At 44.4% G+C, this 72089-nt stretch overlaps 1 protein-coding gene and 2 pseudogenes across 1 annotated transcript; all 3 read left to right on the forward strand.

Annotated features, from left to right (window-relative positions):
* The first annotated feature begins 5054 nt into the window (after positions 1-5054).
* Positions 5055-6542, forward strand: LOC143389061 (C->U-editing enzyme APOBEC-1 pseudogene; annotated as a pseudogene).
* Positions 6543-8022: 1480 nt separating this feature from the next.
* On the forward strand, positions 8023-46075 carry LOC143389021 (BH3-interacting domain death agonist-like). The gene is made up of 6 exons (XM_076842376.1): positions 8023-8048; positions 32772-32845; positions 38115-38325; positions 43117-43256; positions 44671-44883; positions 46032-46075. Exons 2-6 carry the CDS (start codon positions 32834-32836, stop codon positions 46041-46043), a joined length of 588 nt encoding a protein of 195 aa, XP_076698491.1. The 5' UTR covers positions 8023-8048; positions 32772-32833; the 3' UTR covers positions 46044-46075.
* Positions 46076-63339: 17264 nt separating this feature from the next.
* Positions 63340-71390, forward strand: LOC143389062 (synaptotagmin-2-like; annotated as a pseudogene).
* Positions 71391-72089: the final 699 nt, after the last annotated feature.

The following is a 72089-nucleotide window of genomic DNA, read 5'->3' on the forward strand; positions in this document are numbered from 1 at the left end:
TAGCCAACTGCAGGAGAGTGGCGCTGGGACTCCCCAAGCTCCAACACTATCTGGAGATCCCATAGGTTGAGGGTTCAGGCTTCGAGACTCTCACCCTACCACTTTAGATGTCAATCACAAGCTCAGAGTGGTTTATCTGTGTTGGAGACAGCTGTAGACTGGGGTTCCCACACCCCCTCCTTGGGTTTTAGTGACTCAGAACTCAAGGAAGTACTTATTTACATTTACTGGTTTATCGTAAGGATATTGCAAAGAAAACTGGGGTTAATACCAGATGAAGAGGTACACAGGGCAAGGTACAGAGGAGGGACAGAGCCGTCTCTGTACCTTCTTCAGGTACACCACCCTGCAAGAACCTCCATGTGTTCAGTTATTGGAAGCTCTCTGAATCCTGTTCATTTTGATTTTATGGAGACTTCATTACATAGGCTTGTATGATTAAATCATTGACTATTGGCAATCAATTCAACCTTCAGCCCTAAACTTGGGAGATGGGACTGAAAGCCCCAAACCTCTAATACTGCCTTGAGTCTTTCTGGTGACCACCTCCACCCTGAAATCACCTAGGGACTACAGCCTATAGGCAGGCATCTCATTAGCATACAAGATACTTATCAGTTTGGAAATTCCAAGGATTTTAAGAGTTCAATGTCAGGAAATGGGCAAAGACCAAATGTACACAGTATTTCACAACATCATAGGGCACAGGGGTAGGATTTGACCTTAGAGAGGGTGCACACCACATAGGACTTTGCAGGCTACTGAAAAGACAGTGACTTTTATTCTATCATAGAGAATTTAAAAAGTGTAGTGACAAGTCAGGCATGGTGAATGCCTACAATTCCAGCTGAGGCTGAGCAGAAGGACCACAAGTTTGATGCCAGCCTGGACAAATTAGCAAGACATTATTTCAAAAATTAAAAACGGGCTAGGAAAATATAACTCAGGGGTAGAGTGCTTGTCCAGAATATGTAAAAATGAAACAAGAATATACAGCAAGGTCGTGGGTTCAATCCCCAATACTCCAAGAACAAAAATTTAAAAGCGTTAAAAAGTGGAGTGACAGGAGCTGGGTGATAGTGAAACTCAATGGTAGAACTCTTGCCTACCATATGCAAGGCCCTGGGTTGATCCTCAGAACAGCAAAACAAAACAAAAAAAAAAAAACATAAAGCGCTGGTGGTGCAAACCTGTACTCCCAGTGGCTCAGGAGGCTGAGTCAGGAGGATCACGAGTTCAAAGCCAGCCTTAACAACAGTGAGGTGCTAAGCAACTCATTGAGACTTTGTCCCTAAATAAAATACAAAACAGGGCTGGGGATATGGCTCACTGGTCGAATGCCCTGAGTTCAATTCCCAATAACGCCCAAACAAACAAAAAACATAAAGCAACATAATCTGACCTCTTATAAAAAGAGAAAGAATGGGGGCTGGGGATGTGGCTCAAGCAGTAGCACGCTCACCTGGCATGTGTGCGGCCCGGGTTCGATCCTCAGCACCACATACAAAGATGTTGTGTCCACCGAAAACTGAAAAATAAATATTTAAAAAAAAAAAGAAAAAGAGAAAGAATGTAGGGAACAAAAATATAAGGAGACCTGTGTGGTGGCACACAGCTGTAATCCTAGTAGCTAGGGAGGCTGAGGCAGGAGGATACAAGTTCAAAGCAAGCCTTAACAAAAGTAAGGCACTAAGCAACTCAGTGAGACCCTGTCTCTAAATAAAAAATACTAAGTTCAATCCCTAGTACCAAAGAGAGAGAGAGAGAGAGAGAGAGAGAGAGAGAGAGAGAGAGAGAGGTGAGGGGGTGGGGGTACCTATTAGGAAGTCATTGCAACAATCCAGGAGGGAGAGAGAGGATGGTGGCTTGGTGGCAGAGGTAACATAGCAGGTGTGCCAAAAGGAGGCTATGGAGCAACTTGGTCCATATACTGGTAGGAGCACAAAATGGCATCGCCATTTTGGGAAACCAGCACTGTTTAATGAAAATATCCCAGTCAGGCATGATGGTATATGCCTGTAACTCCAGCTGCTGTGAAGGCTGAAGCAGTTGTAAAGGAAATTTGAGGCCAGCATGGGTAATTTTGTGAAACCTTATTTCAAAATAATAAATAAAAAGGGCTGGGGATGTTACTCAGTGGTAGTGATAGACCCAACCTGATCTTTTCTTAAAATTAGGAGCCATCTCGCCACAAAGCCATGAAAAGCTAATTTTGGCTTTACTATAAATTACTGCAAATTCTGAACCTGCTTTGAATGCCTGCCCGTGCCTTGAACTCACCCATGCCTGGCTCTCTGACCAGATAACAGCCCTCTCTGAAACTTTAGTGATGCCTCACAAATCTTGGCCTTTCCTGGCCAGATAACTACCCTCTCTGAGGCTCTAATGATCTTCATAAATTCTGATGTTGGGGCCAGCAAAAATGTAAACTACAATTTGTGTTACGCTAGTCAGAGTTCTGTTATCTGTAACCCCCCTTTGTATAACTTTCTGGTCTATAAAGCTGGGCTGCAGGAAAGCTGTGGGTGCTGTCTTGTTCCCGGTTTTGGGAGGGAGAGGCAGCCCAGCCCGTCAAAATAATTAACTTGCTTTAATTTGATTTTAATTGGAGTCAGTGGTCTTTTCTTGTGTCCTTGTCTAACAGTAGAGCACCCCTGGGTTCAATTCCCTGTACTGAAATAAATTAAATATCTCCCAGCTCTATGACCCAGCAGTTCCAACTCCTAGGTGTCTTACTCAAGACAAGTGAAAGCCTATGTTCACAAAAAGAATTTGTACAGAGTGATTGCGGTAGTGCTAGCCATACCAACTATATCTGGGAACATTAGGGTTGTTGAGCAGCATGTTCTTATGGAGACTTTCCACAATAGCCTGGAGCTGTATTTCACAGTACAGGAGGTCATGTTTGTCATGATGGCCCACAGTCTCTAAACAAAAAGAAATTATGTTAGGGGGCTGGGATTGTGGCTCAGCGGTCAAGCGTTCATTCGCCTAGCGCTGGCGGGACCCAGGTTTGATCCTCAGCACTACATAAAAATAAAGCCATTGTGTTGTGTCCATCTGCACCTAAAAAATAAATATTAAAAATTATGAAAAAAAAAAAGAAATTGTGTTAGGTGCCATAATGTACACTTGTAATCCCAGCAACTGGGGAGGCTGGGGTAGGAAGATCTCGAGTTCAAAGCCAGCTTCAGCAACTTAGCAAGGCCCTAAGCAACTTAGTGATACATTGTCTCAAAAAATAAAATAATGGGGTTGGGGTTGTGGCTCAGCAGTAGCGTGCTTGAGGCACTGGGTTCGATTCTCAGCACCACATGCAAATAAGTGAAAATAAAAGTCCATCAACAATTTTTAAAAATATTTTAATTAATTAATTAATTAAAATGGGCTGGGGGATGTGGCTCAGTGGTTAAGCACCCCTGGGTTCAAGTCCCAGTACCAAAGGGTGGTGGGGAGAGAGGGGGAGAGAGAGAGAAATTACATTCTGAGCCCTATTTTTTTTTGTGTGTGTGTGGTACTGGGGATTGAACCCAGGGCCTTGTGCACAGGAGGTGAGCACTGTACTAAATGAGCTATAGTCTCAGCCTAACCCCCCATTTTAAAAAAATATATTTTTAGTTGTAGATGGACACAATACCTTTATTTTATTTATTTTTATGTGGTGCTGAGGATCAAACCAGTGCCTCACACATGCAAGGCAAATGCTTTACCACTGAGCTACAACTCCAGCCCCAGAGCCCTATTTTAGAGGGCAGAGGAGTATGCAATTTATCATTCAAAGTTCAACAACTGGAAGTGATGAGAGGAATAAGAGGAGAGTTGAATAGTATTGAGACTGCAAGAATTACTAGTTATATGCATTTGTTAGAAATTAAACTTCTAACAAGAGTATGCAGTGAAGGCCCGAGGACAACTACTGGAGCATAATTCAGTCTGGGTGGTCCACATATGGTATTAGTAATGTACTTACAGGCCTAGACCTTGGGCCAGAAGTCATTTTTAGCTTATGTGTACGGGTATACTAGGTGCAGAACAAAGGTGACTGTCACTCTACCTTTCTTCTTTTGAGGACACAGTGTTGAGCTGGGATCACTAATAAAATCATTTGTTCTGTGAGCTCAGACATCCTAATGAGTATTATCCCTTCACACCAGCACCTAGGGAGGAAATGAATGTATTTGAATAAACCTGCTTTCATTCAACATTCCTAGATTGTCTCTTTGACACTTCAGTCAATTAAAACTGCACACAAAATCCAGAAGCTTCATTAAAGTTAAGTGATAAAAAGGGATAGGGCTGGGGATGTGGCTCAAGCGGTAGCACATTCGCCTGGCATGCGCGGGGTGCTGGGTTTGATCCTCAGCACCACATAAAAATAAAATAAAGATGTGTGTCCACCAAAAACTAAAAAATAAATATTAAAAAATTCTCTCTCTCTCTCTCTCTAAAAAAAAGGGGGGGGATAGGCATGTGGCTCAGTGGTAGCGCCGTTTGTCTACCATGTGTGAGGCCCTGTTTGGGGGGGGAAAAGACTTTCATAAATTTAAGCCATAAAGTTGGGCTCTTTTTTTTAATATTTATTTTTTAGTTATAGGTGGACACAATACCTTTATTTTTATGTGCTGCTGAGGATTGAACCCAGTGCCTCACGCATGCCAGGAGAGCACTCTACCTTTGAGCCACAACCCAGCCCTAAAGTTGGACTCTTAATGTGAAAATTGTGTGCTTCATCCTTTCTTTGTGTAACTGTAAAATTAATCTCTTTTTTTGCTTTGACTTCCAGGAACCTCGCAGATAACCCCATTCAAAATATTGTTATTTAGGTCCCACCTCAGAGGCCATGCTTCTTTCCCTGCCATTTTTTAGCTTTTGGCTTCCTGTTAACTGTAGCCACGGGCCATACATTTCAATTTCACTGGAGCATGACTTTCTCCAGTTTTGGGGCATAGACAAGGTGCCTTCACCCCACACATTCCAACCTGTGCCTTTTATCTTGAAGAAAATTCTCCAAGATCGAGAGGCAGCAGCTGGGGTCTCCCAAGATTTTATGCTACATGAAGGAGCTGGGTGTCCGTGAGAATGTGCTTCGACTTCTCTCAGACCAAGGTCCTTCAACTGGTGATGACACTCTGAGGAGGAGAATTGAACCCTGGGAATTTGAAGTCATCTTTGACCCCAGAGAACTTCACAAAGAGAACTGTCTGCTTTACAAAATCAAATGGGGCACAAGCCACAAGATCTAGCGAAACTCTGGCAAAAACACCACCAATGTTGAAGTGAATTTTATAGAAAAATTTACTGCAGAAAGACATTTTTGCCCATCCATCAGCTGTTCGATCACCTGGTTCTTGTTCTGGAGTCCTTGTTGGGAATGTTCCAAGGCTATCAGAATTTTTGAGTCAACATCCTAATATGACTCTGGTTATTTATTTATTTTTTTAATTTTTTTTCTCTATTATAATTTACATTTGTGTTCTTAAAAGTTTATTTTGATTGCTTGTCTGGTAATCAACTAACATGCAAGTATAAATGTTTAACTGATAAAATGCAAACTTTATCACATATTCTCAAGAAGTTTTAGAACCAAAAACTTCTTAAGACACCTGTCTTAAAACATGTTGTGTGTAAACTATTTCTTTCTTTTAAAAGAGTTTCTAGTTAGAGAAAGATTAAAAACAGATATATAGACCTTCAGTGTATTATCTTGTTGCTATAACTGAATTCCACAAACTGGGTAATTTTTAAAGAATAAAGGTTTATTCAGCTCATGATTCTGGAGGTCCAAAGTTGATGGGTCATATTTGGTGAAAGCCTTCTAGCTGGAAGGACTCTGCAGAATCCCAGGGCAGTGCAAGGTATCACAAGGAGAGACAGAATGTCCTAACTCAGTCCTCTCTTTTCCTCTCCCTATAAAGCCACAATCCTATTGGGTTTGGGCCCCACTCTTCCAGCCGCATTTAATCTTAATTATTTCCCAAAGATCTCACCTCCAATACTACAAAGTTTCTACCCTCTTAATATCTCTTAAAAAATGGGGATAAATTTTTAAAAATGTTTTTATTTGTGTATTATAGTCATATGTATCAGCAGGGTTCACTTTGACATATTCATTCATGCATGTAATATAATTTGCTCCATTTCCATCCCCACTGCTTCTGTTTTCCCTCCCGACTCTGGTTATTTATATAGTACAGTGTTTTCAGCACATGGATCAGCACAACCAGCAAGGACTTAAGGACCTCATTAACAGTGGTGTAACTGTCAAGATTATGACAGACTCAGAGTATTGTTACTGTTGAAGAAATTTCACCAACTACTCACTAAAGAAGAAACTCACTGGCCAAAATATTCTCTTGATGGGCCATGCACTGGCTCTCCACTGCATCATTCTAAGTCTTTACCTTGCTTAAAGATTTCCAGAAGATGTCAAAATCAGCTTACATTTTTCATCCTTACTCTTCAAAATTGCTATTACCAGACAATTCCACCCAATATCCTTTTAGCTACAGGGCTGATAACAGCCTTCTGTGACTTGGAGATGAATAGAATGATTCCTGTATGTACTGTTTTAAGAACAAGCAATGGTGACACACCAAGAAGTGAGTACCATTAAGAATCTAGAAATTGGGGCTGGGTATGAAGCTTAGTGGCAGAGAACTTGGCATATACAAGGCTCTGGGATTGATCTGCAGCACTGGAGAAAAAAAGAGAAGAATACAGAAATGTTCAGAAGCAGCATTATCATGAATTGTTTAACTTCCTGCCATATTCCAAATTACCCTAAAACTTCATATCTTTTGTTTTAAACTTTGTATCTTAAAGCAATAAATATTTATTATCACAAAAATATTGTTACTTATTCTTCTTTTAAAAATATTATTTTTTAGTTGTAGTTGAACATAATACCTTCATTTTATTTATTTATATTTTTATGTGGTGCTGAGGATCAAACCCAGAACCTCGCACGTGCTAGGGGAGCACTCTACCATTGAGTCACAATCACAGCCCTTTGTTATTTATTCTTTAATTATGTGGATATGCAATTCTGAAAAAGAATCAAATTGCAGCCTAAATTTAACAAATTAGTTCATTACCCAATTCTTACTATAATAGTTTTTATTCCTTGTGAAATGAATGTCTCAAAAATTTTCAGAAAAGTTGAAAAAACATAAAGGCACAGAAGAAAACCTATGGGATTTTATTATCCCTATGTAACCATGTGTTTTTCTTCTTTTCATTCTTTTTTTTTTTTTTTCCAAATTCAGTTTCTATTCCTGTGTTCCCCGGTCTGATACAGTAACTTTCTTGGTCCTATTTGCTTCCTCATTCTTTTCAGAAACTTTTTTCTTTGTTTATTTCTGTTTCTCTTTTGTTGGCATTACACATAGTTGTTCTTTGGCCACACCACAGTCCTGTCCCAGCAGTGGGAACTATCTGGACAAGGGGACTGGCAAGTGGCTGGACTAGATTATCTGCACCCCACAGGGCTTTGCATCTTGTCCTTTCTCCCTGGTTCCTTGAGAACTGAGAACTGCCACCCCAGAGGTTATCTCAAAATAGCCTGGGAGGACTCCGAAAGCAGTTCCTCACCAAAAGCCTTAGGAATTGTCCTGGCAACGTTGGAATAAGTGGCCAAATTTGACAGCTATAACAATTGTTTGAAGGTGCCAACCCTGACAAGAGATGAGTGAAGCCAATGTCATTTTCATTGCTACCAATTTTTGTGCCGGGCCAGAATCAGGCCGTGGCAGCCCTTGTGGCGGGACAGAATCCCGGATTTGGAGACCTCCCCAGCCGGCTCTGGGATTCCCCTTTCTCGCTCACTCCCAGCCTGGCCGGTGTTCAGTTTCCCCAGAGGCAGGCGGGAGGCGGGAAGCTGGAGGCGCGTCGGAGGCGGGGCGGCGCGGTCGGAGGCGGGGCGCCTCGTGAGGGCGCGAGGGACGGAAGCTGGTCATCCGGCCCGCGTCAGGGCTCTCTCCGTGCGCTTTGGGGACTTTGCCTTGGTGCGGACCCGCCCTGCGCCCGAATTCCTGCGCGGCGTCTGGGTGGTGAGTATGCCTTGGCTCTTGGGCGCCCGGCCCTGTGTTCCCCGGCTCGGTGCCATCTAAGGGGTCTCCACCGAGCTCAGGTTGGGGCACACCGCCCGCGTTCTCCTCATCTCGGTCTCGGGCTGTCTGCGCTTTGGGTCGGGACCAGGGGAGGGCTGGAGAGACGCACGCCTCAAAGTGTTTCCCGGAGCACTCCGCCGCCCTGCGCCTGGCGTCGGGTGAGAGCCCCCAGCCCAGACGTGGGTCCGCCCCGCCGCCAACCTCGTTTCTGCCCAGCCCCTTCGTGGGCAGCCCGCACACGCGGGAGCGCGTCCCCTGTAGCCCGCCCGCCCCGCAGCAGGGGTCCTGGACAAGGTAGCGGAACCCCATGTTCTCATCTGTGGCCCAATGGTCCTCCCTTTGGGCGGCGGTACTGGCTTTGTTGTCTTCTCTTCACGTGGACGCCGGCGGGGCGGGCGGGCCGCGCCCCTCACCCGCAGGTGCTTGAGAGAGCCGGGAGAGGCGAGGCCACAGACACCTCCGCCAGGGTTCCGTGGACTGTTCAGCCCCGGCCATCTCTAGAGATGAGAAAGCTAACAGGAAGGACAGGTTCTTGCCTCACACCTGCTCTGTGGCAGATCCGGAACCCCAGCACAGATGCAGACGGTACTCCAGTCCAGGGCACTTCCCCTATACTTGCTGGTGCCTCAGAGTTCAGAGCTCCATGGCTCCACAAACGTGGCGGGAGTGGCAGCCCACAGGGCCGCTTGGAAACCCCAGAGAGTCCTGAAACTCTCATCCACCAAGTAGCTGGGCTAGCAAGGGTTTATTCATTCATTCAACAAATATGAATGTGCAGCTGGTGCTGGGGTCAGGATAAGACCAGAGATGGCTGTGAGGGGATAGACTGAGGAACACAGGGAAGGACTCTGTAGCTCTGCCCCTTCTTGGCCGGGATTACCTTTCATGTGGCAGACCTGGGGATACATCCCAGAGCCCCTGACTTATTTCATGGCTACACTTGACCAATCTTCTGAGACATCTTCAAAGCCAGTAGTAGCTCAGCTGACCTGCTATGGAAGAGAGCTAGTGGAAGCTGCAAAAAAGATATGGTTTTTCCACATTCCATCTCCACCTGGTCAGGGCACTTGGCAGGCTCTGAGATGGGGAGGGCTTCCTGCGCTGGGGCTTTGCCATCTTGGGACAGACCCTGAAGACTGCCTGACATCCCTAGGAGTTAGCCATGATTGTGCCTGGAAGAGAATGTGGTCTGGCAGCCAGGGGTAAATAGGAGAGAGAGCGAGCACCAAACTATAGTGAGGGGGGCCTTCTTGGGAAGATGACACATGCCAAGCCTTACCTGCAGCTAAGTGTGACCTTGCCTCTTCTGTCCCTCCTGACCAGGGATGGAATGAGAGTAGGGTCAGCACTTAATAGCTGAAGTTTAAAAGCAGCCATCTTGGCCTGGGGTTGTGGCTCAGTGGTAGAGCACTTGCCTAGCATGTGTGAGGCACTGGGTTTGATCCTTAGCACCACATAAAAAAATAAAGTTGTAAAATCTAAAAAAAAAAAAAAAAGAAAAGAGCAGGCATCTCACTTGGGATTGTTTTCCTGAGGAACAAAGTGCTGCCTCAGGAATGGAGACCTAAGACTGCGGGGACATGTTTCTATAATTGATCTGCAGTAGGATAGGACTGGCAAAGAAGGCCAGACTACTGGGGCTCTCTGAAGGATGAATAAGGGCATGGTTTTTCCACAGGAGTCCAGGCTGTGCAAGGAATGCCTGGGGAGGAACACTTATTTGCAAATGAGTATAAATGGGCCTTGCAAGGAGCCCCAGCCACACCCAGGCCTTTGGACTTTGAAGGAAGGATGAGGACCAGGAGGAGGATGGAGGTTTGATGATAGAGCCTTCTAGGCTAGCATTCTCAGCCTTGTGAAAGGCAATGAATGATATTCCCTTTTTTTTAAATTAATTTTTATTGTAGGTTGTTCAAAACATTACATAGTTCTTGATATATCATATTTCACACTTTGATTCAAGTGGGATATGAGCTCCCATTTTTACCCCATATACAGATTGCAGAATCACATCAGTTGCACAACCATTGATTTACATATTGCCATTCTGGTGACTGTTGTATTCTGCTGCCTTTCCTATCCTCTACTATCCCCCCCCCTCCCCTCCCCTCTTCTCTCTCTACCTCCTCTACTGTAATTCATTTCTCCCCCTTATATTTTTCCTCCTTTCCCCTCACTTCCTCTTGTATGTAATTTTGTATACCCCTGAGGGTCTCCTTCCATTTACATGCAATTTCCCTTCTCTCTCCCTTTCCCTCCCACCTCTCATCCCTGTTTAATGTTAATCTTCTTCTCATGCTCTTCCTCCCTTCTCAGTTCTTAGTTACTCTCCTTATATCAAAGAAGACATTTGGCATTTGTTTTTAAGGGATTGGCTAGCTTCACTTACCATAATCTGCTCTAATGGCATCCATTTCCCTCCAAATTCTATGATTTTGTCATTTCTTAATGCAGAGTAATACTCCATTGTGTATAAATGCCACATTTTTTTTATCCATTCGTCTATTGAAGGGCATCTAGGTTGGTTCCACAGTCTTGCTATTGTGAATTGTGCTGCTATGAACATGGATGTAGCAGTGTCCCTATAGTGTGCTCTTTTTAGGTCTTTAGGGAATAGACCGAGTAGGGGAATAGCTGGATCAAATGGTGGTTCCATTCCGAGCTTTCCAAGAAATCTCCATACTGCTTTCCAAATTGGCCGCACCAATTTGCAGTCCCACCAGCAATGTACAAGAGTACCCTTTTCCCCACATCCTCGCCAGCACTTGTTGTTGTTTGACTTCCTAATGGCTGCCAATCTTACTGGAGTGAGATGGTATCTTAGGGTGGTTTGATATTCCCTTTTGTCCTCTTTCTAGCAAGGTGGAGGGGTTGGTGACCAAATGGGAGTCTGTAACCATCAGTTTTCAAGGACAGGCAGCCTTCTTACTCAGGGACTGAGTGAATCATGGTGGTAATACCAAGAGTGCTGGCTCTGAAGTCAATCTGCAAGGAGCCAGGATGTAGAACAGTGGCTTCTGGAAGCACATTCTGTGGCAGCATCTCTGGCCAGGTTGCAGCTGTGAAGGACAGCACAGTTCTGCAGTGCCCCCTGAGGCCAGCTTATATGTCTACCCCTGCTCATCTCATCTGGTCTCCACAATTAACAGGATTAACAGCTCCTTGGCTAGCCCACCTGGCTGGTCACTCCAAGAGGTCACATGTATCCTTGTTTAAAGCCACTGATAGATCTAAGGAAGACAGCTAACTAAGGCTCAAAGGGTGGGGGATGTAACCAACCATAACATACAGAGTACCTGATACACAGAAGATATATTTGTAAGTTTTTGTTTTTGTTTTGAGTTGAGGTCTCTATGTTGCCCTGGCTGGTCTTGAATCCTGTGCTCAGGTGATCCTCCTGCCTTAGCCTCCTGAGTAGTGGGAACTATAGGTGGAAGTTGCAACTTCCACCTCACAATGCTATATATGTTTATTAGTTAACTTATTTAGGCTTTATAGTAATCAGAGATTAGATTAGCATCACCATTCTTCAGATGATGAAACAGACAAAAAGGGGTGTTAGATAATATGCCCAGGGCCACAACTGAGGGATTCAGACTCCAGGGCCCTAATTATAACCATTGCACCACATTGCCAACCTCCAAGGCTTCTCTCTGTTCTGCTATTTAAATGCAACCTACTTACCTGCACACCTTCATGCCTATTAGAAATTCATGGGTAAGCGGCAGAGAGAATGACCATGACCTGTAGCCTTTCTTTTCTTTTCTTTCTTTTCTTTCTTTCTTCCTTTCTTTTCTTTCATCAGGGCCTGGGACATGCTAGGTAAGTACTGTACCACTGACTTACCCCAACCACCATGGCCTTTCTGTTGACTCCTCCCTTGCTAGACCTTAGGAGGCAGACAGGCCTCTGAAGTTACAGGCAGCTAATGATGTGTGTGAGAGAGGACTCCCATTGGTGGAATTTTTACCCAAGAACTACCCTGGCAGATTCCCACAACTCTTTACCTGCAACTCTATCCTCCCCCCACCCCCACACTTTTTTGTCTGTTTGCCTCTCTTGGTCTAAATAGTAATGTTTTAAATAAAAGGCCATCTCAGTGAATCTCAAGAAACCATTTCTGGAAGTGTTTCTGCCTGAAATTGATTGCTTGGTTGGCTTTATGGGTGTTGTGCCTATGATCTTTTCTGGAAAAGACACACCAACTAAGAAAAAGAGGAAGAGCTGGGATATGTCTCAGTAGTAGAGCACCAGCCTGCCTGGCATGCCTGAGGCCCTGGGTTCCACCCTTAGCACTGCAGAAATAAAGAAAGAAGGAAATGGAGGGGGCCAAAGAAAAGGAAGAAGTGTTTTGTTTAAGTTACCCTCCACTATCAGTATTACAAATGGACTTCCTTGAATTTTGTGAGCTTTGGAGGGAGAAAGTTTTTTGTTATTGTTTTGTTGTTTGTTCTGTACTGGGGATTGAAACTGGGATGTTCTATCACTGAGCTACATCCCAGCCTTTTTAGCTCTTTTAATTTTTTTTTCTTTTTCTTTTTCTTTTCTTTTTTTTTTTTTTTTTTGAGGCAGGGTCTCGCCAAGTTGCCCAGACTTTTCTTGAACTGGCAATCCTCTCCTGAGTAACTGGGATCATAGGCTCCTGTAGGGAGGAGGAGTTTTGAAGGTTAAAAGACTATATCTGGACATAGACCAGACTTAAAGAGGGGGTTGGTTGCTCTTAGGTATGCAGAATAACTGGAAAGACATTCTGCCCTAGTGAAAGGGTGTGGGTTCTCATGGCAGCTGTGGCTCAGGAGTGGGCAGCATAGCAGTGTGGCAGCTGCTGCTGGGGAGATCCCTGTCGTCTGGGACTAGTGCTCAATCTGCTTTGATGTCCAGATCATCATGGAACTTTCTGCAGAGCTTCCTGCCTGGACTTGTTCATCTAGATGGGATCCCCCAGCTTGCAGTTAATCATCCATGCTGATGGCTATGCTGGTGACCAGCAGAGCAGGTTGCCATCTACCATAGGATTGGGTTCCTTCCTTATTTGCTTACCAGTCTTCTTTCTTTAGAGGAAGGAAGTCAGTACTGTGCTCTGGGTGGGTGGGTGGGGGTAGGCTGGCCTTTGAGGTTCCAAATGCAATGTATGGGTAGATGAGCTGGAACAATCCAATTTGTCTGATATGGACCCTTGACCATGAGCCTTTATCTGAGACTGCTACTGGAGTCCTAGGCTAGAGGGTTGAGGGTCCCAGCAAATCAGGTTTAGCCACCTTCCCCACAAACCAAACAGAGGAGAGGAACTTGAATCAGTGTAAGTGCACTGGGAAGACAAGAGGACCTACATCCTTAGCCCTACCTTTAAGGGGATGACAGTTAATTCAGGGTTTTATAGAAAGGGGAACGAAGGCCAGATGTGGTGGCTCATGCCTATAATCCCAATGATTCAGTAGACTAAGGCAAGAGGATCACAAGTTCTAGGCCAGCCTGGGCAAATGTTGTAAGACTCTGTCTCAAAAAATAAAAAGTGCTGGGGGTGTAGCTCAGTGGTATGGCACCCTAGTAACAAAAAAAGAAAAAAAAAGGGCAAGAAAGTGGGATTTGTATAGCTAGAGGGTTCGCACATCTGACAAAGAAGGTTCATCTTATTACCCGAGCCCTAGGAGAGATAGCTGACTCCAGGAATTCCAAGATCCAAAAACCAAACAGAAAAGGTAATGATAAAAAAAAAGAAAGAAAGAAACTTTAATCAAATGACCATATTGGGAAGGCAGAGTCACATGCTTCCTGATGCTCACAGGAACTTTAGGTTTAAACAGAGGAAGAATTGGGGCAAGGGCAAGAGTTACACATATTCAAGCAGCCTTAGTTAAACTATGGTCTGGTTATTTTATTTCTGGTTCTATGAGGTGGCTTCGACTAAGTCCTTGTCACTTGAGGAAGCCATCTCCATTTGCTGCTCAGGATATTTATCTATTAAGTGATCCTGGAAGGAAGCAATTTGGTTCCCATGAGACAATTGTTCCTGCTTGGGGGAGGGCAGTTGCATTATAGGGTGACTTGCCTGTAGGGATCTACTTTACATGGAAAGTGTAGGGAAATGACTGGAAGCTTCTAGGCACTCCTCTAGGGTCCTAAAAGAGGGTATCACCACAAATCTTACCTCAGTCTTGAAGGGGGATGATATAGATTAGGTAAATTTAGGACTATTACTAGTTTTTATATGAACATTCCTTAAATGATTATGAAGAGCTGAGCAGATCACAAAATTGAAGGTGATAAAGGAGACAGATATGAAATAAATGCAGAGATGCCCAACTTTACCCTACTTTTAGTTACCGGTTGAGCATCTGCAGGTCTAAGTAAAGAATCATTGCCTAAGTTCCTCTTATAATCTTGGACAGGAATGATCTGGTCCATTACATTTGGATTGGTCAGTGAGGGTCTTGTCAGCAAAAAGAAAGTTACTGTTTTTTACTAGGAAGGGGAAGAGGGGTTCTACTCATCACAAGATATTTACCAATCAGACCTATTCCTAGAATCCAAGGTAACTCAGAGCAGAGAAGACACATGCAAAATGGAGGCAGAGTTGCCAAGTTTTTAATCCTATTTTTAGTTACTAGTTACCCACTTAATATTTACAGGCAAAAATGAAGAGTCTTAAGTCTTTATTACACGGCCAGCAATAATGTTCTTTTGTGTGTAGGGGGGGTACTGGGGATTGAACCTAGAGAGGCTTTATCACTGAGCTCTATCCCCATCCTTTTTCGTTGTTTATTTTAAGACAGGGTCCTGCTAAGTTGAGTAGTTCTTTGCTAAGTTGCTGAGGTTGGCTTTGAACTTGAGATCCTCTTGTCTCAGCTTCACAAGTTGCTGGCAATACAGGTGTGATAGCACACCTGGCTACAATAATATTCTTGTATTTTTGTTATTAGGCATCTCTGCATCCATATTTCATTTAATTTGCATGAATATATACAGATGCTCCTCATCTTACAATGGGGCTGTGTTCCACTAAACCCATTATTATTGGGGTAGAAGGTTCTACTGCACATCACTCTACTAAAGCTCTGGAGACAGAAGTTTCTGGAAGAAGACAACCTTCAAAGCTAGCATTGAGGAAGACAAAGATAATCTTTTCGTGTCAAATCTCTATGTTCATTAGGGCTTAAGGGCATAGACAGCATTTATGAGAAGAAAAGGGAGTTCAGAGGGACAAAAAGCAGAAAATCCATGGGGCTCCCTCTTTCAAGAGCATCATCATCTCCTTCACTTGGGTTCTTGGATTCTTGGAGTTGCCTCCTTATCACATCCAAGGGAACTTTTGGAGCCTGCCTGGCTGGTGATGCATACCTGTAATCCCAGTGATTCAGGAGGCTGAGGTAGGATTCAAGTTCAAGGTGAGCCTGGGCAACTTATTGAGTCTCCAAGTAGAAAATAAAAAGGGTTAGTCCAGTGGTAATTCTGGGTTCAATCCCCAGTACCTTAAAAAAAAGACTCCCCAAATCATTGTTATATGATCATAAATTAAAAAATGGTTGTTAAGTTATAAAGGCATTTAATTTACTTGACCTACCAAACATCCTAGCTTAGCCTAGTCAACCTTACATGTGCTCAGAACACTCATGTTAGCCCACTGTTGGGCAAGATCACCTAGCACAAAGCCTGTTTGATAAAAAACTATTGACTCTCTCATGTAATTTATTGAATATTATACAGAAAGTGAAAAGTGTAATAGTTGTAGGAGTACACTTTTACACCAACCATCAGAAAGTGGAAAAATAAAAGTTGGGACAGTCTGTATTTTAATTCTTACATTAATTCTGTGAAGTTCTACAGTTGTGACCATTAATGGTAATGTGCATCCCACATGGATAAGCGTTGAGGTGACTGTAGTCCTGAGCCCAGAACATGTCCCAAGAGCTCCTACTTGAGTCTCTGTCCTCCAGAGCCAAAGAGAAGGGGAAGACCTTCTTCAAGTGGCATTTGGGGACCTTTCTGTTTTTCCATTTGGTCCCCACAAGGCAGGAGGTGGTCCTTTTTGCACATGGGGAAAGTGAGATTACATTGCAAGTTCAAACCAAACAGGACCTGTTTACCTTTAGAAATTCTGTTCTGGGCTTGAAAGACCTGAGCCTCTTAACATGCATATGATCTCAGTGGGGTTCAGCTGTTTCTGTAGGGGGAGCTGGCTGAGGTCAGAGTGGGAGGACTGAAGATCCATTAAGATTTGAGAGCAGCAGGAGTACTGGATAAGACTAGGGACTCAGAGCCAGGAAGGGAAGCAGGGTCCAGGGGCATTTGGGGCTGTGGCATGAAGGTGAGGTGGTAGGCATGTGTCCTTCCTGGTAGACAGTCTGGGAGAGTGAACTAGGGCTGGGGAACTCTGATCCTTTGAACATAGATGTCTCAAAAATCTATGTACCTCAATTCAGCACATAAGCCAGCTGGGTGAATGAGTCACTCCCCACCCACAGCCTCAGCTCAGCCAGTGTGTTATTAACATAAGATTTGGCATCAGAGGGGGCTGGAGAGGCTCCTGCCTTGGGCATTCATCTCTTTGGAGACAAGGAACAGGAAGTCACTGTGGGGTTCAGTGGGTGAACCCTAAGCTTTGAGTTCTAGGAAAGTCACTGCATTAGGACTATCTCTCTTCTTCCAGACTCAACTGCCTCTACATGTGTGTGTAGGAAGTAGAGGGAACACAGCCAGGCTAAGCACCATCTGGGGACTCTGGAGTCCATCAAGGCAAGCCCTGGTATAGTGGAGGAGATAGAAAAATCTTTCTTTCTTTTTTTTTTTTTTTTGTATTGGGGATTGAACTCAGGGGCACTTGGCCATTGAATCACATCCCCAGCCCTATTTTGTATTTTATTTAGAGAAAACAGGGTTTTACTGAGTTACTTAGCACCTTGCTTTTGCTGAGGCTGGCTTTAATCTCAAGGTCCTCCTGTCTCAGCCTCCCAAGCCACTGGGATTACAGGTGTGCACCACCACACCTGGCAAGATAGAGAAATCTTGACTGAAACTTCTCTAGAAATTCTAGCAGGCTCTAAGACCACTTGGCCCCAAAGGGTGTACAACCTCTGAAATGCCTTATTTTCTCTCCTGGGTATCCATTAGGAACCTTAGAGATCTCTTACCTCCAAAATCCTTACCTGGTCGACTAGGGAGCTGAGTTTGGGGCCCATGGTGACCATCTCCAGAGACATCTGTGAGATGACTGTGAAAGCTGCATCTTTTTATGTTCTAGTAATCTGCCCCCCCACCCCCCACACCCCTGCACCCTGATGTAGGTCTTTGACCCCTTTCACAGCGGAGGAAAGAAATTTTTCTGCCAGAGCTTGGGAGGCAGGAGGACCGCTGATACCCATGCAGGCCTTTCTGTCTAGCCAGTAGACTCCCTTGTTCCTTGCCAGCTCTGACTAAGCACAGTATGGGTAGCAGCCCCCTGTCTGTTTTAGGTTCTGTGCTGTGCTTTATCCCTGGCAATATCCCATTTTTCTCCATAATTAAGCTCTATAAAGAAGAAAAAGAGAGTTCAGGAACAAGGTAGTAGGACAAAAGCTCATGTAGACATTTTAGAATGGCCTCTGGGACAACTGTCTCCCTCCTTGCTGGCCTATCTTGCCCCACTCAGTGTCTACAGGCCTTTTAGAAAACTCAGGGCCTGGAAGCAGGAGATTAGGTGTCGGAGGGCTTTAACATACAGAATGCCTGACTTCTGTGGGCCTGGTGGTGCCAGAGACACTCATGAAGGGATGTTCCAAATTATCTGATAAAGAGGCCCCTCCTTCCTTATGCTACCCTCCCTCAGCTGCTATATGTATGTATGTATGTATTGCAGTTTTGAGGATTGAACCGAGGGCCTTGTACATGGCTAAGCAAGTGTTCTACCAGGAGCTCTGTGACCTATACCCTCAGCTCTGTTTTCTTTCTTTGTTTTTATTTTTTTTGTTACTGAGGATTGAACCCAGGGTGCTTAACCTCTGAGCCACATCCACAGCCTTTTTTTTTTTTTTTTTTTTGGAGACAGGGTCTCTCTAAGTTGCTTAAGGTCTTCACTGAATTGCTAAGGCTGGTCTTGAACTTGCAATCCTCCTGCCTCAGCCTCCCAAATTGCTGGAATTATGGGCATGTTCACTATGCCTGGCACAAATTAATTGTTTTCTTAATTTCTGGATTGTTTATTGTTAGTGTATAGAAATACAATGGATTCTGAAAATGCTTATATCCTACAACTTTTCTTTACTCATGTTTTAGTCCCAATAATTTTTGGTGGATTCTTTGGGCTTTTCTGTATATAAACTCATGCTGAATTAGTATGTTTAACAGCTTCCCCATTGGTTCCAGTTGCAGCCAGAGTTGAAAACCAGAGGGTGATTAGATAAGTAGTTCCCATGCCCTTGAAAATGAAGTAGGGGTGGTGAGACAGAGTAAAAAGAGATCATTTGCATTTCTAAGGAATGTCACTAGTGTCTGCAGAAAAGACTCCAGGGCCTGGGAGCTCAGACTAGCCTAGGTACAAAGGAGTTGGACTGGACCATTGCTCTAAATGCCAGCTTCTTCTTTCCTGTAAATTTCAGTTTGGCTGAGTGATTGGAAGTGTGGCCTGCCTCATGTGTTTTTCTGGAGTGAGAGTGTCAGCAAAAACCCCTGACCAAACTGATAAGTGTCAATTCCCAAAGGAATAAGTCAGCCAGTTAGGCAAACTGTGGTCCTAGAGACCATGGGAAGGAGAAGTCTAGGTCTGTGAGCACCCAAAGGCTTGAGTGTCACCCCCACAAAGAGCAGAGGTTGTCTTCTTGAAGCTCTGTACTGTTAGTTTTATATCCATGGAAGTGTGTACTAGAACTAGCAGGCACCTAGTAATCCTAGAATGGTTGAAGCATCCTATTGATTCCTTCATTAATTAATTAGCTAGATGAAATCTCTGACACATATCATTTTGTCATTTTATATTTGTATCAAAGTCAAGGTTTCACCTTTTTTTTTAGTTGTAGATAGATACAATGCCTTTATTTTATTTATTTATTTTTATGTGACGCTGAGGATTGAACCCAGGGCCTCATACATGCTAGGTAAGAGCTCTATCACTGAGTCACAGCCCCAGCCCACTTTATTTTAAACTACCCTTTGGCAGTTTTGAAGATCAGCCACTGAAAAGCTTACTCAGTGGATCCACCTGGTCCTAGGTGAATTCCAAGCAACAGAAGAACTTTGTTGACTAAGAAGTTTGTTGACTAAGTTTCTCTTGGGGCCCCACCCTTCAATTTGTGTTTCCTCTTGGTTTTTGTTTATACATGGCATCTCCTCCCCTCCTTCCCCCTCCTTCCCCCTCCCTCTACTCCCTCTCTCTCCCACTCCCTCCCACTCCCTCCTTCCTTCCTCTCCCCCTCCTTCCCCCCTCCTTCCCCCTCTTTCTCTCCCTCCCCCTCCCTCTCTCCCTTTCCAGTAGTGGGGATACAACCCACAAGTATACATTTTATTTTATTCTACTTGCTTTCCCTCTACCTTAAACTTATACAGGTTTACTTAAATCCGCTAACATTACTCCTTTTTTGGGGACCTGGTGATTGAACCCAGGGGTGCTTAACAACTGAGCCATATCCCTAGCCCTTGCTTTTTATTTTGAGACAGGGTTTTACTAAGTTGCTTAGGGCCTTGCTAAATTGCTGAGGCTGGCTTTGAACTCAAGATCCTCCTGCCTCAGCCTTCCAAATCACTGGGATTATGGGCATGTGCCACCATGACCAGCTAACATTACTCAATGTTTAACATTATAAAAATTGTAAAATTGGGCCTGGGATTGTGGCTCAGTGGTAGAGCACTTGCCTAGCATGCATGAGGCACTGGGTTCGATCCCAGCACCACATAAAAATAAACAAAAGTATTGTGTCCATTTACAACTAAAAAATAAAAAAATTTTAAAAATTGTAAATTTGCATTTACTTAAATTAAATCATTCATGCTTTGACTTTAATTATTTTGGTTCTGGGAATCAAATACTGGAACTCATGCATGCCAAGCACCATGCTGTGTCACAGGCTGCATCCCCGGACTTGACAATTGTTTCTATTTTAATGGTATTGGAAGGTAAAGCTTTAGATAACTTAAAAACTGAATTGAGATAATTAATGAGTTGTCATTTTATGTCCACATAATTTATAATACAGAATATCAAAACATTGATTATCAGGCATAACTTTTAGACTTTGGATTTTGTTTGTTTCTTTTGGCACTAGGGATCGAATGCAGGGGCACTTTACCACTACATCCCCAGCCCTTTTTATATTTTTTATTTTGAGACAGGGCCTCCCTGAGTTGCTTAGGCTAGCCTTGAACTTGTGATCCTCTTGTCTGAGCTTCCTGAGTCACTGAGATCATAGGCATGTGCCACCACACCCCGCACTTTTAAACTTTTTAAAATTTCTAAACAGGTTATATCTCTGGCTGGTGTTAATGAATGTACTTTTCACTTCAAGAAAACATAAAAGAAGGAGCCGGGGTTGTGGCTCAGCGGTAGAGCACTTGCCTAGCATGTGCACACCCTGGGTTCGATCCTCAGCACCACATAAAAAATAAATAAAGGTATTGTGTCCAAAAATAATACTTAAGAAAGAAAGCATAAAAGAAGTCATCATGGTGTTGTACTCAGTGACTCTGGAGGCTGAGACAGGAGGATCACAAGATCAAGGCCAGCCTCAGTAACTTAGACCCTGTCTCAAAACAAAACACAAGAAGGGTTAGGGATGTGGCTCAGTGGTTAAACACCCCCAAGTTCAATCCCTGGTACTAAAAAAGGCATAAAAGGGACGTGTAGCTATAAAAAGTTGTGTTTATAAACATCTGCTAAAATGTTTGTATGTGACAGATAGCTCTCCAATTGTCACCTCCCAGTTCATTAGAACTAATATATCTATTTTTTACGTATAATAATTAGTTATAACTAGTATGGAATACAAAAGCAGTTGTGGATATGCTTTTATTTTTCAAAGAAATGGGGTAGTATATTTCTTCCAATTGCTTGGTTTCCAGATCTCTTTACACATAAAAATTAGGAACCAAAAGCCTTTTAATTAAATGGGTTTTATCTATTAATATTTTCTATGTTAAAATTAAAACAAAAATTTTAAATGCTTATTAAGTCATTTGAAATGTATGAAATTGCTTGTTAGCATAAATATTTTAAACAGTATTTGTATTTTACAAAACAACATTTTTATTGAGAAGAACAACATGGTTTCATGTTATTTTGCAAATTTCTTAAATATCTGGGTGAACGCAAGACATCTAACTTCTCAGACTGTTGTAATATCCATATCTTCCAGCCTCTAGAAAATTCTACTATGCCTTTGTGAGAGAAATAATGTCAATATTGTTGTGAATTATTTATTTATTTATTTATTTATTTATTTATTTTAGAGATGGGGTCTCGGTATGTTGCCCACATTAGTCTCAAACTTCTGGGCTCAAAGGATCTTCCTGCTTTAGCCTCTTCGTTAGCTTGGACTACAGACGTCCCTGCACTCAGTTTATTACGGAATACTTTTGACCTGATAGATTCTCTGAAAAGGGCCTCAGATACCCTCTCCTAAAGTGATTTCCCAGTGTATACCATAATACAGGGGGACAAAAGTAGAGGCCAGAACCTGAAAAGTGATTATCATGATAGCTTATTACACCTGAGTCTGAAAAGAAGCTATGAAATACGTCATCGCTTGCTTGCTTTGGTGTTTACTTTTTTATTTTACTCATTAATGCCTTCACTTCAAAATGAAAGATTATTCCTTACTTTATCCATAATCCACGGGATAACAGAGACTCTGTATGGCCGAATGTTGACTTTGTTAAGTTCTTGATTTTTTTTTTTTAAGGGGAAAACCAAAGAACAAAGGTTCATCACTTATGAAAGAGCCAAGGTTTGTGAATTTCATTAATGGATAACCAAGTCTCCTCTCTTAGGCATGTATGATCCTTTCTTGATAGTGTCTTATCAAGACACCTGGCAACACTTTGACCTTGCCTTCCAAAGATAATACCCTGAATTTAGAAGAATTATTTTGTGTGTGTGTGTGAGATTTTTGTTTGGTTTTGTTTTACACTGTACCACTGACCTGTATCCCAACCCTTTTAGGATAGCATGGGACACTGAGACAGGAGGATGACGACAAGCCCTAGCAACTTATTGAGGCCCTAAGCAATTTAGTGAAACCCTGTCTCAAGATAAAAAACAAAAAGAGCTGAGGATGGAGCCCAGTGGTAAAACACCCAGGTTTTCCAGTATCAAAAAACAAAACAAAACAGAAAAAGACTCTAAATTAGTACCATTGGAAAATCTCAAATATTTGGTTATTTGCATTATGAAAAAGAAAAATAAGTGTACCAGTGGTGCAGCTCTGTGTATGTGTGCATGTGTGCATGTGTGCATGTGTGTGTGTGTGTGTGTGTGTGTGTGTGTGTGTTTTAAATATTTATTTTTTAGTTGTAGATGGACACAACACAATGCCTTTATTTTTATGTAGTGCTGAGGATCGAACCCGGGTCCCACTCGTGCTAGGTGAGCGCTCTACTACTGAGCCACAATCCCAGCCCCAATGTTTGTGTGTTTTTAATCTTTTTTTCTTTCTTTTACTGCAGTGCTAAGGATCATACCTAGTGCCTTTTGCATGTTGGGCAACATCCACCACTAAGCTGCACCCTCAATCCCATAATACATTTTTATTCTTAGCGAAAGCATTGATCAAATTTGTTACGATAGTTACGTACTGGTCATACTCTCAGAATTTGACTATCCATTCTTCTGTTCTGATTACAGGTGTGCACTTCCATGCCTGGCTGATTTTCTTAAGGAACTGTCATCTGTGCCCATATTTTTAAAAACTAGGATATAATTGGATGAATTGATAGTGTAAACAGAACCTTACTTGGAATAGCATATTTTTTAATGATGCTCAAGTAATCAGCAATGATGACCCATTTTTATTTATTTGTTTTTTGGTATTGAGTATAAAATGTAATGGGTGTTTTTATCACTGCGCTACATTCCTAGCCCTTTTTATTTTTCTTAATTTGAGACTGGGTCTTACTATGTTCAGCCTCCTGTGTTGCTGGGATTATTGGCATGCCCAGCGATGACAAGCCATTTTTAAAGGAATTGAGACTGATGTTTTGTAAACAAATACCTACAAAGCCTCCCTCCAGGAAAATTGGCCTACTCCCTGGCTTATAGGGAAGTAAGGAAGGTCACTTCCTAGTAGGCCCAGAAATTTAAGATATTTGGGAGACTTGAATAAGGAAGATAAAAGGCTGAATATACAGACAAGGACCAGACCATATATAAAAATAGAGCTGCAGTCAGATGTCATGCCACATGTCTGTAGTTCTTAGGAGGCTGAGGCAGGAAGATCACTTGAGCTCCAGAGTTCAAGACCAGCCTGGTCAACATAGCAAGACCCTACCTCAAAAGAACAAACACAAACAAAACAAAACCCACCCAGAATTCTGACATAAAGTCAGCAAAAGCCAGCTTGGAAAAACAGCCCCTTATCTACTACAAACTGCCCTCATGCCAGCCTGCTGTATAAGGCAACCTGTGGGAAGCCTGATTGCTATCTTTAGTAACAATTCATCAAACCAAACAATGACTTCTGCCAGCCTCAGTTGGCCAGGATATGATAAAGAACTGACAGCTTTCCGAATTTTTGTTCCTGTCTCCAACTTGGGACCAAACTGAGAAAGCCACACATGCCTCCTAATCAGTCAGTGGGATGCCCAGCTTCTACTTCCAGCTTCCCCATGCCAGCAGCCTCTAGCCAAGGCACATCAAAGCCTTCCTTTTTTCTACCTCTTGGGATGGGGACTGACTCCCTGCTATAGCAAGCTCTGAATAAATTGCCTTTGTACCTCTCATTTGGTTGGCCTTCATTTATCCCACACAGGAATTCCAGAACATTTACAGATTTTGTGGGTGAAACTAGGTACAGTTTCTTAGATATGGTATTCTTCCCTCAGAATAGCAAATACTAGAAGCTTTTAAAATTCCAGTCTGTGCTGGGTGCTGTAATCCTGGCTAGTTTAGAGGGTGAGGTAGGAGGATTACAAGTTCCAGGCCACCCTGGGCAATTTATTGAGATCCTGTGTCAGAATAAAAAGGGATAAAGGTGTAGCTAGTTTAGTTTCCCCAAAAAAAAGTCCAATCTGAGAGATACGTTATGAAAATTTCCAGACAGAAGTTGCCTTTATGGCTTTAGCATTTATTCTATACTGTATTATGATTTTATATTTGCAAAAGAAATATAAGGAGGTTTAGCTTGTTAGCCCTCTTGCTGCACCTATGGAAATTATCAGGTAAGCCCGGCAGGTGGCAAAACCTGTAATGCCAACTACTTCTGAGGCAAGAGGATCAAAAGTTCAATACCAGCCTCTGCAACTTAGTGAAACTCTGTCTTTAAACAAACTATATATATGGCTGGGGATATAGCTTAGTGGTAAAATGCCTTCGCACCCCACACACACTAAAAAGGAAAGAAGGAAAGAAAGAATTATGTCCATCTAACAAGTCTAGACCTTTTTTAGAATTTTTATTTTTATTTTTTTGGTGTTGGGGACTAAACCCAGGGCCTTGAGCATGCTAAGCACCACTTGACCACTGGACTACATCCCTAGCCCTGCAACTGGGTCTTTTCCATATACTTTCACAGCCTTTGAGCTATTTTATTGTTGTCAGATTATAGAAAACTGTCAATACAAATGATCGGACTAATGATTTTGTTCATAGAAGTGCAAATGATGGGCTGGGGATGTGGCTCAAGCGGTAACGTGCTCGCCTGGCATGTGCAGGACGCTGGGTTTGATTCTCAACACCATATAAAAATAATGATGTTGTGTCCACCGAAAACTAAAAAATAAATATTAAAAAAAAATCTCTTTCTCAAAAAAAAAAAAAGTGCAAATGAACTTTGCCCAGTTGAATGCAATTGATTTTCACCTTTTGGATATTGGCCAGTTTTGCATCTCTATTTTTTTTCTGATTTCCCATTGCTTATACATGTGGCTCTTTTGAATAATTTTAACATTTTATTGTTTTCCCCATTAAATAATGAGCTAAATAAAATGTTCAACAGGTGTTCATTTAAGACGATGGGGCAGGGGGAATTCCCTTCTCCAAGCCCATTCTCCCTGCCCCCCCTTTTCCTCTCTCCTTTTTTGGTGGTACTAGGAATTGAACCCAGGACTTTGCACATGTACAATACAAGCGCTCTACCTTCAGCTACAACTCCAGCCTCCTACCTTGGCCTCCAAGCTAGAATTATAGGCAGTGCCACTGCACCTAGAACATTATTTTTTTGATGAAGGCAACAAGGAACAGAAAAGCAAAGTGTTAGTGGTGCCTTTTCTTTTCCTTTTTCTAGTTAATTCATACTTATCAGCCCTAAATCTAGGTGGCACTTTTTCTTCTCCAGATTCCAAATGTAGGTGGAATTTTATGCCTCATTTTTTTTCCATGCCTTATTTTATATCATACAGTTTAAGCTTTTCCTGGCACCTGGCATATAGTGGACACTTGGATAGTTGATGGATGAATTAATGACCATATTCTTAATGTAGAACACACTTTTTTCATAGTTTTTTTATAATTATGTATTTTGTACATAAACCCTTTATAGGTCATATTTGCCTTTGTGTGCCTCTTCTGTTCATAGTGCTGTACCTTGGACATGTGTTCATGCTGGCTAATGGTGGATGTGGCACACATTGACACATAGCTAGCTAAGTGATGGACCTGGAGACGAGCAGAATTGGGTTCTCCTGACTTCTGTTTCATGTGTTCTTGCAGTGCCATATTTGAGTGATCTCAAGGTCTGTGGGTGGTGGGGGGATATGAGAGGTAGGTGCACACAGTTAATATTCATTTGTTCTGTAAGAAATTCTGGGAGTCAGCTATCATCTTTGAATAGGACTATGAGGACAGAGTGACCATATATTAGCCAAGGAGATGCTGCCCTGCCCAGGTTTGGGACACTGGGTAGCTGCAGTAGTGCACACCTGTAATCCCAGCTACTTGGGAGGCTGAGACAGGAGGATCACAAGTTTGAGAGCAGTATCGGCAACTTAGCAAAACTGTGTCTCAAAATAAAAAGGGCTGGGAGAGCTGGGGTTGTGGCTCAGCAGTAGAGCGCTTGCCTAGCACATGCAAGGCCCTGGATTCTATCCTCAGCATCACATATAAATAAATAAATAAAAGGTGTTGTGTCAACTACAACTAAAAAAAATATTTTTTAAAAAAGGGGGGCGGGGCTGGGGATGTAGTACAGTGGTAAAGCACCTCTGGGTTCAATTCCCAGTATCACAAAAAGGCAAAAGGAAATACCTTTTTATTTCCATTGACCCTTACGTGTGCTTGCTCCTGCCCCAGTAAGGCCCAGTCTTTTGCTTTGACCATGTGTGATGGTACAGGGCTAGGCCTTTTGAGAACTTTGGGGGTTTCACTGAATTCAGGGACATTTAGCTTTCCAGATGTGAGTGAGGTTCCTGGGGCCTCTAAAAAAGGTTTACATCTGTTGTCTGTTTATCTTTCTTGAAAAACTGGCTCTGAGGTGAGTGTTCATGTGGCTCACACCCCCAGCTTGGGTGACTTTGCAGCTGCCAAGGCGTTCAGTATCCTTGCTGGGCATCCACAGGCAGAGGCCCACCTGGTACCAGGCCTGTTGCATTCAGGCACTGTTAAATGGTAGGTACTGTTTCCTTGTTTTGTTTTGTGATTGAAACAAGGTCTTGCTGTTTTGCCCAGGCCTCAAACCTCTGGGCTCAGGCGTTCCTCCTGCCTCAGCCTCCTGAGAGCTGGGACTATAGGCCCTCACAAATGTACCTAGCCTGGGCATGGGCTCCTTGTTATCAGTAATAATACAGTTGACCTTCCATATCTGCAAGGTATGGAAGCATGGGTTTATTTTATTTTTTTTAATCATATATGTACTTAACACATAGAGATATTTTTTTATCTTTTCTAAATAAAATAGAATAAGAGCTATTTACATAGCACTTACATTATTAGATATTATATAAGTAATCTAGAGAGTTAAAGTATATAAGAGAATGTGTTTAAGTTACATGAAAATACTACATCATTTTATATGGCATTGAGTTTTGGTATATAAGGAGGTTCTGGAACAAATCTCCAAGGATGGTGAGGGGTGACTGTGTTTGCTATCTTGGTACTACAGAGATAAGGCATAAAAGGCCTCCTAGTTCTCAGTCTGCATGTTGCATGGGGCCACTTTATATAAGGCTTTCTGGTTCCTAAGCATGTTTTCATCCATTATCAATCATAAGTTGGCAGGTTACTATTTCCTGTTTCCTGCCCACCTAGCCAGTTTCCCACTGGTTCTCAGAAGGGAGGAGATATACTGGTGGCTACTTGAGCTTTTCTTCTTGCTGGTGACTTAGGTCAGGAGTTGGGGGGTTGAGATAGAATTATTGTTGACTCAGAAGTCTTTGGTTTTTGGTGGGCCTCATTGTCCCTATCCTCCTGGGCCCACTCATAGCAGACAGTTGATTCATTGAATTTCTTCCTAAATCATGAATGAAGCCAGATGCAGGGCATCTGCTCAGAAAGTTTACACATTCTCCAAAGCCCCAGCTGACCTAGGTAATACAGCATCCCCACCCCCCAATTCTTTCTAGGTTTTGTCCTAGAGGAGCCTGCCTATGTCCTCACAGCCCAAGTTGAGCCATAGTCACAGTCCCCTGACTACCATGAGACGTGTACACAAGGTATATTTTACTTTCACATCTGGCATCATTTGATTCTGGACTTAATAGGAAAATGTCACAGCAGGGTATTTATCATGATTATTTTGTTTGTTTTTGAGATGGGGGGTCTTGCCCAGAGTGGCCTGGAACTCCTGGGATCAAGCAGTTCTCCTACTTCAGCCTCCAAGTACTTGGAACCACAGGAGTGTACTCTGGCTCCCAGCTGACTTAGCTCTATTTTTCAGTGGTGAAAATACTCAAATTATTTAAATGTCCAATAACAGGAGATGGAGATGCATTATATTTTGTTGTGTGTGATACACTTACACACACACAAATAGGGGTTTCAGTTTGGGGCACTGTTGACATTTTTGGGCTGGATAAGTTGTGAAGGGCTGCTATGACACTGTAGAATATTCCACAGCTTCCCTGACCCCTGCCTACTAGATGCTAGGAGCCCCTTCTCCCCATTCTGACAATCAAAACTACCTCCAGACACTGCTAGATGGCTTTCGTCGTTGTTGTTGTTATAAATGGACAGCATGCCTTTATTTGTTTATTTTTATGTGGTGCTAAGGATCAAACCCAGTGCCTCACATGTGCTAGGCAAGCACTCTGCCACTGAGCTACAGCCCCAGCCCTGCTAGATGGCTTTTGAAGATCAAAATCATCCCTGATTGAGAACTAGTACATTAAGTTGTAGGCATTAGAATATTTTTGAAGATTGTTTATTTAGTGGTCCTGGGGATCGAACCAAGGTCTTTGTGAATGCTTTCTGCTACTGAGCTATACCCCCAGCCCCAAAAGACTATTTAAGTGAGAAAATGACCAAAAATGAGTGAAAATAGCAAGATATGAAAGTTTCCATGTAGATATAGGAGCTTGAGTATTAAAATCTAGAAGGAAGTTGATCAATGTTTGCATTAATCCTCCCCCAGCTGCCCACCCCGCTTCTGTCTTTTAGTGCTAGGGATTGAACCCCACTGGAGATAGAACCTAGGGCTTCACACTTGCTGGGCACGTTCTGCACCACTGAACTACATCCCTGCCATGACAGATGTCTCGAAAAGATGTAGTAGAACAAGACAAAGAGCTCAGACCTTGAGGTAGAGGCCTGGGTTATTGTCCGTTGTGCCACTACTTGGGCAGTGACTGGGAAAATGGCTTGATCTCTGTGGCCTCTTTCCTGAGGAGTAGGTTCTGTTTAATCTTTGACTTGATGCTGGTAATGATTCTGAGTTTTCCCCTTGCCCTCGAGCTGCCATCCTTCCATTCGTCCATATACACTTCTATCATTTGCTTCTGGACCTTTTTCTGTCAAACAAGTACCATACCCACCCACCAGTGGTAGAGCTAGACAGATGCTCTACCACTGAACTATACCCCGAGTCCAACCACCCTGATTTGATCATTACACACTGTATACATATATTAAATAATCACACAGTACCCAATAAATTTGTACAATTAAGACAAAAATAAAAATATATCCCAGTGGGAGAGCCAGCACAGCCTCCAGCTGTGCAGGGTGCCTGAGGTCAGTGAGCATCTGAGACAGGAAATGCAAGTGCTGAGAGTGGGGTGGTCCATGCCTGGTTTTGAAGGCTGAGTATCCCTGTTATAGCCAGCTTCCTTCCTGGCCTCTTCCTTTCTTCCCCAGGACAAGTTGGTTATTCATTCTCCTGCTTATTTTTTATGTCCTATGCATGTAGGAACCCTATGAAATTGCCAATATTGTTTTTGCCCTACAAAAGAAAAATTTTATTTGGCTTAACCTGATATTTTGTGTAAACTCACATATACAATTACTTGCTGAATAGAATTACCCTATTCCAACTATTGCATAGACGTTTTTGTTTAGTCTCTTGGACATCTTTATTTATTTTTTTTTTTTAAGAGAGAGAGACACAGAGACAGAGAGAATTTTTTAATATTTATTTTTTAGTTTTCGGTGGACACAACATCTTTATTTTATTTTTATGTGGTGCTGAGGATCGAACCCAGCACCCTGCCCGTACCAGGCGAGCGCGTTACCACTTGAGCACATCCCTAGCCCTCTTGGACATCTTAATACTGATACGCAACAAAACTCTTATTCTGTTTAATGATTTTATGTGTATTCAATTGTATAGATACATTTTTATTTTTGTTTTAATTGTACAAATATATGGGGTACAGTGTGATAATTTAATACATGTATACAGTGGGTAGTGATCTAATCAGGGTAGTTGGACAGGAGGTAGAGCTCAGCGGTAGAGCATCTACCTAGCATGTGTATGGCCCTGTGTGTATCCCCAGTACCCCTCTCACACACAAAAAAAATCAGGGTCATTGACATTTCTTATAAACATCTAAAAATTATTTGATTAATACATAGTGTATATAAGTATGAGGAACAGTGTGAAATTTTCATACATGTGTACAATGTATACTGATCAAATCAGGGTAATTAAGATTTTTTTCTTATTGCTTTGTGTTTGAAGCCTTAGAATTCTTCTCTTCTAGTTATTCATAAAATATATAATAGGTTTTTATGAATTATAGTTTCCTCACTGATCTATGGAACACTGGGACTTATTTCTTATGGTTTTTTTGTTTTGTTTTGTTTTGTTTTGTTTTGTTATCCAATCTTCCTCTATCCTTCCCACCTTTCCAGCCTCTAGTAATCACTGTTTTACATTCAGGTCAACATTTGCTTTTTTTTTTTTTTTGTAGTGCTGGAGGTTGAACCCAGAGGGCCTCACTCACGCTAGTAAAGTGCTTGTACTGAACCACACTTCTAGCCTGCATCAACTCTTTTCTTTTCTTTTTTTAAGATAGGGCATTTTTTAACCATTAATTAACTAACTAATTAATTAAATGTGTTGCTGAGGATTGAACCCAGTGCCTCATACATTCCAGGCAGGTGCTCTACCATTGATCTACAACATGCATCTTTCTCCATTTGAATTATTTCAGTTAACATAATGTTCTTTAGTTCTATCCATTTTGCTGCAAATGATAGGCTATCATTCATTTTTATGGCTGAACATTATTCCATTTATGTGTGTGTGTGTGTGTTCGTATGTATGTATGATATATGTGTGTGTGTGTGTCTGTATATGTATATATATTTATACACACACACACCACTTTTCTTTATCCATTGAGCCATCAATGGGTCCCTAGGCCGATTACATTTAGTAGTTATTGTGAATGGTATAGCAATAAATATGTAGGTAGGTAGGTAGATTTTTTTTTTTTTTTGGTACTGGAGATTGAACTCAGGGGCACTCAACCACTGAGCCATATCCCCAGCCCTCTTTATTTTTTATTTTGAGACAAGGTTTCACTAAGTTGCTAAGGCTAGCTTTGAATTTGCTATCCTCTTGCCTTAGCCTCCGGAGCTGCTGGGATTACAGATGTGTGCCAACACACCCAGCTAGATGTATCTTTTGTGTGCCAATTTCATTTCCTCTGGATATATACCTGGGAGTGGATAGCTGGATCATATGGTAATTCTATTTTTATTATTTTGAGGAATATTTATACTGTTCTTCAAAGTATATGTTCATCCCCAACAGTCTATAATAGTTATGTTTGTTTGTTTTTCCTGGTATTGGAGTTGTTCTACCACTGCATGAAATCCCCAACCTTTTCACTTTTGAAAGTCTTGCTTAGTTGCATGGGCTGACCTTGAACTTGTGATCCTCTTGCTTCAGCTGTGCAAATAGCTGAGATTTTAAATATGTACCACTTGTCTGGCCAGGACGTATTTTTTGACCTCAGTTCCCAGTTGGCATTTGTCTAGTTAGTAGTGGGTCATTTAGTTTGTCATGTGTGTCCAATGTAAGACTTAATCTTTTGTATGTCAAATGCAGTCTCTTTTTTCATCATTTTTATTGGAAATTTTTTCTTCATAATATGAACAATTGAAGCCATGTGACCTGATCGAAGGAACTGATCTGCCCCCTCCTGTCACTTACTAGTTCTGTGGCCTCAAGAAAAATTCTTCCTAAAACTATATTTTCTCCCTTTTAAGTCAGGATCAATGCTGCCTGCACAGCAACATTGTGTGGAATGCAAGATCATAAAACTTGTCAAAGATATGGGTTGGTATCTTTGTTATTGGAAGGAATTGCTGTGATAGTTGTCATCCTGAGGAGATGGATTTCCTGGAAATTTTTAGATATATGTTGAGAGCCACAGCTAGTCTGAATGGCCCCTGGCATTTTGCCAGAAGTAATGGTTGAGAGGCAAGCCATTAAGATGATGCTGGATTGATTCAATTGTATATTAGACCTTTACACCAGTAATAGGGCGGCTATTGCTGCCTCAGGCGCCTGCTACTTTGGAGTTCCCGTGGAGTTCTCTCGGGGTTCTGGGAGAATTGGCACGTGGAGCCCTGTGGAGGGAGTGTATTCCCGGGAAGTGTGTGTAGAGTTCGGGAATAAAGAGTTGCTGTTTGAACCTACAAGGCTTTGTGGCAGCTTGGTTATTTGTGCCCAGACAGACTGCAACAGATATACTTTATTTACTGAGTATATTCTTATAGGAAACTTACTAATGTAAATATTTACTTTAAAATAGTTTGTAAGCCAGATCAGCCCATTGGCCTGATCCATGAGGTCTTCCTGAGAATGGAATAGGAGAGTTTACTCTTGGATGGAGGACTGGCCCTGGGGAGTTCTAAGGGGTCTGGCAAGTCTCAGGGAAGATCCAGGAAAACTTCAGTTTGCTCAGTAGGTTGTGGCCCACAATTCTGTGCCAAGGGGAAAGAAAGGAACCCGACTGAATACCATCTGCTGGCAACAGTGACCTCAGCTACTCGGTTGCAGTGGCCAAAGTTCCTGAGCCAGAGCTGAGGCCCGTCTTCTCCATTCTACCCTGTGGGGCATCCCTTCAGGATACAGCCACCCACCCTCTATGTGTGTCCTTTTCTAGGTGGTGATCTTGGACCTCCGTGAACCAAAACTGAGTTGGAGCTACCAGGTGCTGCCTGTGCCATGGACTCTGAGGTCAGACTCCTGAATTCTTTTGGAGGAATTCTTGGAAAGGGGACGTTAGAGGGTTGAGTGTAGGCTTGTTCTTCATGCATTTGCCTGTGGGTGCTGATCTAGCCTGACCCCAGTTCCCAGTTCCCATCTGAAAGCTCTGCTAAGAGGAACCACAAATCTACAACAGAATTACCATTTCAACATCCCTGAGCCTATGGACAGTACCCTCGGTGCCTGAAAAGTCTTGTGTTAGTTGGCTTTCTGTCACTGTGACAAAATATCTGAAAAATTCAACTTAAAAGTAAGATTTATTTTGACTCATGGTTTCAAAGTTTGATTCCGTAGTAACGTGGCGCTGTTGTTTCTGGGCTTGTGATGAGGTAGAACATCATGGCAGAGAGAGTGTGATACAGCAAATCTGCTTACCTCTTTGCAGCTGGGAAAGAGAGAGAGAAGGGAGCAGAGACAGGATATACCCTTCAAAGATACATCTTCGAGTGGCTGCTTCCCCAAACTAGGCCCTACCTCCTAAAGTTTCTACTACCACTCAAAAAAGCACATTAAGTTATGAATCCATTAATGGATTAATCCACTGATGAGCTCAGAGCCACCATGATCCAACCACCTCCCATAGGCCCCACCTCTGAATACTGCTGCTTTGGGAACTAAGCCTTCAACACAAGGACAACACAGAACTTTTGGGGGGCATTCTAAATCAAAACCATAGCAGGTCTCAGTATGTACTTGTTGAATATCCTTTCAGAAGAATGGGAATTGTGGGATTTTTCAGGTTGATAACTGGAGAGCCCACTACCTAGTGGGCTCTGGAGAGATGTTAGTTGCATAGACAGAAGAAATTTTAGAGCTCCCACTTGTCCCCATAAGGACCAGTTACAGTGTGGATAGTATTCTATGTTGGTGCCAGGTGAACTTGCCCATTGTGTCTTCCAGTCCACCACATTTACTTCCTCTCCCATATTTTTTTTTCCTTCCCCAGAGTGCAAGGAGTAGAATTTATCCAGGTATAAAGAATAGAAACAGAACTCTGGCAGGGACAAGAAAGGACCCCAATAAGTGTTGCCTTCTCTCCCATATTCTTGAGATGTCTTCAGGTTAAAACACAACTGCCACATCCTCCTTGCATAGCACCCTAGACAATCTTTCCTCTCATAAGGTAGCACTTTTCCTGACACCCTTTCAGGATAGGAAGGGTGAATGTCATTACTCCTACTGTTGTTTTTTTCTTTACCTTCAGGGTGAAAAAGCTGAGACACTGAAGGTTACCCAGTGTTTTACAGAGTTGGGATTCTCACTGAAACATTGAGCAAAAATTTTCTCTTACATTTTGGGGTTTGGTCTTTCTGTCACTATCAGAACTTTCATCCTATTGTAGATACTTTGACTTTCTCAGATATTTTCCCCCACTCTGGAATTTTAAAAAATATGGTAAGATCCCATAATATAAAATTTGCCATTTTCACTTTTTTTTCGTTTTTTTTTTTTTTTTTGGCAATGGGGATCGAACTTAGGGCACTCGACCACTGAGCCACATCTCCAACCCTATTTTGTATTTTTATTTAGAGACAAGTCTCACTGAGTCGCTTAGTGCCTTGCTTTTGCTGAGGCTGGCTTTGAACTTGTGATCCCCTTGCTTCAGCCTCCTGAGCCACCAGGATTACAGGCGTGTGCCATCATGCCTGGCCTGTCTTCACTATTTTTAAGTGTGTGGTTCAGGGTCATTACATGCATTGTTGTTGTACAACCATTGCTACCATCCAGCTCCAGAACATTTTCATCTCGCTCAACTGAAACTGTCCCCATCAAACACTAACTTAACTCCTCCCCGACAGCAGCCCCCAATAGCTACCATTCTACTTTCTGTCTATGTTCAAGGACCTCATATAAGTGAAATCATACAGTTTTTATCTTTTTGTGACTGGCTTATTTCACTCAGCATTCTTCTTTGAATTTATTTGCAGTACTAGAAATCAAACTCAGGCCCTCACTCATTCTAGGCAAGTATTCTACCACTGAGCTACATCTCTCTTTTAATCTTTTATTTTGAGACAGAGTCTAAGTTGCTGAGGCTGGCAATTTCCTGCCTCAGGCTTCTGAGTAACTGGGACTATAGGCATGCACCACCATATCTGGCTTGAGATATATATGTTTGTAAAAACAAATGAGACTGGTTTCACTTTTTGTTACTCTTATCTAGTGTTCTTTTTGCTAGGTTTGAACACCAGATTTATTCTAATTTATCAAATGCATTGGAGGTTTTCGTCTTTCTCTGCATCAGAACTGATTCTATAGCATAAGAATTATTTTTACTTCATTGCATCAGTTATGTAAAATATATAGCAGAATTTCTTAAGTGTTCCTCATTTCTCTCAATATATTTTTTCCTATGATCTAAAAAGATAAATATTAAATTCCTTCTTCAGCTTTTATTACTGGAAGATTTAAAAGAAGTATAGTTCCATACTTGGCATGTCACAAGCTCTGTTTGTTCATGGAATGAAATAAATTCTGTTTCCCAAACCACTTCCTTTTTCATGGCACTTGCCTGTCCTCTTGGCTTTTCAGCTCACTGCAACTAAACATTTCCAGATCCCTCATTCTCTAACATGAAATACTTCCCTTTCCTTTGCCGGCCATCTCTCTTTATTTTATGTAATAAAGATTATAGAATGTATTGGATAACCTGATCTAGCATGACTGGCAGCTGCTGTATCTCCACATTCAGGCTTCAGATTCTTGTTTACCAACTCTGGATCAAAAGGTGGTCCTTGGGCAAAGACCACCTTTATTAATTTCCTTGGGCTGCTGAAACAAACTGGGTGGCTTTTAAGGACAAGAGTTTAAGCTGGGCGTGGTGGCACACACCTATAATTCCAGTAACTTTGGGAGTTGAGGCAAGAGGATCATCAGTTCCAGGCCAGCTTTCACCACAAAAGCAAGGCCCTGTGTCAAAAAATAAAAAGGGCTAGGGCTGGTTGCGGTGGCTCACGCCTATAATCCCAGAGGCTCGGAAGGCTGAGACAGGAGGATCTCGAGTTCAAAGCCAGCCTCAGCAATTTAGCAAGGCCCTAAGCAACTCAGTGGGACCCTTTCTCTAAATAAAATACAAAATAGGAATGGGAATGTGGCTCAGTGATTGAGTGCCCCTGAGTTCAATTCCCAGTACCAAAAAAAATAATAATAAAACAAAAAGGGATATGATGTAGCTCAGTGTCTAAGTTCAGTCCCCAGTACCACCAAAAACAAACACAAAAACCCAGGAGTTTATTCCCTCACAATTCTAGTGACCAGCAGCCTAAAATCAGGTCATCATTGTGGTTGCTCCCTCTTTCTGAGGGAGATTCTGTCCCAGCTTCTGGAATTACCAGTGATCCTTGATGTTTCTTAGCTTGGACATGCATCACTTCAATTCTGGCCTCTATCTTCAGGTGGCATTTCCCTGCATGTCGTAGTATATATATTTTACTCCTACAAAGACACCAGTCATTGGACTTAGGGCTCACTCTGATGAAGTTTCTTAACTTGAGTATGTCCAGATAAGATCCTATTTATGGGTACTTGGGGTTAGGACTTGAACATTTTTTTAGTGGAGACACACTTAACCCATGATACTGCCCCCGGGTTCCTTTCTTCTCTTCTAATCAGGACATCTCCTTGTGACAGAAATGGCCATGTTTTTTGAGTTTCTAAGCTGTTTTGTACCCTCTTGGCCTCATAGTACAGGAATTGTAAGAATTAGATTCAGTAGAACTTTTACATAAAGTTTGCTTTTATTTGAAAGTAATCCTGAAGAAGTAACAGCCAAAGAGCAATAATACACAAGTACCATATTTTTTTAAAATATTTTTTTAGTTGTTGATGTACCTTATTTTTTATTTATTTATATGTGGTGCTGAGGCTCAAACCCAGTGCCTCACATATGCTAGGAAAGTGCTCTGCTACTGAGCCGCAACCCCAGCCCCTCAAGTACCATATTTTATTTAACCTTTTTTTTTTTTTGGTGGTGTTGAGGATTGAACCCAGGGCTCATTGCATGCTAAGTACTTGCTATATCAGCAGTTTTATTTATTTTGTCCTATTAAAAAATTTTCTCAGGGCTGGGGATATAACTTAATTGGTAGAGAGCTTACCTCACATGCACAAGGCCCTGGGTTCAATCCCCAGCACCACCAAAAAAAAAAAAAAAAGCTGTCCTGGGAGTTTTTTTTTAAGTTTTCTAATAAATACTTTTTGTGGGGCTGGGGTTGTGGCTCAATGGTAGAGCGGCCGCCTAGCACATGCGAGTTGCTAGGGTCGATCCTCAGCACCACATAAATAAATAAATAAACAAATAAAAAGTTGTTTTGTTTTTCTGATGCAAATTATTAAGGACTTAGAGAATTACAATATCTTTTCACCAGCACTTTTATCTTCCTTTGTTCTTACAGCCCCTGTGAATATTTGGCATACATCTGGACAGGTCTTGGAATCCCGAGCCTTCCAGACTACTTATTCCCTCTTTATTTTAGAGCTATGGTTGCTCTGGGCACATGGTGCCACTGATGCTATAGGTACTCACCTTTGTTTTCAAAAAACATCCTCACATGCAGTCAGCATGCTAGAAAGGCCCCTCCTGGCTCCCATAGTGCAGGCATTTGCAGGAGCTGCATGCGGCTTAAGTGTTACCAGTAGAGATGGACAGTGAGTGGGGACTGTGTGCTCCAGCCCCTCCTGGTCAGAGCACTCTGGGGTTTTCATTAATTAAGCCTCTAGAAGTAGACCAAGCTGGGCCAAAGGCAATGTTGACCTGTGGGTACCACCCCCAGTATGTATTGAGAGTCTTCTGTTGGCCCAGTATCATCCTAGGCCTACAAAAGAGATTATGGAAAAGAAACAGCTGCTAACTTCTAGAAGAATAGCCAGGAAAGCTGGATTTTATTTGGTGAAGTATCCCTGGTACTTTTAAAAAAATAATGTAAATACATGGATGGCATCTAAATGATATTTGCCTGAATTCCCTGAATCAGACTGTAGCATAGGAAACTCACCCCAGCCACAGATTTCAGGTAAAGCAAATGGTGGATGAATCACTTGTAGAATTGAAGCTCTCTCTTTGGCATCTACAGGAGGCATTGCTGCAGGGATCTTGAATCTACATGAGATTCACCTCTTAGGCCAGTAAGGTTCTTTCAAGACCATCTGTACCCCATAGAACTGTCTGCTCAGGTACAGGAAGGGCTTCTGGCCCTGGCCTGGGTTCCCAAGAGCCTTCCTAATTCCTCTTTTATCTTAGGTCAGCAATGGTTCAGGCCTCAGGGATGAATGCATCACAAACTTGCTGGTGCTTGACTTCCTCCAAAGCTTCTCTGACTGTAAGTTTCACCAAGAGCTGAGAACTCTGGGCCAGGAACTACCTGTGCGAACTTACCTGGAGGGGGAACGTGAAGATGAGCTGCAGACTGACGGCAACCGTGCCAGTCTCTTCATGGGAAGAATAGAGGCAGGTAGGCACCTGACCCCATCTCCTTTGTGCCAATCCTGGGCTTTGTTGTTACTAGTAACATCTGGGGATATCCATTGCTGGGTTTCTGTTCTCGCGACTAAAAGGCTAAGGGGTCACTCTAGTTAAACTGGGCTAACTGGGATGCACGAAATAACCACACAAGAGACACAAATACCTTTTTCTTTGGGGTTGCTGTGACCGGCTCCTCTGACCTTAAGGGTCCACAGAAAGAGAGAGAGAGCGAGAGCACATGCTGACCCCTTTTATTGAGGAGAAGCTATTCAAATGAGGCAAGGGGTCAGGTTTCAGGGGGCTGAGTCGATCTTCATGATGTCCACTGTCAGCAGGTTGACTGACACTTGGGTAGGCCACACCCAAGGGCACAGTAAGAGGAGGGGACACACACAAGGCACTTCCATGGAAGATTCTATCCGAAACAGGGCAAGGGGTTATATTACAAAGGAACAGGTGAGCATAGCTTCACCCATGAGGCTGTAGCAAGACACACCCATTTCTGTGACTGAGCGCCTCAGCACCTAGCTGGAGAGTGTAACTCAGTCACCCGTAAGGTTGGCCTCCCACAATCCATGGGCTAGAAGGGACATTTGGGCTCAGTCTTGACCCATGGAGTTTTAGGCTACTATATATGTTCATATTATATGGTTTGATCTGTGTTTGATTGCCTCTAGTGGTGCTGAACTTATTTTAGGTGCAGCATCTACCTTCTTATGTTCATCTACCAATATGAAAAGTGTTTTCCCAAGTAATTCTGGAAACCACTGAGCTGTATTAAATAACCTGAAGGACTCCCCAGTTTGGGTTTATGTAGTTTCAAGAACCAGAAAGCTTTAAAACAGTGGTGCTGGGGTCCCATCTTTAGGCAATCTGATTTGATAGATCTGGGGCATCACTGGTGTGAGTAAAAGCCCCACAGGTGATTCTTACACAGCTCCACACCATCTTGAGCAGGTCCCAATCCATGTATTTAAAGGAATTTTTGTATCCCATATAGAACTTCACATTTTCCCTTTTTTTAAATATAAGAAAACTGAGCTAGGGGATCTCAAGTGGTTGTCTGGCATACATGAGGCCCTGGGTTGGATCCCTGGCACAAAGGGAGGGAAGGGAATAATTGAAGTATTATGAACCTCATTTCCAGATGAGGAAACTCAGGCCCAGGGACATATAAATGACTAGACCCATTCAACTGATGGGTATGTCCAAGGCAGTACTTAAGCCAGAACCCTCTTGAACTTCTTGGGTTGCCTCCCATCATAATCAGTGCTGCCTCCTGTTACCTGTTTCCAGATTTTACCATTCTGAACTTTAATCCCTGTGCTCTCTTCCTTGCCTCTATTCTTACTAGTATATATATTTTTAGATGTTGATGGACCTCAGTTTTATTCATTTATTTATATGCGGTGCTGAAAATTAAACCCAGTGCCACTAGGCAAGCACTCTACCACTGAGCCACTAGTGCTGCTTCTGGAGAAAGAGCAAGCTGAGGAGCTCAGGACATTGGTTCTCAGTAGTGTGCACACAGACTTTACATGAGGAACTTTTTCAAAATGTGCAGGCCTTGAGTCTACTCCACCGACCCAGGTCAGCTGTTAGAGTGGAAGACTTCCAGGTGATTCTGACCTTGATTAGAATCACTGCCCTGGGACTGAGGGTGTAGCTCAGGGGTGGAGCATTTGCCCTATTGCTCAAGGCCCTGGGTTCCACCACTAGCACTGCAAAAGAAAAAAAATCCCTACCCTGAAATTCCACAGTGACCCAGACCTTCCAACCTGTCCTGCACAACCTGGTTGTCTACTCTGAAATTTCCTGTCACCGAGATTCCAGTGCCCTCTGGTGGCTCTGGGGGAGACCAACAATTGATTCTGCCTTTTGCCCAATCTCATCTTAAATCTGGTGAAAGGAAATGTGGCCCAGTGTTTCCCACTAGTCAAGGTATGCCAGAAACTTTCTTTGAGCCTAACCAGTATGTATTCTGACAGTCCTAAACTGAATAAAAGCATTTGATCTCTTGGAAAGTTGTAGGAAGGACTGAGGACAGGCATGGGCCCGAATGGCTTCACTGTCAGAAGGTGATACAGCAGTAACTACAACCAGAGTCTGTCTCCTGTGCTTTTCTCTTGCTGCTCTCTACATTGTCCCTTACCTTTAGACAGCAAATCCTGACTTGACCCAAATGGCATTTGAAAAGTAGATTAATGGGGCTGTATACTTACCTTACTAGTGCTCTGAGAGAACATTGGCCTATGAATTAAGTACCTGACAAGTTTTGGAGGCAAGGAACAAAATAGAGACTCTGAAAACCTCAAAACAAAATCAGATATAATTTCTGATGTTGCTGATCTGGTGGATAGAGGGAAGAGAGATGTGTACATGATTCACAAAAATAAGGTGGAAAGGCTTTGGCAAGTAAGTGAGGCACACATCATTTCTGAGGGAACTATAAGGAGAAGTGGGGACCCTTTGCTCTGAAGGGAATCAGGAAGGAATTCATGACTCAAGTGAGGTTGAGCTAGGTCTAGAAAGATGGCACAATGTAATTCTTTGGAAATAGGGAAGAAGAAATAGCCATTGATTAAGCAAAAGCCTGAAGATGGGAAAGCCCAAAGGCTATGAAACACAGAAAATGTTTGGATTTGGCTAGAACATTACAAGAGTAGAAAGAATTAAAGGGAATTGGAAGCTAGAAGATGACTTAACCACTTAAGTAGAAGTGAGCATGGGGAAGGTCCTGAGTAGAGAAGCAGTGTCGTATCTTGTTGTGGTGAGAGGCTAAGGGTGCGACTCAGTGGTGGACCGGAATACTTGCCTGGTGTGTCTATGGCCCTGGATTCCATCCTTAGAGGCCTAATAGGACAAAGAAAGAAAGAAGACTGAAGGAGGGGCAGATGAAATCCCTAGAGTGCAGAATTTAAGAAGGCTCTTACCCCTGAGGTTGGTAAGCATATTAGACTTCTTACTGCTTCCTTCAGTCCTGCCCAAGTGCTTGTTATGCCCTCCTGTTTCTGAGGAAAATAGACTGAAGGACAATGTTATCAAGATGAGAGCTCAGAGAAAACCCTGACAAGGGTGGCAGCAGCAGATAGGAGTTCTAAGATCAGACCTGACAACGCACTGAGAAAGGGTGCAGTTGGAATAGCAGAGACCTCAGGTAAGCCAGGTTTCTGTCCTGGATAAATAGGAGCCAGAGGGGAGTTGCAAATACAGGAGAAATGCAGGACTTAATGAGAGAGATAACAATAGTTGTCATTTATTGATATCAGAAGCTAGATACAGGATCTGTTCATTCATTTATGCACTTATTTGGTTTTTGGTTTATTTGCTTTGATTTATTTTGCTGTGCTGGGGATTGAAGCTAAGCATACATTCTACCACTGAGCCACACCCCCAGCCCCATGTAGTTGGTTTTTGTTATGTTTGCAGGAATTAAACCTAGGGGTGCTTTACCATAGAGCTGCATCCTCAGCCCCTTTTTACTTTTTATTTTGAAACAGGGCTTAGGACCTCGCTAAATTGCTGAGATTGCCCTCCAACTTGTGATCCTCCTGCCTCGGCCTCTTGAGTTGTTGGGATTATAGGCATGTGCCATAATGCCCAGCTTCCAGACAGTTGTGTATTGAGCACCTGCTGTGCGCCTGTGTCAGTTTAAGTGCTGAATATTTAACAGTAAACCAAACTGATTTTCAGAATTATAGGTTTGCTGGGCATGGTATCACATGCCTATAATTTCAGCAACTCACAAGGCTAAGACAGGAGGATAGTAAATTTGAGGCTAGCTTGGGCAAGTTAGTGAGACCCTGTCTCAAAATAAAATTTTAAAATGGCTGGGAATATAGCGTATTGCTTGCCTAGTATATATGAGGCCCTGGGTTCAATCCTCAGTACTAGACCCCTCCCCCTGCAAAAAAAAAATTACAGCTTTTAGGGAGTTTATATTCTGGTTGAGGGGTGTCAAACAAATCATAGAGTTATGATTAGGGTAATGTGTAAATGTGTCAAGGAAGGAAAAGAAAGAGGATAAGACTGGGACAGAATAAAGGAGGTGAGGAAGGAGCTGTGTTCTGTTGGGGAGTGGCGTTTAGGCAGAAGGGGCAGCATGTGTGGAGGCCAGGAATACTGTGGAGGGACTAACATCAGGTAGCAGAATCTTAGTTGACCAGGTGGGGCAGATCATATAGGGCCTGGAAATTGATAGAGAAAACCTGGAGTTTTACTTAATGAGGTAAGATTGGGGAGGGGAGTCAGCTCCACCTCTTCCCTGTAAGAAAGTAGGACATATGCTTCAAATTCTCATGGCCAGGAAGGGGGCGGGGGGGGGGGGACTCAAACCTGGTCTGACTGTAAATCTTCCTTCCTAAAAGCTTCTAAGATTGACACCTGTTAAGTGTTATACATCAACACTTAACAGGTGATAGCCCTGAAGATTGCTGCCAGGTTCTTCTTTGAGGCCCATGGTGAAGACTGCTAGAACATGACTGACCCTCTTTGGGGACAGTTCTTGAGTCTGTGTTCAGGGAGAGGCCTGCTTCTGGAGCTGGTCTGCTGTTCACTCAGGCCTTTCCCTGGTCTGACAGCCAGTCCAGAAGTCACACAGGGGCTCAAGCTGAGTGGAGCCAATGTTAGTGAGGACTGTGAGCGCGTGCTGTGGAGGCAGGAGCTGTCCTTCTTCCAAAGCAGACTCCTTTTCTGTGTTGGGTGGGGTGGAGGGGGATGAGAGTATCTAATGGAGCCATTGTCTGAATCGTCTTTGTCCTTATTGCCCTCTTCCTTTCAGATTCTGAAAGTCAAGAAGAAGTTATACAGAACATTGCCCGGCATCTTGCCCAAGTCGGGGATGAAATGGACCGTAGCATCCAGCCAGAACTGGTGAATGAACTGGTGGCATGTTTTATGAATACTGGACTGTCAGAGGAAGTAAGTGAGGGAATACACTATTGCTACTTCTGAGTAAGATGGGATTTTATTTTATTTTATTTTTTTAGAGAGAGAGATTTTTATTATTTATTTTTTTTTTAGTTCTTGGCAGACACAACATCTTTGTTTGATGTGGTGCTGAGGATCGAACCCGGGCCGCATGCATGCCAGGCGAGCTCGCTACTGTATGAGCCACATCCCCAGCCCCAAGATGGGCTTTTATGATTGTCACTGGAGCCAGGACCTGTTCTGTCTCTCATCAGAAGACCAGTGTCCCCTGAGATAGCTCCATGACTGTCTATCTGGAACTTTGACAAGAGAATTGGGAATGGAGTTAGAACATGATTGTCTTTCAGGAGAATTTAGTGGAGATTTAGAAAACCTGAACCTTTATGAGTGAGAGGGATAGAAGACTCAAGAAAGATGAATAAAGTATATGTATGTGTATATATATATTTTGTGGTGCTGGGGATAAAACCCAGGGCCTTGTTCATGAGAGACAAGCACTCTACCAATAGAGCTATATCCCCAGCCCCAGCAAAATATATCTGACTCTTACCAAAATAACTTTTTTTTTCTGATTTGGAGAGTAAAGATCCCAACACAGAATTTTCAGTTACTTTCCCAGGTATAACAAAAACAGTGATAGTTTAGCCTTCTCCTCTTCCCAACTTCATGGCTGTGTTTAGTTACATAGATATTGCTGCTCACATGGACCTCTGGGGGCATCCAAATATTGGTGCAGGCCACACCCTAAAGCCTTCAAATAAATACTTGTAGCTGTAGGAGGTGAGAGGAGAGAAAGTTTAATTCTTTTGACTTCTACCAACTGAGAAGGCTGATAACCTCACTACCTTGTTGGGCGCCCCCTTCCATGACAGCTGGTCTTCAGTCTGGCATTCTCTCTCCATCTGCTATTCTCCAGCAGCTGTCTAAGAATACAGAAGCATCTGGCTATGCACTGCCTGGGGACACCTCCCACAAGGGTAATTGTGCATGTAAGTCATTGAGCCTAAGGTCTCTCAAGTCCAATGGTCTAGTATTTGCCTCTCACCTTTGGTGAGTATGTTCTGCTTGTCCCCTTAAGCTAGGGTGCACAATAGTAAGATGGGCCTAAGTTGCTGGAGATAGTTATCAGTCTTTTGAGGTTATGAAAGGGAATGGCTTCAGCTCCTTGTGTTCCATTAAATAACATACAGTGTTCAGTAAATGTGTATTAGGTTAATGAGCATTCCCTGCAGGAAGTAGTCTCCTATTCCCTTTGCATTGCCTCAAAACTAAATTGTCTATCCTTCTCTCTGTCCTGTAGCCTTAGCTATTCCATCAATACTTCCTTCTGAGATGCCAGTTTGTACTTACCACCAGGAACTGTAAGAGGAAAGACTATTAGTAAACTGTCTTTATCTCTGTATAGGACAGAAGCAACTGCCTGGACACCACCCTGAAAGCAGCAATGCAGACTTATCCTAAAGACATGGAGAACGAGAAGACCATGCTTATTATGACCATGCTATTGGCCAAAAAGGTGGCCAATCATACACCATCCTTACTCCATGATGTGTTTCATGCAACAGTCAACTTTATTAACCAGAACCTATTCGCCTACGTGCGGGACTTAGTCAGAAATGTAAGAATCACTGATGCCAGCTCCTTTCTATTTCCTGGAGTCCCCTGGTCTCTGCCTGCTTCCCATACCTTTTTCCTCAAAGAACCCTATAACCCAGCAGAGCCCTCTGCTATGGGGCCTCTCTCAGCCCTCCTCACTCTGATCTCCCTGAATGATGAAAGCGCAAGGAAAGCAGTGACAAGACATGTTGCTGTCAGGAGGGACTTGAAGCCTTCCTCACACCATGGATAGAATCATAGCAGCATGGTGGGCATAAAAGAAAGTGTCCAGAGGGACCTTGACTGAGCTTCCTCAGTCTGCCCTCAGCTTCACCTTGTCACAAACATAAGTGCAGATTCTCAGAATATATGGTTACAGAGGAGAATGGGGAGAGATACCAAAAGGAATAGTCAAAAAGGGTCGGGGGGCAGAGATGATGTGCATTTTCCTATACACAGAGAGCATATCTGTCACATAACCAAGACATTAAAAGTCAGTCTTCATGACACTGCCTAAGAAGGGTAAGCAAGACATCCTTGAAGACTGATGCTTCAGTTTCATAAACCCCAGTGGAAGATAGGTGGATGTTTCTTATTTCAAATTTTAAAACATCAGTGTCTGAATTTTTTCAATATGTCAGAGCATTATTCAGGCTTACTTTTTAAATAAAATAGCACCTAACCCTGTGAATAGTTATTGATAGGCCTTAAATGCCTCTGCTGCATGCTATTCAGTTATAAAGGCATCTACAAAATAGGGGGTAAAACATGCTGAACTCTTGAAAGAAGCCAGAGAAAGCCTCTGAACAGGTCTCCCCCCAACCAACAACCATTTTGAGGAATAAGAGGCAAAATGTTAACATTTGTACTGTTGGGTACCAAATAGATACAGCTTAAAGGGAATAGTGATTCCTCTGACCTCCTAACATGTCTTAACAACTGAAGTGATTATGGAGAGGCTTGAATTTACCTCTGAGCCTTTGGAAAGCCTGTGGTTTTGTACTTGCCCTTGTGTAACAAAAGGGAGGGTGCAGGGATATAGGATTAACAGGATCTGGAGGCTCTGTACCCCAGCTTCCCTCCTGTTAAGACACTAGTAAATGTCTTAAGTACTAAATCCTGGTTGTGAATTAAACTGGTTATTCTGACTGGTGTTCTTTTCTTGCTTAGGAGATGGACTGAATAGATGACTGCAGAAGCACACCAGGCTAAACTTGATGTTGTGACAGCAGTGTAGCTGCCTCCAGAGAGGAGCCATGGCCACGTAAATAGACATCTTAGAAAAGAGAGGCCTGAAGAAGAGCTCTTTCTCCCTGATTTCAGGATATTTTCAGCTGGTGACCCATTTAGAAATTTCTACATTGATGTATTTTGGACGAAAAAGTCAACTTGCACACATTTACCATCTCCTACATGTGTACCTTGTGCCTTTATCTCAACAGCTTACAGGCTCCCATTTGTAAATTACATTGAAAAGTAAGTTGTAAGGCAGAAGGGAAAACATACTCAGTGATTTTTGATTTTTTTAAATTGCTGTTTATTAAGGAGGAGAACTGCACATACCCCATACATATTAAAATTTCTGCTAAAAGCAGGGGACATTATGTTTCCAAGAGAGTAAAAAATATAATCTGTGTGAAATCCTGGCCAAATGGCTCAGAGGTTCTGGTCCAAGGTGCTGTTCCCAGACGATGGCAAACTCTGGCCTCAACACAGATGTTTAGTTTGATTTCCTTGTGGATTTGGGGGTTTTTTGTTGTTGTTGTTGTTTGTTTGTTTGTTTTGTTTTTGTTTTTAATATTTTTATCTGTAGATGGACACAATATCTTTATTTTTTTATGTGGTGTGGCAATTTGAACTCAGTGCCTGACACATGCTAGGCAAGCACTCTACTACTGAGCCACAACCCCAGCCCAATTTCCTTGTGTTTGAGTCAAGAGAATTATTTAAAAGGTGTCATGGCAATATGAGGGCCCATGTAAACCACTGTGTCCAAAATCAAGTAGCTAAATATATTTTTCCTCTTTCCAAGAAGTCAATGCTTTGGTAACATTTGGAAGCTCATGGAATGCCAGATGTCCTATTAATAGCCTTATCATAATTGTTTGCAGCCCCAACCCCCACTGAGTTCATCCAAGCATGGAATCTGCCTCAGGACAGAACAGGCCTCTAGGCATAAAAGACAAACACTGTTAGATTTATCAGTTATGCAGGTGAAGTGCTTCCCCTTCTGAGAGACAGGGTCCAAATAAATACAGGTAACTCCAACTCACTGAGGTAGAACCTTTCCTTTATGGAAGGAAAAGCTTTAGGTTAGCAGTGGTTCAGAATAGGCCTTTCACACCTGGAAGCCACGGTCTAGGATTCAGTCTGGAAGGGTGCCGATGTGCGTTGAGCCCACATCACTTGTGTCACCTTCAACAGTAAAGTTCTGTGTCTGCAAATGTAATGCTTTGGTCTGGATGTGGTGGTGCACATCTGGAATCCCAGCTCTTCTGGAGGGTGAAACAGGAGGATCAGAAGTTTAAGATCAGCCTATGCGACTTAGTGAGACCCTGTCTCAAAATAGATGAATAGGACTGAGATTGCAGCTCAGTAGTACAGCACCCCTGGCTTCAATCCCCACAACCTGGAAAAAAAACAAAAACAACAAAAAAAATGAACAAACAAAACAATGTGATTACTTAGGGGAAACTTATGGACAAGAGCACAGAGGGACTAATACACAGTTTCTTCTTAACCAGAAACATTTTTTTCTGTTCCTTAAGAGTTTAAATTTGCTTTTGGAAACTATCTTGTTTGTGAATGATACCTCAGGAGCAAGAGCCATCATGTGCTCTCCCATTCACCATTGCAACCAATAAAAGCTGTTCTTAGTGTTTAAAAAAATGAGTTTGAATTCATCAGAAAAGAAAAATCTCCTACTTTGGTCAGCATTCAGCACACACCACCCCAGGGCTGGGTATCCAGTGTGACCAAAAGGTTACAAATACTCAAAGCAATAGATGCTGCCTGCAGTATGAAGGCCACCATTTGAAATAAATCTTTAAGTGACACTATTATTTTGAATATTTTTGAGTGGGCTTTTTTTAAAAATAAAGATTTATATCACAGTAGAAATAGGGTGAATCACACAGATGCCTCCATACACACTCATACATGCAGCAGTCATTACAATTAGGCTCATTAGGAGAGAGATTTTCATCCAAAAGAAGCCATTTGAAAAAAAATAATCAAATTTAAATCTGAACAGCAAGTAATTTCAGACTATTTTCTATCACACTGATGATTCATAAAATCTTGACCTTCTGCTGTTTCACTTATATTAATATCCTTGGCCACCATTTAATACAGCTCACACAGGTCTTGGTGTCAGTTTTTTTCATTCTGTGTCTGATACGCTTTCTTGAGTATAGAGCAAGGTTAAAAATAGGGCTGGGGATGTGGTTTAGTGGTCAAGTGCACTTGAGTTCAGAAAAAGAAATGAGGTATTAATGGACACTTTTAATCTGAAGAGAAAAGTAGAAGACTACAACATCAGGGAAAATATGACTAGGCAAAATCATTTGATGCTTCCCAACAGCTCACAGTACAATTCTCTTACTAGAAATCAGGAAGGAGCAGACCCATTACAGACTCAACAGGGAACATGTACTTCAACTCCCTTTTCATGGGGTAGCAAACCAGTAAAAATGTCAAAAACCAGGGCTGGGGTTGTAGTTCAGTGGTAGAGTGCTTGCCTCACATATGTCAGGCACACTGGGTTCAATCCTCAGCACCACATAAAAATAAATTTAAAAAATAAAGATATTGTGTCCATGTATAACTATAAAATATTTTTTTTTAAATGTCAAAAACTTGGTTTAAATTGAACATTGTTTCTTCTGGCGGTGTAGAGATCACCCACTGAGGTTAACAATATCACTATAAGAGGTTCCCTCAGAAAAGATGGGAGCAGGGTAAGACTCAGTAGTGGCTACTGTGAGCTTATGACAAGGCCTTGTAAATATCCCTGAGAACAACTCCCATGTGAGCTACAATGAGGCCACTTTCTGCTTGGGGTCCTGTGGAATAAACATGAACATATGGAGGACCAGGAAACAAGAAAGCCAGGTGGGGGCTAAAGGGAAGATGGGATGTATTGATATTTTAGTAACAGGACAGTTGTCGACTCTCCATGGAGTCCTCTTGATAAAGGAGGTAATTACAACACAGTGTATGAATTTCACTCTTCCCTGATATAGAGTCAGACTCTATTAGCAAGGCAAGAATTGATGTGACATTGTGTTGTGGATTATAGAGGAAGGGTTTTCACTGGGAGGTCATGGGTCAACATGTGTGTGGTCAGTTCTCCTGGTCGTGACCTCTGAATGTAGGGAGTAAAGCCTACAGTTATTCTCCACCTTGCTCCACATCCACACTACAGGTCTATGGCATCAGCCAGGGAGGAGGAACAGAGGATCAAGGACTAGGGGAAGGGAAAGAGAGAAAAATGTGCCGTGGTGCCACCTGCACCTGGTTCGCTTAACACTTGAGGATGATTCTGTGTCAGGATGCCTAGCCTTGCTTACAAGCAAAACCACTCAACACATTAACCACGAAAGCAAGAGAAGCCACCAGCACAGTCAGCTCTTCTGCACCCACAAGGCATCTCATTCAGCATCTAAAGCAAAGATCAGCTGCGATTAGAATCCCTGGAAATTACCTTCCTTTTTTTTCTGTAGTGGAACATGCTATGTACTTGGAAGAGCCTACACAGTATCTTACAGAAATTAGAAAAAGGCTGTGGTGAGCAGGGCACAGATGGCACTCTGACATTTGCAGCCTCCTGCCCCAGCTGCCCTTGTACAGTAAGCAACTGGTACAACTGTCTGTCAATACTGCTTTGGAGGGTCATAAGTGTTTTTTTTTTAACAAAAACAAAAAACACTGGACTTTAAGTCAGAGTAATTCAAATTATTGCTTTGCCCTTCATACAAAAGGTTTTAGGAAAATTACAGTTTCTGATAAGGTTTCCACAATCAGTAACATGGGAAGCTAGGCGTATGAATAGGTATCAGAACTGTGACAGTGTGTGAGGGCACTGGAACAAGGGGACATGTTGCAAAGCTCAACTAATATTTGCAAAAATTACGGCTAAACTTTTTTTTAACTCCTTAGAAAGTGGAGATTCTAATATGGAAAACACACCTCCTAATGCACCCCAGTTTGGAGGTTATAAGTGATGTCAGGTCTTGGTTCTGGCATGGAGTGTTTTGCTGAGACTTCACATGGATACTGTTGGGTGAGGGTTTATTCATGGGCTGAAAGTTGAACCTCTTAGTGATCAGATGGCCTCTTGCCCTCTGGCTGATGACTACCACCTCAATTTCTGTGAAAGTGAAGTTGTGTGAAAAGACAAATTGAAAGAGAAGGGATGAAGTTTCTTAACCTATAAAGCCTTTTATTTCTCTATAACAGCTCTTAAAATGAGAAAAGTCAAATGTCTACATAGCACACCTTTAGGGAAAAGGGCAAGGATCAGGCATTGCTTTTATAGTATTGAGGGAATTAGCACAAAGACTGAGAAAAATTAATGGCTGTTGTGGTTCAAATGTGTCACTGGGTTCATTGTTTTCTACAACAAACCCATGAGAGATGTGACAGAAACACAGGCAAGAGGAGGAATCAGGATGCCTTTGGGTGGGGAATACATGAATCAGGTCAGCAGTGGCATTTCTTTATCTAAAATATTCTGTAATTTTATTACTATTACTATTTGAAGCCTACCCCAAGGACCCTGTCTGGATCCCAGTGAATTGGATTCCACCATAAGAAATAGGCAAAGGATGCAAAAATGAACTTTATACAGTTTAGTGAAAATGAGGAGAAACCATTTCAATGCTTCCCCTGCTGGTCCCACAGAAACTCTTACAATTTATAGAAACAAAAGCCACATGACACACACATGAAGTGAGCCTGTGCTAGACAGGTGGGTGCAGAGGGTAATCTGCACTCCCAGCTTCCTTGTTGTCCACGAGGCTGCAGGTGGGTACAGACCTTCAGCGTCTACTCTCACTATGAGCAAATTTGGGATGCAGAAAACATTATCAGGAAATTGTCCTTAACTTCAGTCTGGTTCATACTGATCATAAGAGTCCTCCTAAGGCACAAGGTGATTACTGATTCCTGTGGGCTTGGAATTAGCATGTTAGAACAGAGAGGTAAGTTGGCATTCTTTAATTCTAGTATTTTTCTCAGGAAACCTTCCCCTGGCTTTTGGTTAACTGATCAGAAATCATGAACAGAGCAGTTAAGAGCTCTACACAGAGCATGCACAAGGCCCTGGGTTCAATCCCCCAATACGGGGGGTGGTGAGGGGCGATGGAGTTTTGCAAAAGGTTGAGGACATAGCACAGTGGGACAGCATTTGTCCAGTGTGCTCAAGGACCTGGGTTCTATCCCCTGCACTGGGGTAGCAAAAAAAAAAAGTTTTACAGAACTAACAAAAACTTTTCCTCTATAGTTCACAAAGAACAAGGGATGACAAACAGGGTAATACATTTAATTTTGACATTTGTGTCCCCTAAATAAGTTGGATGTAGGGGCTGGGGTTATGGGTCAGTAGTAGAGCATTTGCCTCACATGTGTAAGGCACTGGGTTCGATCCTCAGCACCAAGTAAAATAAATAAATAAAATAAAGGTATTGCTTCCATCTACAATTAAATAAAAATCTTTTAAAAAGTTAAATGTATTCTTAATTTTCCTTTAGCTTGGACCTGGATATCATCTAAGACAAGGGACAAGAAGAAGTGGCTTCTACAATCAGCACCCCAAAAAGAGGAAGGGGATTTGAGAAATAAATTTGTTTAAAACACAGTAGCAAAAAACAGGGACTGTGGTAAGAAACAGTCCTCATTAGGCTATTCATGCAGCTGCTAGAGGAGGAGGATCAGAAATTAAGGAAAGAATAGGGGCACTGACATCCTATTACTCAGCAAATAGCAAAGATGCCATCTAGATAAGTCAATGGAAAACGTATTTATCATTATCCAGAAAATTCACTTGGCCTAACTACTTTAGACCAGTGTTCAATAGCTGGGAAAATAAAGCAGCAAGTAGCCAATTAATATCATACTTTTTCCTTATTCTTGCCTTGTAGAGAACATAGGCCCAAATATCCTAAGAAATTATTTCAGGGGGCTGGGGAGTAGCTGAGTGGTAGAGATCTTGCCTGGCATGTACAAAGTCCTGCATCCCATCCTAGTGCCCAATAATCAAACACATAGTAATTTTAAAATAGTGGGAAGGTAACTCAATATCTTATATTGTCTTCAGCAGGGCATGGTGGCTTTCACCCACAGGCCCAGCTCTCAGGAGGCTGAGGGAAGCACATCACTTGATCCAGAATAATAGCACCAGCCTAGACAACATAGAGTGAATCTAAAAAATTAGACAAAAGTAAAAAGCTTTAAAATTTTGTCTTTTAAAAAACCTAAATAGAGCAGTTAAAAATATAAGCAATAACCAAACACCTTTTGTGTTTGTATGCTACTGAGGAAGAAACCCAAGGCCTCGGACATTACGTCAAATATTCTGCCCCCTCGCATCCCCAGCTAATCCTCAGCCCCTATTTTATTTTATTTTTTTAATTTTATGGCAGAATCTGGCTACATTGTTCAGGGTTGTCTCAAGCACTCCATCCTCCTATCTGAACCTCCTATTTTGTTCATTCTAATGCCAGTAAAAACAGCATCGGAAAGATATGCCCCATATTTTTAGCTCTGAGAAGCTAATTACACTTAAGATGTGTGTTCCTGGGGCTGGGGATGTGGCTCAAGCGGTAGCACGCTGGCCTGGCATGCGTGAGGCCCAGGTTCAATCCTCAGCACCACATACAAAGATGTTGTGTCCACCGAAAACTAAAAATAAATAAATAAATATTTAAAAAAAAGATGTGTGTTCCTAATTCAGTGAACATCGAACCTCAATCAATTGTTCCCTTCTTTTGCCTTCTCTTTGCACTTTGAACACACCTCTATCACTGTATGCAACATGATGCACAACTATTTGCATTTAGTCTCTTCAACTAGGACTGAGCTTAAAAGGACCTATATTTTATTCAATGTTTGTATACACAGCATCAAGCATGGTGCCTAGCATAGCAGGTGCAATCAATGAAGGCTTATGTATACTGAAATTAATCCCTGATGGGCTTAAAGAGCATTACACATTTCATTCATTAACCTTCAGAAAATCCTTAAATCAGGCAGATACTACTAGTGATTTAATTAGCAAATTAGAGCTTATTTATAGATAATCCAAAGAATATTTAGGAAAGTGATTTCTCTAAGGCCATGTTGTTAGGCAAAAATGAACATTAGGTCCTGGGGTTGCAGCTCAGTGGTGGAGCTTTTGCCTAGTCCATATGAAGCACTGGGTTCAATCTTCAGCACCACATAAAATAAATAAGGGAATTGTATCCAATACAACTAAAAAATAAAATAAAAATTAGTGGGTCATTCTGATTCTTTCTGAAGAGAAAGAACATGAGTTATGCTGAGTGGGGTGGTGCACACCTGTCTATAGTCCCAGCTACTCAGTTGGATGAGGCGGGAGGATTGCTTGAGCCCAGGAATTCAAGACCAGCCTGAGCAATAGAGGGACACTCTGTCAAAAAATAAAAAATAAAATGAGTTGGTGCTATCTATGATTCCTGCTCTATAAATCAGAACTCCACTTTTGATGATCCACACCGATGCTTAAAAGACACACAGAACTAAGACCCACCCTCATTGGACAGGAAAAAAATCAGTAATTATGATTGAGATTTTAAAATAGAAAAAAAATTTGATCTATATCACCAAGTCCAAGTTTGATGGATAATGTTCATGGTTGAAATAATTAGAACAAAATCATGTTTTGCTGTTGGGGACAGCAAATCAAGTCAAGATGGTGCCTGGCAGTTTGCCAGGAAGAGTGGTTTGTGAGGCAACGCCACCGAGCCATTAAGATGATGGGGATTCCTTATTGGCTGACTGCTGTAGCTAGATGATGCTAATTGAGTCAAGCTGTGTGTAATCAGTTAGGTATATATACCTCTGCTGTTCCGCAATAAGGCGGCTCCTGCTTGGGTGCCCGCTACTTTGAGTTCCCACTCAGTTCCCACTGAGTTTCCCTGCAATAAAGCAGTTCCCGCTTCAACCTTCAAGTTGCTTGTCACCTCCCGGTTATTTTGCCCAGCTGGACTGCGGCATTTTGCTTTTTTTAATCTTATTTTCACTTTTTTTGGGGGGGGTGTACTGGGGCACTAGACCACTGGGGACTGGGAAGGCTTCCTGATCTGGTCAGGCCACCTGCACAGGCACAGGGACTGGCCTCAAGCAGGAGGAGAAGCCCTCCAGTGCCACGGGGTCTGGAGAAAGGGTGGCCCATGGTGTGGTTTGGATGTGTGTGAGGTGTCCCCCAAAAGCTCACATGTGAGAAAATGCAAGAAGGTTCAGAGCAGAAATGACTGGCTTACAAGAACCTTGACCCATCCAGTGACTTGATCCCCTGATGGGAGTAGCTAGGTGGTAACTGGAGGCAAGCGAGTCATTGGGGGCGTGACTTTGGGGTCTACACTTGTCTCTGGCAAGTGGAGTCTCTCTGCTTTCTGACCACCATGTGAGCTGCTTCCCTCTGCCACACTCTCCCGCCATGATGTCCTGCCTCACCTTGAGCCCCAAGGAATGGAGCCGGCCTTCTGTGGACTGAGACTCTGAAACGCAGCCCTCAATAAACTTCTCCTCCTTTATAATGGTTCTGGTCGGGTCTTTTAGTCCCAGCAGTGAAAAAGCTGCCCATGACAGCTCATGAGTACATTTGTCTGTGCTTTGGGCTGTGGAGGGGGTATTTGGGGAGATTTCTCTCCAATGGCTTCCAATTTTTTTCTTGTAATAGCAGATGAGAGAGAGAGAGGGAGAGAGGGAGGGGAGGGTGTGTGAGTTGCAGGCCACCGAAGTGGGGACCTTGGGGATCCCCTGTGAAGGAGGCAGGGCAAGCTGGGGAGGTGGCAGTGGAGGGTGGTGCTGGGGTTCAGCCTCGGTGCTGCCCGGGCTCTGCCCTGTGGTGCTCAGTGCCCAGGGAAACCCTGGAGCTGGAGAAGCTGATGGCGGCATTTCTCCAGGGCTGGCATCTTGTCAGCTGAGTGACATGAACAGAGCAGCCAAGGGAGTGTAGGGGATTGGGGGAAGGTCACATAATTACAGGGGGAAACGAAGATAGGAGGGGCTCATGGTAGCCCCAAAGAGACTTCCACAGAAGATCACGTGAGGCTGAGCCTGAGGGAGCAGGTGCAGAGGCTGAGATAGGGTCTGTTGGGAGGGTGAGTGACAGGGTGCTATGGGGACAAGAAATGCACTTGAGAGCCAACCAGGCCAAGCAGGGCTCTTGGTTGCAGCGTGACAAGAAGCCGTGGGTGGTTTCAGGTAAATCAGTCTGGCTTCAGGGTGGAGATGAGACTGAGCTTGGGAAATGGAGGCTTCCAGATGGGAGGCCCTTGTGGTACTCCAGATGGAGGGGTAGGAGGTGGCTAGGTTTGGAAAACACTGAGTTGGGCTGTCCAGTCTGCACATGGCAGGATGTTGGGATGGCCCCATCTGGACAGGAGGGGTGACCCCAAGGCTGTGGGTCTGAGCACCTGGTGGCATTTCCTGGAGGTCTGACTAAGCAGAATCTATTCCACCTCTTAGGACATGCTGCCCCATACCTGCCCTTTATCCAGGGTCAAATGTGTCACCTTTGCGAGCATCTCATGACTCTCTCACTCTCTGGGCAGCTACAACCCCATGGTGTTTTTCAGTGAGGGGCTTAAAGGTGGTCCAGGCTCTGGGCCCTGGAAAAGCCACCTGTCCACCTCTGCTGCTCCGTTAATGGACCCCCCCCCCTTGGCAGCAGTAAGTCATTTCCCTCTGGAGGCATCTCCAGGAACGTAGCCTCATGTCTCATAAGAGCTCGGGCTGACAGAACTTCGTTGCTGATTGTCTCCCCTTTTCTCCCTTCCCTCTGGGTCAGGCTCCATAGTCTTCCTCAAAGTAAGTCTAAGCCAAAGTGGAAATTTCAAAACAGAAGTTTGTATGTGTAACCCCACCCCCATCCTCTAGTCTTTCAAACATCTTCCTGCCACTCTTGGGGAAGGACAAAACTCCTAGATGCATCCCAAATGTACGTGCCTGGTCTGGCCTGGCATATCCTGCTGGCCTTGTCGGGATCCATGCTCGCTCCAACCCAGGTTCCGTGGCCTTCCGTGAAGTTCCAGGCTGTGTGCTCACCACACTCTTCTCACCCCTGGACCTTTGCACGTGCTGCCCTCTCCGCCAGGGCTGCTCTTTTTCTGCCTCTTTACCTGGACACTTCCTGCTCTTCCTTCGGGTCACAGCTCAATCCAGATGGGAGGCCCTTGTGGTACTCCAGGTAGAGGTGGAGCTCCCACCACCAGCTGCCTCTCCTTCCTGGCACTTCTGTTACAATTTTACATCCATATGTGTGCAAATATTTCACATCTACCTTATGATAAGTTCCACAAGGACAGCACGGGACGAGTTTGACACGTACTTAAATGAATGAGTGAGTCTCTCTCGCATGTTCTCTCTATGCCAGCTCCTATGTTCTTTCCCTAGTCTGGGTCTGTTTCACTTCTGGTCTGTTGATCTGGCCTCCTACTGGCCTTGGTCACCAGCCTCCCCTCCCCACCCCACTGTGCTAACTTCCCAAAGTCCTGTGTTTAGCAGGTCAGGGTCGGTCCTCTGCTCATAGACCTTCCATTTCCTGGACTTCTAGACCTCCACAGATGTACCTTCCCCACTGGGCATCTTGGTCTGCAGGGGGATCTGAACCCCAGGAGCCCCCGACCTCCTCATTCCCGGCTCTTTTTGCCCCGGGGACTGATTCCTGGTGGTCAGCTCGTGGAGAGAAGGTCCATATCTAATATGGACCTTGGGTTTCTCTGCTGTGCTGAAGCCATTTTTAGACACCTCCTAAGGGGCCCCAGGAGCCCTTCCCAGATTCAGACCCAACCTACATTTACTGGATGTGTGCCAGCCAAGGTCAAATGTGTTCTCGAAATTTTCAAAAAGTTTCTGAAAAAATAGGTATCATTTTCTGCAATTGTTCTATAAGGAAATGAAGCTGTGGAAAGGGATTGGTGGGGCGTCATCTGAGCATGTGTAGTATGTTCAGGGCACTCTCCTCAGCCCTCCCCCAGCTGGTGCTGCTCTGCCTGGGTGGGGGTGGGGTGGGGCTGGGGGACCGCAGGGACCAAGCAATGGCGGGGTGGGGGGTGCGTGTGAGCGGTGGCAGAGCTGGGTGCAGGATGAGGAGTAGGACTGCCAGGCCCAGCCGTGAGAGTGTGGAATCCAGGACAGATGGCCATGTGGGTCCAGTCTGAGTGGTGGCATCTACACAAGACCCAGAGCTACCATTATGCTTCATGGAGAAAGACTGAAAATTTCCCTCTCGAGACAGGAGCAAAGACAGATGTTCCTTCCCACGTTACAGTCAACATAGGTTCTAGCCAGGACGGTTAAGATCATAAAGGATGACGTAAAACAGTGTCCATTTGCATGACTCTGTATTTGGAAAGTCCTAAGGAATACACCCCCCAAACACACACACACACACAATTAGAATAAATAAATGAGCTTATCAATGTGGCAGCATACAAGATCAAGAAACAAAAACCTATTGTATTTCTCTCTCTCTTTTTGTGTGTGTGTGGTATGGGATTGAGCCCAGGGACGTTCTACCACAGACTTACATCCAGCCATTTTTATTTTTTGAGACAGGATCTCACTAAGTTGCTGAGGTTGGCCTTGAACTTGCAGTCCTCCTGCCTCAGCCTCCCAAGTCACTGGGATTACAGGTGTGTGTCACTGTGCCTGTCAAGAACTTATTGTAGTTTTATACACAAACAATGAACAACCTGAAAGTGAAATTCAGAAAATAATTCCAGGGCCAGGCACAGTGATGCCTGCCTGTCATTTCAGTGGGTCTGCAGGATGAGGCAGGAGGATTGAAAATTTGAGGTCAGCCTCATAACCTAGCCAGACTGTGTCTCAAAATAAAAGGGCTAGAGATGAAGCTCAGTGGAAAAGTGTCCCTGGGTTCAAGGCCCAGTGCCAAAAAAAAAAAAGTAAAACAACACACACACATTCACAAGAGAACAATTTCAGGCTGAGGGTGTAACTCAGCAATAACCCATGCCTGGCTTATGTGAATTCTTAGGTTTCATCCCCAGCATCCCCAGTAAATAAATAAATGAAAGTAAAAAAAAAAAAATCTATTTACACTAGAATAAAACACCTAAAATAAATATCACACAATAGGCAAGATTTGTATGTTGAGAACTAGGAAACAATGTTGAAGAAATTAAAGACCTAAATAAATGGAAAGACATTGTAAAATTTCATATATACACAATGGAACATTACTCAGTCTTAAAGAAGAATGAAATGATGGCATTTGCCGGTAAATGGATGGAGCTGGAGACTATCATGCTAAAAACAAAGAAAGCCAATCCCAAGGAACCAAAGACCTAATGTTTTCTCTGGTGTGTGGATGCTAATTCACAGTAGGGGAGAGGCTAGGGAAGAACAGAGGTACTTTGGATTAGGCAGAGGGGAGTGAAGGGACGGGAAGAGGGAGTGGGGTAGGAAGGATAGTAGAATGAGTCAGACGGTATTACCCTCTGTGCACATAAGACTCCACAACCTGTGTGATTCTACATCATGTACAGCCAGAAGAATGAGAAGTTATACTCCATGTGTGTATGATATGTCAAAGTGCATTCTACTGTCCTGTATAACTAATTAGAAAAAATAAAAAACAAAAAGAAAAAAGATGGCAATAATCCCTCCACTGATCTACAGATTCAACACAATCCCTACCAAAACCCCAGCTAGTTTTCTTATATAAATAAATAAGCTGATCCTGAAAATCCTATGGAAATGCAAGGGGCCTAGAATAGTAAAGAAATCTTATAAAAAGAATAAAGTTGAAAGAGTCACATCACCAGATTTCAAAACAGTTTCAAGATAGCATGTTACATGGCATAATGAGAGACAGACAGATCAACGAAACCGAGTTGGGAGTCCAGGAAATGAACCTTTGCATTTCTGGTTAGCTTGTATTTTACAAGGCTACTGAGATAATTCAGTGGGGAAAGAATGTCTTTTCAATAAATTGTACTGTGTCAAATGAATATCCACATAATGAATCTGGACCCTTTCCTTTTCTTTCTTTTTTTTTTTTTTTAATATACTGGGGATTGAACACAGGGGCACTTAATCACCCCGGCTCTTTTTATTTTTTGAGGGCCTCACAAAGTTGCTGAGGCTGGCTTTGAACTCACGATCCTCCTGCCTCAGACTCTGGAGCCTCTGGGATTACAGGCATGCACCACTGTGCCTGAGATTTTGGGATGACCCCTGTCTTTATACTATGCACAAGAAATGACTCAAATTGAACTACAGATCTTAATGTAAAACTATAGGAGTAAGAGAACATAGGAGCAAATCTCGGTGACCTGGGGTTATGTGATTGTTTCTTAGATACAACACCAAAACCATAAGCAACAAAAGAAATACACTGGTCATCATCAAAAGTCATATATGTGATAACCCTCTTGGTCCCCTGCAGGGTGGGCGTGCTGCTCCTGAAGCAGTGTGGGCAGGGGCTGGGAATCTGTTAAACTGGAACCTCCCCCGCCCACCCTCTACCATCTGACAAGGAACAGGTATCCAGAATATGTAAAGAACTCTTACAACTCAATAATAAAAAGACAAACACTCAATTAACAAATTGGCAGAGGGCTTGAATAGGCATTTCTCCAAAGAAAACAATCAAATGGCTAATAAGCACATAAAAAGATGTTCAGCATCATTAGTCATCAGGGAAATGCAAATCAAAGCCACAATGAGATACAGCTTCATCCCTCACTAAGAAGGCTGTAAACAAAAGGCATGACACGTATTGTCCTGGATATGGTGAATGTGGAGCCCTCATCTGTTGCTGAAAAGAACATCAATTCCTTGCAGCCACCTTGCAAGATAGTTGGCTAATTCCTCAAAATGTCAAACACAGTAACCACATGACACAGCAGTCTCAGTCCTCAGTGTGTATCTAAGAGACAGGGAAATACATGTCCACACTAAAACTCACACGTGGATGTTCATAGCAGGACTGATGATAACCCCAAAGTGGAACAATACAGAGGTCCTTAAATGAATGAATACATAAACAAAAATGTGTCCTGTTTATACAATAGGGTATTATTTGGCAATAATAGAAATAAAGAACTGATATACGCTACACCATGGTGGACCCCGAAAACATCATGCTAAATGAAAGAAGCCAGTCCCAAAGGCTGCGTGTAAGGAATCCATTTATCTATCTATCATCTATTTATTTACTGATTTTTGGATACCAAGGATTGAGCTCCTTGGCTCACTGAGCCAAATCCCTGACCCCTTTTTACATTTTATTTAGAGACAGGGTCTCGCTAAACTGCTTAGAGCCTCTCTAAGTGGCTAAGGCTAACTCTCAATCCTCCTGTGTCAGCCTCCTCAAACTCTGGGACTACAGGTGTGTGCCACTGCGCCTAGCTTAGGAATCCATTTATATGAAATGTTTAGAAAAGGCAAATCTATGGAGATGGAAAGATGGCTGGTGGCGAGAGCTAGGGGGAGAGTGTGTGTGGGGAGTAGCAGTCGGTGGCCGTGGGGTTTCCTTTGGGGGAGGGGAAATGTCCTAAAATTAGCTCATAGCTGTAGTTCCACAACTCTTTGACCACCCTGAAACCACTGAATACTTTAAACAAGTAAATTATATTGTGGATGAATTATAAACTTGGGAGAGCTGTTTTTTTGTTTTTTTTTTTAAGGTCCTGGGCAGTTGGGCAGGCTGTGGGCATACCTGGCTCTCATTTTTCTTTGGTGATGGGCTGACTGCAGTTCTCAGAGAACCTGAGGGGCCTGCCAGCCCGAGAGCAGGTCCAGGGGGCCCTAAAAGACAGAACTTAAGAACTCCTAAAACTCTCTCTCAGAACTCAGTGCAGTGGAGAATTGACCCGACCAGAACAGTCTCACATTTTTCCTTTAAAATTATCCTGCTGCCAGGCACTGTGATGGACACCTTTAGTCCCAGCAACTCAGGAGGCAGGAGGATTGCAAATTCAAGGTCAGCCTCAGCAACTTAGCAAGGTCCTAAGCAACTTAGTGATACACTGTCTCAAAATAAAAATTAAAAAAAGGGCTGGGGATGTGGTTCAGTGATTAAGCACTCCTGAGTTCTATCCCTGGTGCAACATAAATGAAATAAAATAAAACTGGGTGCATCCTGCTCTGTAATTCCATGCTTGTTTTTGTAACTCCACGTGTATTTCCTTGCTTGTTTTAATTTCAAATATATTGTAAATCATTGGAGTCCAGTGTGGTGGTTCACACCCGTAATCAATCCCAGTGACTGGAGAGGCTGAAGCAGAAGGATCACAAGTTCACAGCCAACTTAGACCTTCCACAACTTAGTGAGATCCTGTCTCAAAAAATAAAAAGGACAGGGAATATAGCCCACTGATAAAGTGCCCCTGAGTTCAATCCTCAGCCAAAAACAAATGGAAAATTGTCATTAGGTGAAACGGATGCTGTTCATTCTTATGAGCTGGTCTGCCTCTGTGTCTACACTGCTGGATTTCCTGGGGTGCAGCAGCCAATGGACACCTCCTTGGAACCCATGGTGTGTTTGGTGTGGAGGGAGGAGGCACATACCCACTCAGTAGTGAGAAGCAAAAATACCATTTGGACACACGATTGGGGGTGAGGCAGAAACTCAAGAATATAACCTCAACCAGGCATGGTGGCATGCACCTGTAATCCCAGCAACTCAGGAGGCTGAGGCAGGAGGATTGCAAGTTTGAGGCCAGTCTCTGCAAACTAACAAGGCCCTGTCTCAAAAAAATAAAATAAAAAATCCAGGTGGTGGGTGGTATAGCATATGTGTGTGTGTGTGTGTGTGTGTGTGTGTGTGTGTGTGTTATATTGAACCTGGGGCCTTGCACATGCTAGGCAAGAGCCCAACCAATAAGCTACATACTCAGCCACATAGTAATATTTTTGCTAGCAAACAGTTGGAAACTATCTAAACGTCCAGACATTTTGACATTGACTAACCAATTACTCTACAGTGGGATATAATTTAGCTATTTAATGAAAAAGGAAAAATTTAGGGATAAAGTAAAAGGTTTCTGATAATATTTTAGGTAAAAAACAAAAGGTAGAACACCAAATTATATATAGCGTGGTCTCAACAAATCAAACAGCCAGAAAAATATAGTGGCATGAAATATACTGAATGCTCACCTTATGTCTTTGGATGGTGGAAATGTGGCCTCTCCTTCCTCCTTTGCTCCTTCTTTCCCTCCCCTTCCTTCCTCTCCCCTCTTCTCTCTCCTTCATCCCCCAATTTTGCCTCCATTCCCAGATTTTCTGCAGTCATCTTGGGTCACATTTATTATTAGTGAACCCAGTTCTTGCAGGTGGAGGAGGGGCATAGCAAGGGATGGAGATCCAGCCTTGGGGGAAGAGGTGGGTGCTGGGGGAGACGGGGAGGGAGGGAAAGAGGGCTGAGGAGAGAGGCCTAGAGGACAGGGGAGGAGACAGAGCCGGGCAGTGAGTAGGAGTGTTGTGCGTGAGCCTTGTTTGGACAGGCAAAGAATCAAGGTAAAGTGACTGTCATGGAAGTCAGGGAGGACAGAAGCTGAAAGAGACCTCCCTGAAAACCTTGCCCTTTCCTAGACCTGCTGCGGGGTTAGATTTAAGTGAATCTGGGAAAAAGATTAGATTTCTAGGTTTTGGTGTCTGACAAAGATGTCAGAGAGCCGACTTGTTCAACTGAATTACTTTGGCAATATTTCCTAACCTCTCTGAACCTCTGTTTCCCCATCTGGTAAGTGGGAACAATAATACTTTGGTTGTTTAGATTAAACGAGGTCATACATGGAGAGTACTTTGCGCAGCCCCTGAATGTGTACTGACGTGATGGCTATTGTGTTTTTGCACAGGTGTTAATGTTATGCAGAACATCTTTGAACTCTAAAGGGATTGCCATTAATAGTTTTTGGCTTTTTTCTGCATTTTTGTTGGTGCATTATAGTTGTGTGAAGTGGTGGGATTTGTGGTTACATATTCATACGTGCATACAGTATGACGGTGTAACTTGGCCAATATCGTTCCCCAGTATTCCCTCTTCCCTCCCCTCCTCCCTCCCCTGGTCCTCTCCACTCTGCTGACCTCCCTTTGATTTTCATGAGACCCCACACCTTCCCTTTCCTTGTCCTGTCTAACGTCCACACAAGCTCTTAAGACAGCTTTCTCTGGTCCTTTGGGCAGCGCTTTCTGCATCGGGGTCTCTGGATGCTCACCCTGCCCTCTTCCCCTCTCATCCCCAGCTGTCCCCTCTGCCACCATGAGGAACATCTTCAAGAGGAATCAGGAGCCCATTGTGGCTCCTGCCACCACTACTGCCTCACTGCCAGTCGGCCCTGCAGACAACTCCACGGGGAGCGGGGGCGCGGGGGCGCGGGGGAGAGCCAGGAGGACATGTTCGCCAAGCTGAAGGACAAGTTCTTCAACGAGATCAACAAGATCCCCTGTGAGTGGCCCTGGGGGCTGAGAGGGGACTCTGGGGAGGGCCTGTGGGCAGGGCAGAGCTTGCAGGCGGGGGCGCCCTGGGATGGGTTTGCTTCCTGAAGCGTGGGTCTCAGCCTGGATTCTCTGCAGAACCCCTTTAGGAAGGGGGGCTATGGTCTTGAACTAATGGGGTGACCAAGGAGATTAGTTTATGTGCCTCAACTCCCAGCAAGGGGAAAATATTTTACAATTTAGAACATTATTTTAAAAGGAAAAATTTTGTAGAAATCATAGTTTTCGGTAGTATAGTAAAACCACTTCATTTTGAAATATGGAAAATAAAAGCCCTGCTGCTTTCTGAATTCTGGCCAAGGCTGTCTGCACAGGCCCAGTTTCTGGGGGGGCAGCCACACTGGTGAGACCCAGTGCTTCAGGACCACGGAGAGCAGCCCACCCCCACTGGGAACACCTGACCTTGCAAAGCCCAGGCTTCCTGGTGGCCAGAACCTTAAAGAGCCTCTGTCCCTGAGTCAGCCCTCTCCACGCTAGTGGTGGGGCCAAGGGACTCTTCCTTCACACGGGTGTGATAAGGACTAGTCCATCTGCTCCAGCGTGAGCTTCTCCGAGGATCAAAGTAGACACACTCCTGTTCATGGAGCCGAGCTGGTGTTCTGAGCAGCACCCGTCGCTCTCTCCTCCACCAGAGCCACAGGCTTGGGAAGAGCAGGGCATTGCTGGACAGTCACCCGAGCACCGCAACTCTGCAAACCACTGGGCACGTGGCTTAAGAAAGGGACAGCGCGGACATTGGGTTGGGGGTCACGGGCCCCTGTTTTGCCAGTGCTGAGGGGTCCGGGCCACAAGGCCCAGTGTGCTGACCGGGGCTCTTCTCTGTGGGCAGTGCCTCCCTGGGCTCTGATCGCCATCGCCGTGGTCGCGGGCCTCCTGCTCCTCACCTGCTGCTTCTGCATCTGCAAAAAATACTGCTGCAAGAAGAAGAAGAACAAGAAGGAGAAGGGGAAAGGCATGAAGAACGCCATGAATATGAAGGACATGAAGGGGGGCCAGGTAGGCGAGGGTGGCTGGGCGTCTGCCGGCCACCACGGGGTGGCTCCGGGGCTGCCACAGCTAAGCTGGCTCCTCCTGCAGACTCCACAGGGCTCTGTGGGCTACATCTAGGGTAACCTCATCCACCGTCTGTTAGTGGCAAGGGGAGCTTACCCAGGTGACAGCATGAGCTCATCCCTGAGAAGGAAAGGGAGAGAGCCAGGCCCCCATCCCAGGCAGCCACTGGAACAGAGGAGGGCAAGAGAGACCCCTCCATCACCAGGAGAACACTGTGGGTGACCTGTGTTTTCCCACCAGGAGAGACTGAAGGACAGCAGGTGCCTGTTTGCAGGCATCTAGCTGGGCTGGGCCGGGGTGAGGAGTTGAATGAGCCGGGAGAAATGTCTTCAGGCACCAGGTCAGGGGTGAATGGAATCATGACTCATCAGAATAACTGTTATTTATTTTTTGGTACTAGGAATTGAAACCAGGGCCACTTTACCACTAGGCCACACCCCTAGCTCTTTTTCTGTGTCTCCCTGAATTGCTTAGTGCCTAAGTTGCTGAGGCTGACTTTGAACTCACGATCCTCCTGCCTCAGCCTCCTGAGTTGCTGGGGTTATAGGCATGCGTGGTGCATCATAATAATTTAATTTAATTTACCACTGTCTTTTGGTGTTGGTCAACCTCAAAAGGTCCCTTAATATGCCAAAGCCTCAAGTTTACAGAGGCCCCTGTGTGCATCATGGTCCCCATGTTTTCATCGGGGATGACGGGGTGGCATCTCTCACTCAAGGAACCAGGATGGAGGTTGAAAGGAAGAGGCAGCCTCAAGAATTTGACCAGAAGTCATCGTGGTCTTGAGTGCTTATGTGCACGTGTATACACGGGCCAGAAGAAGCCTGCAGTGTGTGTGTGTGGGTAGGCACGTGTGCACGTGTGTGTGTGTGTGTGTCCAAGAGTGACCTGGGCCAAGTCGTCCTGAGCTCACCTTGTGGCGGTGACATCAGGGGCTGGCTTGAGCCACAGGCTTTTCTCTGACATCACTTTCTCTCCTCTCTTCCCTCCTGTGTGGACGCGCCCTGCTCCTGTTGGCCTGGGATGCCCTGCTGGTATGTCTTGCCCAGGATGAGGAGGGGGGTCCAAGCTGGGGAAAGTGTGAGGGAATGTTCTTGTCACAGAAGTGAGTTCCCTGCCTCCAGAAGCAAGCTCTGCCACGTGGCAGAGCTCCTGGCCGCCTGGCACTGTGCTCCTGGAGGGGAGCGAGGCACCACGCCCAGAACCTGGCTTCCCCATGCAGGGCTGGGCTGTGCCCGGGCTGCCCGTGGGCTGGGGGGCAGCAGCGTCCCCCCACCTTCCCTCATGGCCCCACTCAGCTCTGGCTCAGGGTCTGGCACAGAGGGGCCAGGTTCCCATCACCTCTTGCTGGGCCAAGCTGCTCTCTTCTCTCCTTTTAACCCATTTCCCTATCCTCAGGTCCCCAGGATGACGATGACAATGAGACGGGCCTGACTGAGGGGGAAGGCAAAGGGGAGGAGGATAAGGAGCCGGAGAACCTGGGCAAACTGCAGTTTTCCTTGGACTATGATTTTCAGGCTAACCAGGTGGGTGGGGCTGGCGGGGACAGGCAAGGCAGGGCTTGGTTCTTGGGGCAGGATGGGGATAGACGCAGTGATTCTAGAGGTTGCGGACATTGTCCCTTTCCATGGAGAGGGCAAGTTGGAAGACACAGGGGCAAGTTGGAAGACACCTGGGGGTCAACCCTGGCATGGCCACCATCTGATCTGGGGAGGTTCCAGGGGGACTCTGCTATTAACCTGCCCACCAAGCTCAGGTAAAGCAACTCATCTCTCAACTTCAGGTTCTCCAAACATCATTCCAAATTTCTGGGAGTGGAGATGGAGACCAGTCTGCCCTCCAGCAGGGGCCTGGCCTGCTCTCCAGCTGCCCCCGCTGGGAGGGACGGGCAGGGCTAGGAATGGGGTGGGACCTGGTCTGGGGCAGCAGGTACTCAGGCCCTTCCCTCTCTCTTCACAGCTCACGGTGGTCGTTCTGCAGGCTGCTGAGCTACCTGCCCTGGACATGGGCGGCACCTCAGATCCCTACGTCAAAGTCTTCCTTCTTCCAGACAAGAAGAAGAAATATGAGACCAATGTCCATCGGAAGACCCTAAACCCTGCCTTCAATGAGACCTTCACCTTCAAGGTAAGGAGGACAGGAGAATGGCTAAGCCCGCTCTCTGCCTCTGAGTTCTGCAGACCTTTCCCTGGTGCTTAGCCATGGCTGGGGCCCTGGGACCAGCTCAATTCGACAGTGGTAGGCCAGGTGTAGGCAACATGGAGTCCCTGTAGACCTCTGTGGAGGATGGGGCTCCCTCCTACTGTTCCCTCAGGCCCCCATCTCCTCTCTGTCTCTGAGCACTGCTGGGAGCCCTGTGGGATGGCTGGAGCAGGGACTCAGGCACCTGCCCACAGCCTCGCCTTCTGATCCCCTTGTGCCCGACAGGTGCCATACCAGGAGCTGGGGGGCAAAACCCTGGTGATGGCCATCTACGACTTTGACTGCTTCTCCAAACATGACATCATTGGAGAGGTAAAGGTGCCCATGAACACCGTGGACCTTGGCCAGCCCATCGAGGAGTGGAGAGACCTGCAGGGCGGAGAGAAGGAGGAGGTGAGAGCGGGAGTAGGCCGGGCCCAGAGGAAGGAAATGCCACTACTGGCCTGGGCTCTCTCCCCTGGTTCGCTCAGCATGATGGGAACAAAGTGGATGGCGAGTCGGGCTCCAGGGTCAGGGTCCAGCTCCACATGCCTGGCTGCTGACTCTGGGCAAGTTGCTGAGACTCTCTGGGTGTGGACTCTCTCCTTTAGACTCCAAGGTGAAGATTAAGTGTCCGTGTAAAGCGCCTGGTATTGTCCACCCAAATAAGGAAGTCATTATTACTGTTTCTCCTAGATTCTGCTGTCACTTAGGGCCAGGGACGCATGACTGCCTCAGTTTACCCACCAGGAAGGTTCATATTTGCTCTAAAGTTTTCTCAGCATTGAAGCGTGTCCTTCAAGCAACTGCTAAGGACACTTCCTTCAGCCACCACATATTCGCTAAGCACTGACCGTGTGCCCAAACCCCCATTTTAGCAGAGACCTTAGGAATCAGGAACCCCGAGTCCTCATCCAGTCCTCAATGCCAGAGTGCTGTGTGACTCTGAGGAAACCATCTCCCTCTGAGAGTCTCCATTTCTCATGGGTCACAAAGAATCCTTGTCTGTCTACACACACTGCAGTGCCAGTAACAGAAGAAGAAGAAGGAAGAGGAGGGGTGGGGGGAGGAGGAGGAAGGGAGGAGGAGGGGGGAGGAGGAGGAGGAGGAGGAGGAGGAGGAGGAGGAGGAGGAAAAGTGTTTGAAACCCATAAACCACTCTGCAAGGGGAACGGTTGGCCAGGGGAGATGGCTCAGGGAGGAGACTTCTGAGATAAGCAGTCTCCAGTTCCCCTGGGAATGAACACTTGACCTTATACCTGCTCCTGGACTTCCCACCTGACTTGGGCCTGGGGAAGGGGCTGAGCATTTCCCACACCTGCCTAGGACTGCTTGGTCCCACTGCCCCAGCTTCCACTCACCCATCAGCCTCCTCAGGATGCGGCTGTGAACTGCATCTTAGGCCAGGCCCTGAGGTCAGACACTGTAGGACCTTCTCAACCATCACAGCTGTGGGGACTAGGGACTGAGGGAGAAGGCAATATGGATGTGCTAGTCTTGACAAGATGGGGTCAGCCATGCTAGCGACAGTGGGATGGCTGAGGTGACCTGAGTCCCACTTCTTTCCCTGGACAGCCAGAGAAGCTGGGAGACATCTGCACCTCCCTACGCTACGTGCCCACGGCCGGGAAGCTCACTGTCTGCATCCTGGAGGCCAAGAACCTCAAGAAGATGGACGTGGGTGGCCTTTCAGGTACATGCAGAGCTTCTGGCTGCCATTGGGTGGCACCAGTGAGCCAGTCACGGCCCAGAACCCCAGGAGATTGCACACCCCAGCAAGGAGGAGGAGGTCTTTCCTGTCCTGGAACCTGGGTGTCTGCCTTCAGAGCAGGGGAGCTCTGACCCCCTGTCTGAGGTGTCTTCCCAGTGCTCCCCGGCCATGCCCGGTGGGCTACAGAGGATCAGAGAGATTTCAATGAGTTAGTGACAGGATTTTGCTTCTCCCAGGGAAGTGTAGGAAGTGGATGAGGCCTACCCAAAGTGGGCCTCTCCATCAGGCCACCCCACTATGGACACTTCCAGGAGAGGCGGTAGGCTCTGCTGGCTCTGCCCTGGCAAGGGACTCCATGCGTACATGGCGGATGCTGAGTTTTAGACTTACCTGGTGAGAAATGGGACCGACCCTGAATCACCAGGTACCGGTGGTTGCAGCCCCCTGTCTCTGCCATGCTGTCCCAGAGAATCAGCCTATGCTGGACTCGTCACTGAGCCAGTATATGACCTTTGATGGATCATTTCCCTTCTTCAGTCTTACTTTCTCATCTGCAAGTTTGGGAAGATGAACTTGGACAGGATCAGGACTAGGCAGAGGTGCCCTTGCCTAGCACAGTCATCACCAGCTGAGCCCCATACTCTCTCACAGGCCTAACTTAGAAGCAGAAATTTCCTCAATGTGAAACTCCAGGAAGCCACAAGCAACCAGTTAGAACTGGTCCTTGAGGTGAAACCTACTGCCAGCCTTGAGGATCCTCTGTGTCTTTTGGGTTTCCTGTCCTGTGCTCCTTTAGAATTTGGAAGGACATGGTTGTACATATGGGCCAGGGGGTGACACCAGTGAGACTGGAAGTGACTAAGGAGGAAATAGTCTCTTTCCCTTCCATCCTCCCTTGGTCATCCCTGCCCCCATGTTCCCTGCTTCCTAAGTCTGCTCCCATCATCCCCTCTAACCCCTTCCTCCCTCCTCTTCCCCCCCACACTTTTCTTTCCTTCCCTTCCTCCATCCCTTTCTTCTGTCCCACCAGAAAGTGCTGTACATGGTGGAGATGAGGTTTGTTTTTCTCCACTTCTGGGTGGGACTGGGATCTGGACTTGGTAAGGTGGGAGACACAGACCATTCTGGGCTGGAAGTCAGATGCAGGGGCTTGAAGGGGGGTGGTTCTCTTCAGGGGAGCTGTCCTTCCCCCTCTTCTCCCTCTTTGAAGGGCAAGAGTGCCAAGGGGCTCTTCAGAGTTGAAGTTGTCTGGTTTGAGGTGTCCATAATGTCATTTATGGAATCTTCAGGGGAATAGCAAAGATGTGATCCCCAGAGGAATCTTCACAATGGAAAGCTTCAGATGTGGCTCAAACATCTCAAATCCACAAGTCCAAAGCCAACATAATGGTCTTCTCCCTCCCTGATCCCATCCAAACCTGCTTTGTCTAAATTCTGATTTCAGTGAATTACCCCACATCTTGCCAGTGGCCCATGTCAGAAGCCTGAGTTTCATCTGAGACCCCAGTCCTTTTTCTTTTCCCATTTATTCAACATATTTCCTGAGCATTTTCTAAGTGCCAGGCACTTGCTAGTGGATGGGAAAATAAGTGTATAGAACACACAGACCTGGTGTCAAGGCCCTCATAGTGGGAGGGGCCCAGAAAACACGGTGGGATGGTGGCTTCAGTGTGCCTAAGATTTAGGGGAGGCTTTGCAAAGAAAGCTTTGCCCTAAGAGATGAGCCTGAGTTGGTAGGGAGGGGGGAGAAAGGCATTGACTGTCCCCTCAACAAGTCCAAATGATCACCAAGTCCTCTTGATTCTCTCCTCTAAATACCTCTCTGGTCTGGCCCTGACTTCCCATCCCCACTGTCCTGGTTCACATTCACTAATACATCCCTGCAGACCCCTAGCCATCAGGTCCATTCCTCCCACCTCAGGGCCAGGGTTCTCCTAACAGATCCATGCCACCCCTTTTCTTATGTCTTCAGGAGTTTCCTACTGTTTATCTGAATGATAGATAAAAAGCAAATACTTAGCTGACTCCATCCTGCTCAGCTGACCTCACTTCCTACCCAGCTGACCTCACTTCCTGTGTCTCAATCTATACTTCATTGAATCTAAACTTCTGTTTCTCAGTTACCAGTGCACTCTCCTGTCTCTGTGCCCTTTCCAAGGCTAATCTTCTTTTCTGGAACTCTCTTCTCTTTTCTGCGGTCTGTGAAGCCCTTCTTGTATTGACCCAAGCAGGACTGTCATTTCCTCTGAGTTTCCGTTGCACCTGGTGTTCCCCTCTCTAGCATAACCTTTATTATTTTGTGTGGCAATTTTTTGATTATGTGCATGTTGATGTCATTAGAGGTAAAATTCATCTTTTCCTCCTCCCATCCCCTCTGCAAGTACTGACAGTGCCTGGAGCATTTCTTGTGCTGCACAAAATGCTGTTGGTAGCAACACAGGTTGTCCCCAAAGGTGTGACCTTTGCCTCCATGTAAATTCAGTCTTATTGGGAGCCCGAGATGGAAGGCAATAAGGAGCCCAGGGAGGCCTTTCTTCCCAATTGTTTGGAGTAAATGTTGATGGAGGGAAATTTGGATTTGGAATTCCATGTCTTCACTTTCCAACATCCTCCCTCCTTGGCTTCCCTTGCAGAAAGTCCAGGTGGTGGTCACTGTGCTGGACTATGACAAGCTGGGCAAGAATGAAGCCATCGGTAAGATCTTTGTGGGCAGCAATGCCACGGGCACAGAGCTGCGACACTGGTCTGATATGCTGGCCAACCCCCAGAGGCCCATCGCCCAGTGGCACTCACTGAAGCCGGAGGAGGAGGTGGACACACTTCTGGGCAAGAATAAGCAGATGGCCGCGGCTGGGTCCCCGTGCCCTTGATGGACACTGACAAGATCCAGAGCTTTCAATACCTCAGTTATGCGACCTTAGAGGTTTTCTTCATCGTTTGTGGTTGTGTCCTTGTTTTTCCTTCCCTTTTCTCTTTTTCAAGACCAACTTTCCTTTGATGGCTGTGTGAGGAGAGTCCCCTAAGAGGTGGAAGAAAAGCCTGGCTCTGTTCGTCATCCCAGAAGCTGCAGTCACTGCATGCCCTGCCGGTTCCCCCTCACTCCCTCAAAGCTTTGTTCAAGCCTCACCCTGGGTGAGGCCCTCTCCTGGTGGGAAGTTGCAGCGCTTCCTGGTTTTTGTGCATCCTGGACCAACAACATGGCAGCACATCTTGCTTTGCAACAGCCAAGGCAGCACAGTAGCCAACGCGTGTGTATGTGTGTGTGTGTGTGTGTGTGTGTGTGTGTGTGTGAGAGAGAGAGAGAGAGAGAGAGAGTGTCTTTGAGTATTTTTCTTCATTTCTGGGATGAGCCATGGACAGTGGGAAGAGAAGGCTCTTCAGGGAGATGAAGAAAGTCCACTGTCTTAGTGGAAGATGGTCTACCAGATGGCAGGAAGGCTCAGAATCCCAGTCAGAGGCTGAAAGCCCTCATACTCCTCTGGGTGGACATCTGGGAGGCAGCAAGATGTGGGGACTGGATGTGTCCAGAACTAGAAGACACAAAAGGGTCTACAAAGAAACTACTAGAG

This window comes from Callospermophilus lateralis, unplaced genomic scaffold, assembly GCF_048772815.1.
Source record: "Callospermophilus lateralis isolate mCalLat2 unplaced genomic scaffold, mCalLat2.hap1 Scaffold_43, whole genome shotgun sequence".
Lineage (NCBI taxonomy): Eukaryota > Metazoa > Chordata > Mammalia > Rodentia > Sciuridae > Callospermophilus > Callospermophilus lateralis.

Coding starts and splice junctions, on each gene's coding strand:
- LOC143389021 (XM_076842376.1), top strand. Junction 38,326..43,116: donor CATGGGAAGAATAGAGGCAG/GTAGGCACCTGA, acceptor TCTTCCTTTCAG/ATTCTGAAAGTCAAGAAGAA. Junction 43,257..44,670: donor ATACTGGACTGTCAGAGGAA/GTAAGTGAGGGA, acceptor ATCTCTGTATAG/GACAGAAGCAACTGCCTGGA.